The sequence below is a fragment of the Poromitra crassiceps genome, assembly GCF_964638095.1.
Source record: "Poromitra crassiceps genome assembly, contig: HAP1_SCAFFOLD_928, whole genome shotgun sequence".
NCBI classification, from domain to species: Eukaryota; Metazoa; Chordata; class Actinopteri; order Beryciformes; family Melamphaidae; genus Poromitra; species Poromitra crassiceps.
In genome coordinates, this window is record NW_028151481.1 from 1 (window position 1) to 54,000 (window position 54,000).

Sequence of the window (54,000 nt, forward strand, 5' to 3'; positions counted from 1 at the left end):
AAAATAGGCTTAGGGATGAACAGGTTAAGTACATTGAGAGCAACATATACCAGAGTCAAATTCCTACTTGGCCAATAAAGCAGATTCTGATTCTGATAGTTTGAGACGGGTGGCGTTAACATGACACAATCCACAGTTTGAACCCCCCCCCCCCCCACCCACACACACACACACACACACACCCTGAATGAATGGCACGCTACAGAGAAACAATACACACTCAGGTTTGAGTGAAACAACAATTACTAAGGAATTGTTTGTCTTAGTTTGAGATGTGTGACTCCATCAGAACATCAGTGCCAGTGAAGTTATTTTAATTAAAGACCATTGATCTTCTGCCAAGTATGTGATCGGCATCATCTAACAGTATGTTGCCTATCAGGTTCAGATGAAACAGCAATTATGATGAAATAGTTTGTGACGGGTGGCGTTTTCCACATCAGCACAATTGGTTCCTATTTTTATTATCGTCATTATTATTATTATTATTATTATTATTATTATTATTATTATTAGTAGCACTAGTAGTAGTTTAGTATTATTATTTAAGATTTATTTCCCCAGGGAGGGCCATTACCACTATAATCCAAACTATTTCAGCACTTTACCTTGCCAGAAAACCATCATGTGAGTGAAAATCCTGCGGTGACCTCAAGTCAACAGTGTTTATCATGGAGGGGGCAGACCAATGTTCATATGCACAAGACCATGGCTGACCAATTCAATTTGGGGCCCGCGGGCCAAGTACTGTATAGCCCTAGCTCTGTTACGCGCATGCGCACACGCACACGCACACGCACACGCACACGCACACGCACACGCACACACACACACACACACACACACACACACACACACACAGCCAGGCTCAGACTACATGAATAAATAGGATTTGCTCGCAGGCGAACATTTTGAGCGTGGGGTCTCTTGTAGTGTGACATCATCAAAAGACCAGCGCCGGGGAATCTGGGACACCTCACGACACCCCGACAAAAACACTGCCAAGTCTTTGGTGAATTATTTTCTCAAGAGTCAAAGAGAAGAAGACACTGATGAAGGCTGGACGCTGAAATGTCCGTTGTGCTCTCTGTCCAATGGTGTAATGTAACTAAGTATTAATACTTAAGGGAACACTCTGCCCATTTTCAACCAGCTTTGTATCATTAGAACATTAGTAGTATATCAGAAAACTGTAAACGGTTTTGAAGTCTGTCATTTAATTTGACAGTTATTGAGTGTTAAAGTGTGGACCAGTGACATCACTGGTCCACACTAATTCAAATTAATAACTCATTAACTCAAATCAACTCTCAATAACTGTCAAACTATTCATCATTCATCTAGTGACTAATTAATTACACACACATTATATATATATATATATATATATATATATATATCAAGGGAAAAGTAGGCTACTCGTGCACAATCCAAGCAGGGAGGTGCTGGTCACAGCAAGCAGGATCAAAATAACATAAAAACAGTCTCTACAGGAACAAGTCCATATGAAGTTGACCGCAACACTCCAGAAGAACAGGGTGACCAAAGTTATATCAAGGAGGGGACGAGGAGGGGTAAAACCAGGAAACGCTCCCCCTTTTTCAGTCATCACCAGAAGCCAGAGCAACAGGCGGTAATTAACATTTCAGACTGTCCCCTTACTACTGCCCAAACGTCTGTTCTGAGTAAAGGGCTCTCTTTTGTCCCGACCAATAGAGTGAATGCTTTCAAACTGAAGGTGGACTGTTATAAATTCTTTAGGCTTTTACATCTTAAGCATCATTTCAGAAACGTTGACCAGACGCCTGTTAATCCATTAGACAGATTTAAGAAGTCTTCATCCTTTTGTCCCACCAGCACTCTAAGTCCAACTTTGGTCACTTTTAGTAAATTAGTAGAATGGGACATCCAAAAACTTATTAAATCACATGGTGATGTTAAAGTCCAGCAAAATGTATCTTTGTTGGAGAGAAAAGCCCTAAATGAGCTCAAGCTAAATGACAATATTGTAATTAAACCAGCGGATAAAGGTGGATCTATTGTGGTACTTAACACTAGAGATTATGTTGCTGAAGCTATGCGGCAGCTTGGAAATATTGCCTTTTATAGACCACTCCCCAACAATCCTGTTGAACAATTGATGAAAGACATGGATACAATTCTAAATGATGCGCTGAGTAACAATCTAATCGATAAAAAACAATATGAGTTCCTTAAAGTTGATTTTCCTGTCACACCTGTCTTTTATTTGTTACCCAAGATTCATAAATGTTTGGTTTCTCCTCCTGGACGTCCTATCGTCAGTTGCAATAACTCTCTATCTGAACCCTTAAGCCAATTTGTTGATTTTTTCATCAAGGATATTGCTAAAACTTTACCTTCATACGTTGCTGACACCAGGGATGTAATTAAACGACTGAATATGGATATTCCTGAAAATGCTTTTTTGGTGTCTTTCGATGTGGAAAGCTTGTACACAAATATTCCTCATGATGATGGTCTAGCAGCTGCTATGTCTTTTTTCCTTGACAATAGGGATGATATTCCTGCAAATTTGTTATTAAAATTGACCAATTTTATTTTGAAGTCTAATTACTTTATGTTTGACAATAAGTTCTATATACAGACCCAAGGTACGTCTATGGGCTCAGCCTTTGGGCCTAATTATGCAAACTTATTTATGGGTCATTGGGAGTCTCGGTTTATTCATAACCATTCTTCCTCTCCCCTTTTGAAACATGTCTTATTTTGGGTAAGATACATAGATGACATTTTGTTGGTCTTTCTGGGTTCAGAGAGTGAACTACACGAGTTCAGAGATTATATCAATGGTACACACCCCACACTCAGATTCTCCATGGTATTTGACAAGAAGCAAATTGATTTTTTAGATTTACGGATTTCTGTTGAACATGATGGCTTAAGCACCACCATTTTTAGAAAACTTACCGACAGGAACAGTGTGTTGCACGCACGTAGCCACCATCCCAGACGTTTAGTTGAAAATATCCCATATGGACAGTTTTTACGTCTCAAACGCATCTGTACTGACCCTGTTGACTTTGAATCGAAAGCTAATGAAATGCACGCCCGTTTTAAACAGCGGGGCTATAAAGAGTCTACCATCCGGACAGCCAGAAATAAGGTCAGTACAGTACATAGGGAGACCCTCCTAGACCCTGGTAATAAGGAGCCACAAGAGTATCGAGTCACTTTTGTTTCAGAGTTTAGTACAGCTTCCCAGGGCATTAAAGATATCATTTGTAGACATTGGAAGAACGTGCTTGAATGCGACCCTCTACTGGAGAACATCACCAAATTTCCTCCAAGGTTTTGTTTCAGAAGAGGCAACAACATCAGAGACGCTGTTGTCAGGTCCATGTATTCGACTCCTAGGCCCATTGACTCTAGCTGGCTTAGTAAGGGGTTGTGCGGCAATTTCCGCTGTGGCAGGTGCACACACTGTTCCAACACCACAGACACCAAGGTTTTCTTCCACCCTAAAACCGGACAACAGTATAAAATCAAAGGCTTCATTAATTGTAATACCACGAATGTTATTTATTTACTTAAGTGCCCGGAAAAATTTATATCGGTCATACAAAACGTAGTCTTAAATTACGCATAGCCGAGCACAAAGCGGCCATTAGAAATGGTAACATGGATTACATAATAGCTAAACATTACAAGGAACGTAACCATGGTTCAGCAGCCACTCTTAAGTTTGTTGGTATTGAGAGAGTTTCCCTCCCACCTAGGGGAGGGAACATGAAGAAACTCCTTTTACAGAGAGAGTCCTATTGGATTTTCACTTTGGACTCAATGGAGCCTCATGGGCTCAATGACAATCATGAGTTGTATTCTTTTTTGTAATGAGTGTAATGAGGGTAATATCGTTGTCCTGTTTTTTTGTTTTTGTATTTTTCACATCTATTTTAAATTTATTACTTTTGTACAATGGGTACATACAAACTTGTATGTTTTGATTGCCCCAAACAAACCCCCCCCCCCCCCCCCCCCCCCCTTGTTGTTATGGGGATTACACCATCTCCTGGGGATCTTCAGCAACTGCTGCACTTTACACTGCTGCAGCTGCTGTACTTTTTCCTTTCCTGCATTGACTCTCTTTAGGAGGTTTCCTGCCCTTTTAACACATTCAGTGCCAGCCATGTTTTCAATCCTGTGGGTAAGTTGTGCCAGGGGTGTTTTTGACGATTCTGGCTCATTTTACAACGGCCGAGGATTCTTTTCTGTTAAGAATTCATGAACACCAATCATCTAAAAATAACTAATAGAATGTGTGCTTTCTCTGTCTAAAAGAGTTAGTTTGCAGAGTTAGTAGTTATGTAGATATTAGCCGTTGAGTACAGCATGGTTTCAGCGTCTGGAAATTTATTCAGAGATAAATGGCTTTTTGTGAAACAGTCACTTTAACCATTCATTTTTGGCATCAGTAAGACCGTCAGACATTCTAAACAATAGTTTTGAACAGTAATTTCCTCCATAACAACAGGAAACACCCCTCTCATTCAAACTCCTCCCTCCGTGTGTCTTCTCCTCCTTCCTCCTGGCTGTACAGCGGGCGTGTCAGAAGCGCTTTTGCTGCTGCCTGCCTGTGTGCCTGCCTGCCTGCTTGCCTGCGTGCGGACGCTCCTTGTGCGAGTCAAGATGGGCCGGGGAATGCGTGGGCGATGGGCAGATGTTGATTCTGGCCTTTCTGAGGTGTTTCAAAGTGTGTTTCACCTATGATCTATTTTGCAAATCGCTCTCCGCTCTCTGTGTGCTGCTGCCGGTGCGCGGCCGCTCTCAGGCAAGACAAGTCTTGAATGGATTACTGTAAAATCGCCACGCCATTTCCTTGAACGGCTTGCTCCCGGCAGTTTTTTCTTTGATTTCGGTCGTCTGGGGGAGCACTGTCAACACTTAGTGGGTCGGTAAAATAGATTATACACATTATCTTGCTCCAATAGTGATCTCGAAGATGTAAAAGTTGTTGATTGATGTCCCACCGTCAAAAAAAAAAAATGTTTATGTAAGACGAGTAAACTCGGCTCTGGCACTTAAGCGTTGGATTATGTAAGACGAATTATTTCGGCTATGGCACTTAAGGTGTTAATGTGATTGCGGGCATTTCTGGTTCCAAATGTGTTGAGCCTTACACTTGTTGCCCATTAAGGTATGTTTTTATTGTGTAATCTGTGTTTCCTCATTTAATTGCTTAATTGACCTGTTCATTGAGGGGCGGGCCGTTCAGTCACACGGCCTGCTACAAAGGTGTTTGTAATCACTGCACTTTTACTATGAACCTGATGAAGCAGCAAGCCTGCGAAACGCGTTGTTCTGCTAAAATAAATATGATCTTTTGATATAACTTTGGTCACCCTGTTCTTCTGGAGTGTTGCGGTCAACTTCATATGGACTTGTTCCTGTAGAGACTGTTTTTATGTTATATATATATATATATATATATATATATATATATATAGTTTATAATTATAAACAATTACCGTATTCAACAAAAGTTTTGGCCACCAAAAACTGCATAAAAGCAAAGAAATGCAAAACAATGCAGACATGAAAAAAAAAATCTTTCTCAACAAAAATACAAAACCTATATAAAGACTTTAAAAAAGCCAGAGGAGTGAAAATTGGCAATACAGAAGTGTTTTCTCATCTCTTTTCCCCTCCCTTTCTCTCTTTTTTTCTTCTCCCCCTTCTTCCCCCTCTTCTCCTTTCTTCCCCCCCCTGGGCAGACTATTGTGCCCCAGCTTTGGCGGAGGAGGTAGAGCGGGTTGTCTACCAATCAGAAGGTCGGTGGTTCGATCCTCGGCTCCTCCAGTCCGCATGTCGAAGTGTCCTTGGGCAAGACACTGAACCCCAAATTGCTCCCGATGGCTGTACCTTGCCAAGCGCTATATAAATGCAGTCCATTTACCATTTTACCATCCATAAATAAATCCAAAACCAACCAGTTAATTATTTAAAATTTACCTTCAAACTTCCTCAATGTAGAACAGTAATTTCTTACACATGAGATTGATTGCTTTTAGCTGTTCAGTCATCAAGATTATTGAAAATATTCCATATTCCAGACTGAAATGTTATAACAGAAGTGGAGTATTGGCCAGGATGACATGAACATTTGGACACTTATTCAGTGTTTAACAGTAATTTCTTACATTACATTTAGCCTGATTTAATCAAGATGATTGAAAAATATTCCAGAATCCAGACTGAAATGTTACAACAGAAGTTGACTATTAGAATGACTTGAACATGAACAATTGGACACTTCCTCAGTGTTGAACGGCAATTTATACACATGAGATTACTTTTAGCCAGATCTTGCATGTTGCGTTCAGGTACACTGTAAAAAAGAAAAAAGAAAAGAAAAAAGAAAAATGCAATTCCAGCACGGGCCGCACAGGGGGCGCTCGCGGGCCATTATTTACTTAGGGAACTCTGCTGTAGGCTACATGTTGACAATGAAGTACAGTCAACTAGTGGTGTCATTCACTGTCAAATCACACATGATGGCATTTACAGGGACATCTACCACTAGTGGAATGGCATTTTGGGCTGAACAAGCCCAGAATTTCACTGGTGGAAGTGAATCCCAATGGGGTTTGCAGGTCTCTTCCTCACCTCTTCGTCAAGTAGTCTACTACTAGTCCTACTTTTATAACAGTGATGTCAACAGTGTCCAGCAATGGATAAACGTCCTATGTTAAACAGTTACATGTATGACATCACTGATGATGACATCACAATTACTCGAGTGACATCCCTGATGACATCACAATTTCTTGAGTGAGATCACTGATGGTAGAATATAGGCAGAAATATTCAAAAGTAGGTGAAAATAACATGTTTAAAATGCACGTGGTGACATCATCGGATAATTCCTCAGGGTTTGGGAGTCAGTCAGTCAATCAGTCAACTTCAGACAGAGGCAGATTTAGGCCAGCAGCCAGCCGCATGGCAAAACAAAACAAAACAAAACAAAACACACATCAAACAACAACATACATTCACCAATTATCTCAACAGACAGCTGCTTGACAGTACAGTGATCATCACAAACCCCTGTTTGCTAATTAACACTTTAATCTATATTCCAAGCCTCTGGCATTTGTGGGTGATTAGCACACTGCAGGTAATATATTTTGGTTCCCCGGGACAGTTAAAGGCAGCTAATTACATTCAGCACAGATGGCTTAACTTTCTACAAAGTATCAATCTTCATTGCAGTGGCAAGTTTCCACAACAGAGCCAGATGCTTCCTCCAGGCGCTATGGGCAGCGATTGGAAAATGTAAACAGCGCATCACTTGTCGCTCACTTCCCTCTGGCTGTTCAAAACGATCCCCGCTCTCCTGATGGTCTCGTCGCTGATGATGATGTCCCCCTCTACCGGCTGGTATGCAGAGCAGCTAGCCTGGGCCGGCTCAACAGTCACTCTCCTGCCCAGAACAATCGGCTCTGCACTGCTCCGCTGCTCCGCCGCTTGTTGCTCAGGCTGCTCCACTGCTCCGCTACTCCGCTGCTCCTCTGCCTGTTGCTCCGGCTGCTCCCCCGGCTGTGTGTCTCTTCCAGCGTTCACACTCTTAGTGCAGTCTCTAGCTAAATGTTCAGGCGACTGGCAAGCCCAACAAAGCCTCACCTGTCTCTCCTCTCTCGCTGTCCTCCAATCCCCGACAGCTTCTTGACATTCTCTGGCTAAATGTCCGATCGCGCCGCATGCCCAGCAGGCTCCCTGCTGTCCATGTCGTTGTCCCGCATACCCGGTCCGTCTCCCGGGTCCGCCTCGGCACCACCTCGCCACATGGCCCGGTTCTCCACAGCTCCAACACAGTCTATTTTGTGGTTCCTCCAGCCGTTCTCCACACTGCGCTCCCTCTGCGCTCATCAAATCCACCCGCTGCATGACTTCTCGCAGCGTCCGCATCACCTCTACTGCCCAGGCAGGAGTTTCTTCCACCAGCCGTCTGACTTCTTTCAACACACGGGCTTCCATGCCCGCCAGCATCGAGCTGATCTCTGTCGTCAGCCCCTCTTTTCTCCCGTTCGCCGACAGGCTTTCTTCTAGGCGCACCATCACACGTGGCGCTCGTAGCAGCTAGCTCACACAGCTAGCTCGCTACCGCTAGGTCGCTCGAGCCTTTGATCTCCAACTTTTCTCCGCTGTTCCTCCTCACTCTCTCCCCTCTCGACCGAATCAGAGGCGCTACCGCTTTACTGTCTGACACCAATGTAACGTATCGGTGATACGCCAAGGAACGGAGAGTTGTAGTTGGTACAGGTTCTTTATTCACAGGCTTCTTTAGCTCCTAGCAGCTAGCTTCACAGAGCCAGCTCTCCACACAACACCCGGTCTCGCTCACTCCATAGCTTGACTGCCCCCCGGCACCCCGGCCGCTGGTCCTATATACCCCGTTTCCCCTAGGAACACACCCACCCACATTAGTTCCTAGCTACAATCCAGACAGTTCTATTGCACATCACATTACAGGTAATACTTGGATTACCTGAAACGCTACAATATTTTGCAAAAGAACTCAGGAGATATGTGTTATCGATTCCTATTTGAGGATCTTAAAACAACGAATTTGATTGAAAGGATACGATGATGTTATTTGTATTACATTTTTCCCCATTTTGTCCTACAAGACCTTACTAGATTCTGATCCACACACCATACCAGTTGGTGGCGGTAATGCACCAATTCGTTGTTTGCCAACCGCCAATGAAATCTTAGAGAAGAAGAAGCAGAAGAAGAAAGAGGTAGCAGTAGCCTATTATTTCCAGGTTATTTCCTCGGGACTTCAGAAGTTTAATTTCCAAACACAAGACTCGTATGTGCGGATGATATTATCGTGGATATATGAAGTGGAACCGGGGCTCCGTTTAACTCTAAGGGGAAGAAGACGCTCCTCTTATGGGACTCTCAGGTGAATGGTTTAGCTGTGAAGCTAACGTTAGCTTAGCTGTGAAGCTATTGGAGCTATGAATGATAACGTTTGTCAGTAAAGCAAATAGTTCAGGAGGAAGCGTTCCTGTCACTGTATGAAAGTGAAAATGTCTAAAGTCCAGAAGCTGCAGAGAGAAGTCTTTCCTCCAGATCTCCAGCAGCTGTTGGTCTGTAAAGCAGAGGTTCCCGGTGAGCAGCATGAATGGAGCCCGAGTTTGCACCAGGAGGACCCAGAGCCCCCACACATTAAAGAGGAACAGGAGGAACTCTGGACCAGTCGGTGGGGAGAGCATCTTCAGGAGGACCCAGAGCCCCCACACATGAAAGAGGAACAGGAGGAACTCTGCATCAGTCAGGAGGAAGAGCAGCTTCTGTTCTGGAGGACCCAGAGCCCCCACACATGAAAGAGGAACAGGGGGAACTCTGGACCAGTCAGGGGGGAGAGCAGCTTCAAGGGCTGGAGGAGGCTGATATCACCAAGTTCCCATTCACTCCTGTCCCTGTGAAGAGTGAAGATGAGGAAGAGAAACCTCAGTCCTCACAGCTTCATCAAAGCCAAACTGAGGAGAACAGAGAGGCAGAACCTCTAGCCAGCAGCTCAACGGAACAGATGAAAACAGAAGCTGGTGGAGACGACTGTGTAGTATCAGAACCAGCAAATAATTTAGATCCAGCTAGTCATTTACAACCAACTAGTGATGACAAGACTGACGACTCTTCTGAACCTGAGACTGACGAAAGTGATGAAGAATGGATGGAAACTAGTGAACCTCAGTCAGGTTTAGACTCACAGAGAAGCAGTGAAGTTTTGGGGAAGAAACGGTTGAGTCGCTCAGTTGGTGGTAAAGGTTTTGTTCAAAAAGGACACTTGAAGTCAGACATGATAGTCCACACAGGTGAGAAACAATTTCATTGCTCATTCTGTTGTCAAGGTTTTGGTCAAAAACAAAACTTGAAGAGACACATGATAATCCACACAGGGGAGAAGGAATTTAATTGCTCAGTCTGTGGTAAAAGCTTTGGTCAAAAAGGAGACTTGAAGAGACACATGATAGTCCACACAGGTGAGAAACAATTTAATTGTTCAATCTGTGGTAAACGTTTTGGTCAAAAAGGACACTTGAAGAAACACATGATGGTCCATGCAAGAGAGTAAACTAGAAAAAGGGCTCGCGACACAGTTTCTTTTTTGCTTCCGTGGACAACATTTAATAATTCAAGACAAACAGTTTCGATCCAATCTGGATCTTTGTCAGTGTCATGCAAGAGAGTAAACATTTAATCGTTATCTGTGGTGGAGGGGGGATTTGAGTGTTTGTATGAGAGTATGTATCCTACTCTATGTGTGTGTATGTATATATTAGGGCTGTGGCGATTCACTTATCTCCCGATTCGATACTATCACGATTCTTGGGTGCCGATTCGATTTATATTGCGATTCTTAAGTATTGCGATTCTACGATTATTGCGATTCAATATTACGATTTATTGCGATTTTTGTTTATTTTTTTCTTTTATTTTTTCAGTTTGTTTGCTTTTTACACTAGATTAGAACATGGGAAAAGTTTAATCATACACTAGAGACTGTATATTATATATCATGAGTAGGGCTGGGCGATATAGTTAAAAACGGGGGTGGACTGGGGTCATAATTCAGGCCGGGCATTAGATACCAAGCAGGCCAGGCCGATATGGGCCAATGCGCGTGAAATTTGGGCTGTTTGAAGCCCAATTTGGGCCGTTTGAAGCCAGATTTGGGCCGTTTGAAGTCCAATTTTACAATGAGATGCACCCACTTTAACCCTGAAGTGTAATTATTACTTCAGACTAACTAATAAAGTAATAAAACCACTAGTAAACCAGTAGGCGGCGCCTGGCCTGCTGTTCAGTGAGTGGCCTGACTGCAAGCACCAAAAAAAACCGTGTGGCGATTATCGATTCTGGAATAAAAGATCGATTCAAAAAATCGTGACATTAAAAATCGCGATACTTAGGTGAATCGATTTTTTCCCCCACCCCTAGTATATATTAGGGCTGTGAATCTTCACTGGCCTCACGATTCGATTCGATTACGATTCAGAGGGCTACGATTCTATTACGATTATCGATGCATCTCGATGCATCTTAAATCGATGCATCACTTTTTTCCGCAATACATGATTTATTTTTTCTCACTTTCTTTTTTCTCACTGTGTGGCTACTTTTAAAATAAAAGTGCATTTGGAATTGCATTGTATTATGATCCATAATTAAAATGAACAACTGCATGTACTTCCATTATATTTTATTTGATTATAATATATATATATATTTTTTTAATAATCGATTTTTGACATTTGTGAATCGATGCAGAATCGTGCACGTCCGCATCGCGATGCATCTTATAATCGATTATTTTTGACACCCCTAATATATATCTATATCCATCTATATATATATATATATATAGTAAAAAGGAAGAAGTTTCACCGCACACAATGTGGAACTTTTAAGTTGATTTATTCTCTAAAAAAGCAACGCGTTTCGCCACTCAAGCTTCATCAGGCTCATATCAGTCAGTCACATATCAGCACAATGTTTTTATAGGCTACACCTGTACTCAGTGGAATGGGCACTAGCTGACAGAGGGCTACCAGGAGCTAATGGTAACAAATTAGCAATGATTACATCTCATTCATAATATCAAAAGGCTCAATCAATATCAATACAAGTATTAGGCCATGAACAACAATATAAATATAAAAAAATCATTAATTATACAAAAGGGCAACAATACATTTTACAAAAGGTAGGGCAACAATAAATGTACTCCATGATCTCTGCTTCTGATCCCTACATAAGGGGAGGGAGGGTGGTGAAATATGGGGCCGCAGAACATTCTCCCCCTCCCTCCTCCTCAGGCCCCGGCTGCTCACCCTACAGTACAGGCGAAACAGCCTCCTGCCTGGGGCGCCAGTTCGGCTAGGGCGCTCTGTAGCCCTCACAAAACAACAACAAACACAAACAAAAATCGCTGGTGCGTGATTTTTCTGCACATTTTTTTCTGCACAATCAGTGTCTGAAATTGGGTACAGGATTGCGGGAATCCCGCGTCTGCGCGAACCGTTGCATACGACTGGACAAGCCGCTTGTCACAGACAGGGGCAGAGCATCAGTGCAGCTGCAGCAGCTGAGTAGCCTATAAGTCGGAGGTGAGTACTCACCTCCGACTTATATACACGTGTCACTTCACCTGCCTTCTGCTCCCTGTCAAAAGTGAACCAGGAAAATACATTTTAGGCTGTAGGCTGCTTTTGTGAAAAAGGGGCACAAAAGAGTCCTCTCTCTCTTCTCTCTGCACAATCAAAGTAGTTGAGTGGTTCTCAATGTGGGGTCCGGTGACCACCAGTGGTCCTTGAGAGGATTCCAGGATTCTCTATCTCTCAACCTAATATATATGGAATTCTGGCCATCAATCATTTGCATCTGAGAGACCAAGGGCCCTATTCTCCCACAGGCCTTCGGCACTAAAACGGGCCTTAACCGCAAAAAAACGTGCCTTGCGCCTGTTTTGGGACGATATCAATATGGCTTTACGCTGCCAAATGCGCTTTAGGCCGAATGGGCGTGGCGCAGTCCCAGAATGGGCCAAAGTGGGCGTGTCGGCCTTAAATCTCGGCGTACTGATATCTTGGCACCTGCCTTAAATTTAGCGATTTGCGCCTTTGAAAACCAGGCCTATTCACTGCGCCAGTGCACTTGTGCCTCTCCCCTGTCACCCTTCTCTGTCTCTCTCTGAAACCAGGCCTATTCAGTGCGCCAGTGCTCTTCTGCCTCTGAGTCACCCTTCTCTCTCTCTCTCTGACTCCCTCGCTCAAACAGACACAACACATAGCAGCACCCAGCTTCCCATAGGAAATAGCAGTTGTAAGTTTACTGCCTGTGAATGTCCACTCCCAGCATGCAATTGGGTCCTCCATTTCGCTACTAAATAGAGCCGAAATAGATATAAAAGGTAGATCTAAAATAATGTGTAATGGTAAGACAACCTGCAATTGTCGAACATTTCAATATTGGACCAAATAAAACATGAAATGAAACACCACCCTATGTGAAACATATATGTCCTCTTGAGCCTATATATACCCTGTGTGGATTTAACGTGATTTAGGTAAGTGACAGCGGAACGCGCTTCGGAAGCTTCTACTGTCATCTGCTATACTGTGATGTGCGCTCCAATAACTTCGCCCTACTCCACATTTAGTTTTACAATAAAAACACATTTATGCAATGACTTTACATAATGTAGGGTATATTTATGTGCATCATTCTACCTGCAGCAGGGGAGAGAAAACGATATCTTTCTGGACAAACTTTCACCAATCTAATAGGCTATATTTTTCTAGCTGATGCGTTTAGTACATTATTTTCACTTTGATCTTGCTATAGTGTAGCGTATTTACATGCTTGCAGTATTGAAACTGCAGTTAGATTGGTTTGAGAAGCATAATAATATGGAATAATAGCCTATAATGCAGACAGACAGGCTGGATGAAGGGAGGGGGGGGGGGGGGGCAGAGCGTTTGGCTTTCGTCTGGTTTTGCGGGATCACTGGAATTGGAGCTAAAAAGGCAAGCGTGCGATTCGTTTATTGCACTTATCCAATGAGCATGACGGTGCATAATTTTACGCCTAAAAGGCGTGGTTGTAATGCTTTGGGCTGCATCTAGCGCCAGCACGATGATATCAAGTGCGCCTTTCCACGCCCACTGCTTTGATCTGCGCCTGCCGCTCGGCCTAGAAACTGCGCCGATGCAACGATAGGGGCCCAAATCTCATCATATGGGGGTCCATTGCCCCAAAGTGAACTAAATTAGGGCTCCTTAGTCTGAAAAAGGTTGGGAATGATTTACAGCAACACAATGCCATTTCCTTCCTTTTATGATTATAGTGGTGTTTATTGATAGTATTGTGTTACATAGGTGTTGGTAGAAAAATAACAGGCGATTGTAATCAATTAACAGGTGATTAACAGGTCAAGTGACACAAACAGCCAATGAGCTGTGTGTATTGTAGCGCCATATTGGTAGGAAAATGCTTGTGACATCATCGGAATAGGCTTGGAGTTGTGAGGAGCCGGGAAAGGACAGGGGGAGTAGGGGAGTTACTATCTTGAAATCCCATAGTCTTTGGTTCATCGTGACGTCAAGATGTATCAAATCTCCGATTCATTTGAGGGCAAAAAAAAGCAGTGTTCAACCCATAGAGGGCACTTATGAAAATGATACAAATGGTACAATGGTAACAGTTTGGTCTCAAATGTGGAAATTTTGACCAGAATTCTTCACACACCACCCCCAAAGTCATATATATTGGTTAAAAGCTGAAAAAAAAAAGTGTTTTGGGGTTTAGTCCTGCTTTAACATGTGTTTGGGTGTTGTATGGTATATTAAAATGTCCAAACCAGCCCACGGGATGACTTTGCAAGGTGTGAAAATGGCACTAATGAAATGTAATTAATCTATTTTCATTGTTCTTTGATATAGATATCAGTTGCCGACCGTTGGTTGTAATGCACAGTTACAGACAGTAGACTTGATCTGTTTGATAGGCCTATGGTAGCTGGGACACCCCTATGTGAAAATGTGTTTTTCACTGTTTTCCTCATGATAATGAACAGAGTAGTCCTTGCCAATTGTTGTATTTAGTGTGTATTGTGTATGTCTTGTTTACTTTTAGTATTTACTTTTATACGCTAGTTCTTTTAATGTGTCACTCTTCTACTTGTTTAAGCTCCGTCCTTAATGAGTGAATTTCCCACTTGTGGGATTAATAAACGCTATCCTATGTATCCTATCCTTGTTTTATGGAATGTGCAAAAACTGATATATTATTGTTGAAATTGCACTTTAAAAAAAAAAGAAAACTAACCAACGCTAAATAAACTGGCTCTGCTACACGATTCAACAGGACACAAATTGTAGACATAATGGTTTGATTTAGATAACCACAATGAAGGTAAGTCCTATTTCCAAATGTTTTGGTCTTGACTTGAACGCTAAGCAACAAAGATCTATGTGAAAAGCTGGCCACAGCCTACTTGTTGTATAATATACAAGTACAAGTGTACTTGTTCCTCATTGTTCATGTTCCTCATTAGCAGAGACTGGCTCTAGTCTAGCTGTTTCCCAAAAGCTAAAGCGTGGTGTTGCGGTTAGCATGTGCGCTTTGGAAGTGGGAGAGTGTTAGAAGACAAGTTGTAATTCATTTTCTGAAAAACTATTAGATGTTCGAATAAGAAAATACTTGGATTGTCCTGTGAATAGGTAAACATTATGCATAGCCTACTGGTAGGAATAAACGTTCCCAAAACCATTTTAGGTTTAGCCCTCATGGAGACCACCATTTCATTCCTACTCAGAATTTAAACCCTGCTACCGGTATGCTAATGTTGACTAGATAGTGCCACTGACACATACAATTCATTTACAGAAACAGAGGACGAGGAAGGCATATTCAATTCAATTCAAACTTTATTTCAGACCCAGGGAGATCCATAATATAATAAAAAGAAAAACAATAAAAAAGGCAGTACAATAAATAGTAAGTGTTGATAACAGCACATAGGTTACCAAGATACTCAGGGTCTAGTATACAGACATTTTCGCCAGTGGACGATATACTTTTATTGTAACAATAATGGGTATAACGATCTATAAGCAGGTGATGGTGGCAGCTGCAGCTTGTCCACCGGTGTGGTCATTTCCAGAGGTGGTGCTGATGGCATGACCGCAGTTGATGGTACAGCCATTTTCAGAGGTGGTGCTGATGCTGGTACAGTTCTCTTGAAGAAGTTTAGGCATCGCAAAACCCTCTTCAGTAGGGGAGACTTCTTTTTAGACTCAGTCTGTCCTTCTCTGCCTTCGTGCGTCACTTTGTGGCAACGGGCAGCAGCCTGGTGTTCCAGCTTCTCTGTGAGTGCAGTCTGGTGTTCCAGCTTCTCTGTGAGTGCAGTCTGGTGTTCCAGCTTCTCTGTGAGTGCAGTCTGGTGTTCCAGCTTCTCTGTGAGTGCCTGGATTACCATGTGGAGGTCGTTGTTCTTTTTAGACTCAGTCTGTCCTTCTCTGCCTTCGTGTGTCAGTTTGTGGCAACGGGCAGCATGGTGTTCCAGCTTCTCTGTGAGTGCAGTCTGGTGTTCCAGCTTCTCTGTGACTGCCTGGATTACCATGTAGAAGTCGTTGTTGTCCTGTATGAGGATTGCCTTCTCCTTCTCCAACACCGCAACCCTGCTCCTCTCTCTCTGCAGAAGTTCCTGGTTGCCCTGCTTTTCTTTGCGCAGTTTTTGGGACAGGTACTGCAGTCTCTCCAACTCGGACATCTGCTCGAACCGCTCAAACCGGTTGGCCCCCATGTCACTGCAGGAATGAAAGTAGTAGCTAGTAGTAGTAGTAGTAGTAGTAGTAGATCGTTTGAATGTTTTCAGGTCACTGTGTAGTAGACTGATAGACTCCTGAGTATGCAACCTCCAGTATATATAGCCCTGAGCCGCGAAGATGATGACACCACAAATGACGCATTTCGGGTGTCATAACGACGCCGCACCGTGATTGGTTCTGAGGTCCCACCACAGATGACGTAATTTCGGGTGTCACAACAACGCCGCACTCTGATTGGTTCTGAGCGTTCTATGGGTCCCTCTGCTGTGCAAAGGGGTGACGCGGGGACCTAGCAAGCTAACTTGAAATAAAGATCGTGAGTTCCCAAACTCCACACAAACCACACATATAAACACAAAGCTGCCCGTTGTTAGCTCAATACAGTTTAAACTAAGATATTCCATTAAAAAAATAATTTTTCCAGCCACAGATTTAGCTACTACATCAACGAACTTCAGCGTTAGCTTTAGCTAATCGCTCCCTGCTAACATGAGTTCCTGTTGCCAAATCTCGCGAGTGTGTTGCTGAGGTCTTGAACAAGTTTATTTTTCTCCTGATCTGTCTGAAAAATGCAATTTTAGTGTCAGAATATTCTGAAGGTATGTGGCTTCGGAGAATGGGCAGAATATTTACTTTAATGAATATGGGGGCGATTCAAATAATCTGTCATAATCTGAGATCACGTTGTATAGTTTACAACTGTAATTGTATGTATGGATATTATCACGAATATATAAACTGGAGACGAGGCTCCGTTTAGCCGAGAGGAGGAAGAAGAAGCGCTTCTCTCAGATGAATGGTTTAGTTAGCTGTGAAGCTAATGGAGCTAACGTTGGAGCGCTTTCCCCCCGGAAATGTCTAATGTCCAAAACCTGACAGCGTTGGTGAACTAGCGACTGTTGAAGAGATCTTTGGGCTGTTTGAAGAAGAAGCAGAGTACGAGGAAGAACATCTAAAGATATTCCTAATCCACTGAGTTGACTGCTTCTGAATAAGGAAATGGTGTGTAACGAGTTAACAATTCATTATATCAGGCTAGACTCTTCTTGTTCCAAAAAGATCAAGCAACACTGTTGGACACTGATTTAAATCCTGCAGTGCGGTTACACAGAGTAGCCATACCTCCAGACTTCCAGCAGTTGTTGGTCATTAAAGAAGTTGTTTTCCCTAAGCTGCAGGAGTGGAGCCCCATTCTGGACCAGGAGAGCACAGAGCACCCACAGGTGGAACTCTGGATCAGTCAGAATGAAGACTAGCTTCAGGAGGGCCCAGAGCCCCCACACATCAAAGAGGAACAGGAGGAACTAATCTGGACCAGTCAGGAGGGAGAGCAGCATCAGGAAGACCCAGAGCCCCCACACATTAAGACATCCGATCCCAGGCTGTTTATCTGTTTTGTAAATCAATGGTCCATTCACTGTGAATGTTTTCAAATTTCTTCTAAAAGAAACGGGAACATTTGGAGGTGTTGTTATTTATAGCTTATTATGCAATGCTTTTCTTTGTCTGGCCCACTTGAGACCAGATTGGGTCGCATGTGGCCCGTGAAGTAAAAAGAGTCTGACACCCCTGGTCTAATCTAATGTGTGTCTGCAAGTGAGTATGATGCCCTGTAGAAATAACATATACTGCTTCTGGAGGGTAGCAGAGGACCAGGGCTATGATGCCCTGTAGAAATAACATATACTGCTTCTGGAGGGTAGCAGAGGACCAGGGCTATGATGCCCTGTAGAAATAACATATACTGCTTCTGGAGGGTAGCAGAGGACCAGGGCTACCACTACTGGACCCCCTTACCAGGCTACCTAATTGGCCGGTTACAATGTCAACTGCTGATTGGCTAGAGGCTTTGCATTTTCTACAAACACCCTCCCAGGGCTTGAGGCCAGACGGTCTGGTAGAACGAAATGAAATGTGAGTTCATGTGACCGGCTGGTTTACACATTAGGTAGGCCACATTTAACTACAATTCCTTCCTAGCATTATAAGCTCTAAAAAAAAGTACAATGCAAAGAAGTAATTGAACATTTGACTTCAGCTTGGTGATATATGAATACATGACATTAACCCCAAAAGGGGATGCTATTCCATCTTTGTAGCCGAGCTTCAGCAGGCACCACTCGGCTGTCACATCACACTGTATCTTACTCTCTCTCCCCAACAGTGACATCAAGCTGTGAGTATGGCTGCAGTGTTGGGCTGTGGTACAGACAGAATGGAGGGGGGTGGAGGAGAAAGGTGGAGAGGCACTCCTCTCTGCAGTGTTGGGCTGTGGTACAGACAGAATGGAGGGGGGGGGGGGAGAAAGGTGAAGATGCACTCCTCTCATTATCCGTTCTTCTCATGGCAGATCCGATCGCCTCGAGAGTCAGCTGTCAATCACAGCCGTTGTGTCGAGTCAACGCAGGAGCCCAGAATGTACGGGGCCACCCATCAAACCTGCCTATACAGCCCAAAGCTACAGCCAGTCGCAATTAAAGTGTGGCTTCACTGCGAGAGAGGAACATAAGGCCACCAGAAGTTCACTGAAAAACCCAATTACCAGCTTGTCAAATAAACGCTGTCAGCAAGGGTTGTTCTTGGAAACAAACCAGCTGTGACTCACCTTGGCACCGGCTTCAGAGACCCACGAGAGAGGGGACTGACCCACGAGAGAGGGGACTGACCCACGAGAGAGGGGACTGACCCACGAGAGAGGGGACTGCGGCTGTTATCAGAATAATCCAAACTCTCAATTAGGTGAATGTAACTTTTGGTTTATTATGTTGGAACAAACTAGAAAATGGAGAGAAAAAAAGCCCCCAAGGGTATGCACAGGGCCACATCACAGACCATGCAGTTTCATGTACAAAACTCACAAATGGAGTAAGGGGTTTGGGATTAAAGGTTATAAAAATAGAACATTTACAAAATAAAAATATCTACAGAGCCAGTTGAGCGGCATACTCAATAGTGTGGCTAATTTGTCCAATAATTATTTTCAAATAACTATTTTTTTCCAAGAAAAATGTACAATCTAAACAAAAACAACACAATCATAGAAAAATACATTTCACAGTTGAGGCGGAGAGAGCATATAGAGAGGCAAAGTGACCGCCTACTTCCTGCTTCAGCACTGTACCAGAGATTTTCATCCGCCATTTATTTTCCCATACACATTTCGTAAAATGCGTATAAAAATAGTTTTACTGGTTCAAACCAAACGGTACAGATATATTTAAAAACAGGAGAGATCGCATAACATTTCACTGGGACCAAAACGTTAAATTAAAGAAAATATTTTTTCAATGTTGTTTTTTTAAGTTTTGGTCCGAGTGAAATGTTCTATGGTCTCTCCCGATTATAGCGTTAGCTGAACCGTTTGGTTCGACGAAGTACAACTAATTATAAGCATTTTACGAAATGTCTATGGGAAAATAAATGGCGGATTAAAATCTCTGGTACAGTGCTGAAGCAGGAAGTAGGCGGTCACTTTGCCTCTCTATAACTATGCAGTCTTTGGCACAGAAACTGACGCTACACAGTAGTTTCGTTCTTCCATAAGCCGGTCTTGTGTACTGCTCGTACACTCTGTGTTTATACTGCTCGTACACTCTGTGGTGATTAAAGGCAGTGCGGGCTGCTCGTGGTCTTTGAGCGTGCCGTTTGGAGTGATGAGGTTCAGTCCGTATGACTTGGGTTGGCTTTCGAGTTCTGTGTTGCTCGGCTGCTTCACCGCGACAGTGTCTTTACTTGAACTAGACAAAGCGGTAGCTGCTCGCTCAGTCTCTACTGTCACCACTACTGCTGATGCTGCTCCTCCTGCACCCACGGGCCCGTTGGCCAGAGTGACTGCCCCGTTGGCCAGAGTGACGCCCCCTCCTTTATCTGCATAGCGCGAGCGTCGAGGTAAGCTAGCGCTGTCCTGCTGCAGCTGACTCTGATGCCGCTCCCTGTAGGCCATGTAGGCCGCCCGCCGGCTATTGCGTGCCGCCACGTCGTGATGGTGGTGGTGCCGCCTGTGGGGGGCGCTCTGCACGCTTCCCTCCACGCTGGTGGGCACATCGTAGGCGTACTCGCATAACACAGTCAACCGGCTGGCCCGATGGGCCCGCGCCCTGTTCTTGTGATGCCTGCCCGCATGTCCGTTAGTGGATGACGCAGGATTGTTGTTGTTCATGGGGCGGAACTGCACCTCAACTGGGGCCACGTGCATTTTGATTTCATTGTCTAGCGAATGTTCAGTCAGGCTGTTGTCCAAAATGGCCGCGCCGTTGGCTGGCACCGGTAGCGAGACGGATTTACACTGGGCCGCCTCTGCGTGCAGATTGGTCAGCTTGCTGCCCGGGGGGGAGGTGCGCACCACGGTGGGGGCACGCATGCTGGGGGCAGGAAGATTCGGCGCTGCTGTGGCCACACTTTGACGCCTCCCCGTTTGCCCTGCCGACCGATCCGGCTGAGGACGCCGTCGCCGTCGTCGTCGTCGCCCCCGGCTGGGGCAGAAGGACGTCTTCCTGCGCAGAGTAGGCTCGTCTCCCAGAGCAACACGCCTGCGACCAATAGCGCCTCATGTCCTGCCGGTTGACACAGTGATGTGCCACCATGAACGCCCCCAGCGCCAGCGCGGCCACCCCGCACAGGCAGGTGAAGGCGAGGTCAAAGGGGTGGTCCTGCGACACGGCCATGGCCCCGAACACCCAGAGGGCCGCGTAGAGCCCCAGTGCCCCCGCCGCGCCCATGAGCTGGGCGACGAAGGTGTGCTCATTCTCCAGGGCCGACAGGGGCACGGCGCGGGGGGCCGACACCGTCGAGGAGGAGGCCTCGTGGGGCTGCAGCTGGAGGGTGAGAGGGTGGAGCTGGCTGCTGGGACCGTCCGCCCCGGCCGAGCCCAGGTGCTGCTGCTCCTCGGTGGGCTCCTTGAGCTCGTAGCGGCGCTCGGGTGGCGCCGCAACTGGAGCAAGATGCTGAGGAAGTACATGCAGTCCACAAAGATGATGAAGCCCACCGGGCCGTAGAAGGCGCCGATGCTCGGCTCCCAGGCCATCCAGCAGCTAGAGGGGGAGCGAGACAAGAGACATGGCATCACACTTTCTTCTAGCAATCACTTTGTTTCAGTGGCTAGGGTAGAGCAGCCACAAAGAGAGGGTTTGTATACAATATTTCTGTAGTTTAGTCCCAATTCTTTAAGTTTCTGTTCCATTACATTTAATAATACAGGCTGCTAGTTAGAAATTAATTAAACTCCAAAGACTTTGGACAGATACGGGTCCAGATTTCTCAATGAGTCAGCCATGTAGCACAATGTAAACAGCTGCCACTGTAGGAAGGGGGGTGGGGGAGTCCACTGTAGAAAGGAGGGTGGGGGAGTTAGCTGAAAAGTGGCAGCAGCTCCTTGGTGCTTGGATGCACAAAGCATTAATAGACCTCTATAATCAGAACTTCAGGGACTGAACTTTTCCTCCCCTCATGAGCACATATTGAGGCACAGGAACTTTAATTGCTTTCTATACAATGTGTCAGCTGATCTGGGACTACTACTTACTATGGTGCATTGGTCCGGCTGCCATAGTTCTTGACGTTAGCGGCCGCAGTGATGCCACAGACAATGATGGGTATCCCTCCACCGATTAAGTAGAACCTTTTGGAGAGAAAAATTCTGTGTTAGCCCTTATTTTAGCAGGATGTGAAAATGGGCATGAAATTAAACATCTAATTCCATTGGTATCTCAGGCATCTACACTGACACCGTGTGGCAGTCGCCACAACAAACAGGACCCCTGATGGCAAGAGAAAGCTGACTGACCTACTCACCACTTCTCTCTTAGAAATATATAAATATAATATGTTTTTTTTTTTATTCCTAACATGTAAACACTTTTTTAAAGATATAAAGTGCACTAGGCTGTAGGCACAATTGTGTCAGATTACAAGACTATTCTTGTCCAACGAGGACAACACAGACTAAAAGACTAGTCCGATTCCTGTAACGTCAGGAAGCTGTGGACACATTCGGTGGTCAGGTCAAAGACGGGGCGTCACACATGAAGAGAAGGGATCACATGTACGTCACATACAATGAATCCCCCCAAATAAAACTGTACAGTATTTGATCAGCAAGTGTGTAGCCAGTGTAGGAGCTGTTGCTAAAAGTGAATTCTCGTCTATGGCGGCCGCCATTGTTGTTACTCCTCGGCGCACTTTGACAACGGGAAACAGTTTGACAATGGCGTTAGTCCCGCCCGTTGCGCTGTTTATTGATGCTGATTGGCTAATCGTGCTTTCAACCGAGGAAATCGATGTGTGCATGTCACGATGCCAGACCAAATCTCAGCTGTAGTGTCGTACCTGAGCATCGGCCGTGGCGGGGGCGGCGGCTCGTCCAGCTCTTCGTAGCGCTTGGCCTTACGCATCACCTGCTTGTAGATGTTGCGCGCGGTCACGCCCACCCATAGCGCGGTAGCCAGAGTGCCAGTGGAATAGTGCAGCAAGATGCCCACCTGAAAGAGGGTGTGTATATTGTTGTAATTGGTGGATATCTCATGCTGGAATAAAAGTGTCCATATAGTCAGTAATCATATTTGTAAAATAAAAAGATTTGTCTAAATTGGAAATTTAAATGAAGTGGTGACACTGCTCTTGTGAAGTCCTGCTGAAAACGACACGTAAAAAAAACACATGTATTATAATGCAATGCCATGTAAATGCCAGACATGCCATCAAACCATTACATAAGAACAACAGAACCCAGTATAATGCGAGTCTTAAAAAAACATGCTGATCCTGCAATATTGTATTGGTTGGAAAGTCCCTCCAGAAATGTTCAACTTAAAGTTACAACTTTAATCCTAAGGGGACTTCGTAAATAAATAAATAAATCATATACACTGCCAAGGTTTTCCAGCCAGCCACTTTGTGGAAAATGAATAAGTAATACGTCTCAATTCAACACATCGTCAGGGGAAGAACTGCCTGAAGCAATGGAACACATCTACACATCTGAACATCAGAGCGGGGTTAACGTCGCCAAAGTTTTTCAAGATCCTGAAAACATCTAAGAGGCACTCGTTCAATTTTGACTGCTGACCTTGATGTTTGAATCAAAGCATGCACAGCGGGGGATGCTGAAGGTGTGTGGGTGATGCGGAGGGGTGTATATATATACTCACCGACTGGCAGACACTGGCGTAGCGCGTCTGATTGATGCCGCCCACAAAGAGGTGAGGAAGCAGGTGAGGAAGATGTGGAGGCAGAGGTTGACCAACATGTGCCAACACTTGCGACTTACGCGGTCAGACCTGGATTCACAGACACAGAATCGATAAATACGTCTGTTTTACAAGCGCTTCCCTCTTACAGTATATACAGTAGAGGATACAGTCTGTGATGTTGACGCTGAGCCGGACTGTAACTTTAGGTAATATTTCTGTCATTACCATCCGCCAGGAAGGTTATGTTTTCGGTGTCGTTTGTCTGTTTGGTTTGTCTGGATTACAGAAAAACTACTTGTGTGATTTTCATGAGACTTGGTGGAAGGGTGTAGCATGAGCCAAGGAAGCACCCGTTACATTTTGGAGCGGATCCGGATCCAACTCACGAACAAGCAATAATAGCGAATAATAGTGGGCCATGGCGGACGTCTGTGCTCTCCTTCTAGTTACTATTATGTCCATTATGAAACAAAATGAATCAAAGAGTGCAAGACAAGATAGTGTGTGTACTGGGGGCAGCAGGGGCAGAAATGAACAGGGGTCATGGCAAAAACATACAATGCCTGTGGGGAAAAAAGAAAAAAAAAGCCCTGCTAATTAAGAGTTCACCCATTTCATATTGTATTTATTGAGTTGTCAGATGTTCATGTGTAAATGAGACTACTGTCCCCCTTGGGCCACCGTAGGTGATTCATGAGAGCATTTCACTGTGGATTTATTTCAGTGCGTATATTGGTATATTGGTATATTGGTATATTTTGATTTAAAATAAAACAAATGTTAGAGGTACAAATTGAGTGTTTATTGGCCTAATGCTTCAAATGTAATATTTCATTGTAAAAAATTATTTTTTTGTGTAATAAAATAAGAAGAAGAAAAAAAAAAAGAAAAAAAAAAGTCAAGCAACCACTTTTTACCTGTGGTGGTAGATGTAGCTGATGATGATGGTGAGCAGGCAGATGAGAAGTACAATGGTAGTGGCATAGATGACTGGGTGCAGGGGCTGGATGCTGGGGGAGAAATACTCCACACTGCTGAGATCCTGGAAGAGACGAGACGACTCAGAGTCCTCAGAGATTATGTCACATCATTGCATAGAAGTCCAGGAATTACATTGCGTAAGACTATCAATTAAAAGAAAGATAGGAAAACCTAACAACACATGATGTTGTTTGCAAAGCTTGCCAACCCAAACATTGTGAAGCTATCATGCAAATTTAATGAATGCTTGTAACATAGAGACTATGTAAAATACTAAAATTCAAAGCCATCATAACAAATGAATAGAGAGGAAGCACCCGAGCACAAAGTCGTACCATGAGCAGGCCGTAGTTTGCGAGCGAGTCACATGACATGCTGGTGAGGTTGTCGTGGTGAGCGAGGATGCGGCAGCCGTCGCTCTGCCAGCCCCCCTGGCCTCCTGCCAGGCTGAGGTTCCAGCAGGCGGGCACGGCGTCCGAGCCACGGGCGAAGCGCCGCAGGGTGATGTTGACGGGGCTCCGCAGCCCGCGCAGGCTCATGCCCTCTGATCGGCCACGGAGACACAAAGCACAATACCAGTCAAACGGATGCACTTGATTTAATGTACGTTTTTAAATTGTCATTAAATGCTTGAAATGTGTTTCTTAGACAAATGTAAATAGTGAAGTTGATGCCTATGTTTGCCTTTCCTTCAAGGCAAAGTGTGACTAAAGAATCTAAAATATCAGATGTTTGATTTGTTCAACACTTTTTTGGTCACTACATAATTTAATTTATTTGATCTCTTTACTATTATTCTAAAATGTGGAAAACAGTCAAAATAAAGAGAAAATGCATGTCCAAACTTGATGAAACCGAATAGCTATTTTGATATTGTCATTTTGCCTACTACACATAAAATGACTAAAACGTTCTGATTTCTCATCCGTAATGATGCCAATGAGGTATTACACAGGCACATAAACACCATCAATTTAACACCATGACATTACCAAAATTCCTGACCAAAACAAACACATTTTTTAGGACAGTAGTGGGATAATCATCCCTTAATGTCTCCACTTCAAACTCACCTATCTTGGTCATGATGACGGGGGTGGCCACACTCCTCCTCTTCCCACCATCAGCCAGTTGGGAGGAGTTGCCGGTGGAGGGGAAGAACTTGCCATTGCGGAAGGCCAGCAGGTGGAGCTTGTAGACCGTGTTGTCCGTCTGCCCGGGGAGGACGGCCTGGGACAAGAGAGACTGAGGGAGCTGCAGAGACACCTCCACTACAGTGCTCTGCAGGGAGCAAGGCACAGCCAATGTGCTCACATTTCCATTGAATTTTCACACGAGAAATACATATATTGTTATGTCAGGGTTGCCACTCTTTTGTCATGATAGATTTCAAGCACTTTTCAAGGACAAATTATTTCAAAATTACATAGAGCAATTCACATAATACTAGTCTCGTAAGTCCTTTAATGCAAATGTGTTTACAATAAATCATTAACACTTAACAAAGCGCAGTGTGGAGAGTGATAACCTTACTGTAGATAGGAAGAAAGTCTATCAAGCTTGGCCCAAAAGTTTTGAGATGCCGGAGGCCCAAGGCTCAAACTCACCTTTTATGGTGCTTGTATGCTTTTTTCACCCGTTTAAATAAACTGAAACTACTACAATACATGTGATTGTGTGCCCTAAAAGAACTGTGCAATGCATGTCCTAAAGACATTGATGCATATGTGATTTGATGATCCGAAGCTGCAAAACAAACCTCAAATCCCAAATTCCAAGACACAATTTCAGCTGCTAACAAGTTGCAATTACCGCTCTACTCACGTTTGGTATTGCTGGTAGGAACTAACCTTGTACAGGATGCTGGAGAAGGAGCTGGTGGTGTTGCATTTGAAGCTGAGCTGGCGGTCCTGGCCGGGCGTGCGCTCTGGACTGGGCCTCTGAAACAACATGCAGGTCATGCCGTTCCACTCGCTGGCCCTCACAGCGTGGGCCTCCAGCGCTATGTTAGGGGACGTCTGGGAGGACATACAGGACATTCAACAAAATATATCACACACCGGATTATGTCTCAAGAAATGTGAAGATGTTACCCAGTCTAGGTGAAAAGTGAAAAGAAAAATGGTCTTTATGATGAACCGAAGCTAAACTGAAACTATGCTGCCTCCCATATTGCAGAGCATCGTGACATGGTGCTAACTGGACTGACCAGGGAGAAGGCCTGTGCGGTGGCCAGCCGGTGGACAGCGATCTTCTGGAGGCAGGCGATGATGCGGGAGCAGGCCATGGCCTCGCGCTGGGCCATCCACAGCACCCGCTCATCAGCCAGCATCACGTTACTGGCCATGCTCACCATCACCTCACCCAGCTGGGAGACGAGAGAGGGACATGCAACAGCACATTATACATGCAGAAGATTATGAGACATTCTGTTGGACTGTTGACATATAAGCCTGGCACTCATCACCTCTATAACTACAGACATTGCCTTATTAACTGCAATATTTGAAATCACTCAAGTGGATACATGCAAATTGTGAATAGGGTCCCGTGTCCAACCAGGGCATCTCGTTTTTAGCAAGCAGTGCTAAACAGATACGCGTCATTATGTGTCACTTTATTGTAAAGCGTCCTTGGGTTCCTTGAAAGGCGCTATATAAATCAAAGTTATTATGATTATGATTATTATTTGAAGGAGGTGCTTATTGCACATTTACAACATTTAGTTAAAGTTTTAAAGGCTTTTAGCCTATAACAATGGTCCACGCTCAGAGCCACGCTAGGCTCTCAGCACTCCTTACCTTCGAACATAATGTGAAAAAGAGCAGCTCTCAGTGGACTGAAGGAACTGAAGTCTTCATCACCCTCTCTACAGTTCCTCCAACTGTGCTGAAATGAGTGAGACACACACGTCTCTCTCCCGGTGTCACATTCTCACCCTTCCCTAAAAGGACTGGCTAGCCAGGTGTACTGCAGCGATCACAGTGAGGGGGGAGAAATCTGATCTCATCCGTTTTCCAACCTCAGCTTCAGGGATAAACCCCCCCCCCCCCCCACATGGCTCATTCCAGATCCTATCTTATTATACCCACTCATTTCGATTCCTCTGCAGATTAAAACGGGACAAGTTTGCTTTGTTTGGCCGTCAGCTGTGCGGAAATGAAAGTCCTGACAAGATGTCCTTTCTCATTAAACAGGACAACATATAAATTCTCAAAAGCAAGCATCACATTCTCCTGCATGCTGCTGAAGCGTATAAAAACCACATAGACCTATAACTTTACGCTGTAAAACATTTATCTCAACACTATAAAAAAGCCTAATTGGGTGTGGAGTTGGAGATTAACGGCAGCCAATACTGACCTCTTTGAACTTCTCGGCAAACTTTCCAAACTTCTCAATCATTTCAGCCACAAAGATGATGTCCATTTTGTCTGAGAAGGTGGCGGCTTCCGCTGTGCAGACCAGCAGCCGTTGGGCCCTGGTCACCACATTGGTCACGTTCAGAGGGATCTGACGCACGGAGACAGACATTTAGGATGAAGGCATAAGGTCTGTTGGCACGGACAGTTTATTCGGCAAGGAAGAAAAAGCAGAAAAGGTGATTGAGAAAGCTGGGGAAATAAATTAAACACATAATAAGATGAAGATAATAAAGAAGGCAGAAGGATGACAGAAAGGATTAGAACAAGGTTGAAGTCAGAAAGTTACAAGCAAGAAAAATAATGTACAAGGAGGAAAATTGTCTTAATTGAACACAATAGCTATTTTCTGACCTATCATGCATATTTTATTTTATTTTAGAGATGTGAGGAACGGAGAGAGAGTCGTATCTCAGGTTGCTCAAGCAAGTCCCTGCAGCCATTTATTTCCTCATTTCTAACCTTATACAGCATGTTGTGGCTCGCTAACATAGCACGGTGAAGTAGCTGTTGGAGCAGTAGCTGTGTGCTCTCCTCCCCAGAGTGGAGAGGAGACTTACTACACATGCCAGGGACGTAGCGTATTGTCCAGTTGGCCCATCCCACGAGAGTCACGTGACTCGGTACAAAAACTGCACTTGTGGTTTATGTCCGTCGTTCCCACTAGAGTGCGCTAGTGGTCAATTTGTGGTCGCCACGATATCACCTATCGCAGTAGGGATTTATGCATCGTCTATTAGTGTCTTTTAAGCTTGTGTAAAGGAAGAGATGGCTAAATGAAGACCACTCTGTAGATCAATTAGTCAACCGAACCAATCACAGACCTGGTTGATGACATCGAGGAATCTGGTGACGTCTTTCTGGTACTGGCAGCGGGAGTAGTCGTCCTCTGCCCACAGCCCTCCGCGGTCACAGCGGCGCCACGCCCGCTGCTCCTCGCCAGCGCTGCCTGAGTAGATGCCTGTGCCCGATGACAGTCTGTTGCAGGGCATGTAGGCTGTGATCCCTGCCAGGGTGCGTGGCCACCTGGACGGAACGGAGCCAAACAAATGACAGTTGTGGGTTTTTTCTGTGTGTGTCTCCGATGAACTGGCACCAGCAATGTCTCTACTTCCTTCTTTCACTTGAAAGATCTCACAAGCTATTTGTTTATAGAATGGTGAGGATTAAGGTGGAGGGCAGGAAGACAATGCTTTGTGTTAGGACCAAGATGTTACCTTTGTGTCATCTGAACCATAATATAGAGACCGTTGCAACTTGACAACATCAATATTCTAAATGTTCCATAGCAATAAACCTCTAGTGAAACCATCTATATAACATCAACAATAGACCTTATTCGATTGACGTCACTCACGTACGGGCACGCCCACTGCCGCCATGTTGTTGACATAGCGCAGCCGCTTTAAGTGACAGCCTATGTAAGAGCAGAGTTTATAGGAAGCTAGCCGCCGTTAGCGTTACCTGTATCGTTCCAATTGTGTTCGGATGGTGACCTGCGTTACACACGGCTGTAGTAATGGCAGCAATAAAGTCCCCGTGGTTTGTTTCTATCTCTACCGTCCACAGACGTGAAGGGAGCGAGACGGAGGATACGTCAGCAGCACAGGAGATGTGTGGATAGTTAGGAGAGACAGGTGAAACTTTCTGACAGCTCCTCACAGCAAAGTCTGTTCACCTCGTTTTTTCTTTTGTTTATAATTACAGGCATTAACGGCAGCATACAAACAACAACTCTGGGGTTTTTATTGCTGTCATCACTATCGCTATTTTGTAATTGAACAGAAATGACAATAAGGCCGTTACTATAGTTGTCAGCTACAGGACGGTATGTCAACAATATGGCGCTGTCCGGGGTTAGCGAATAAGGTCTATAATAGAATGACATAATGACACTCCCATAGCAAAGCAAAATTCAAGTTGAGATCTCTTTTATATCACATCTACATCTCCTAGACAAAAATGAGCACTGGTTGAGACCAAAGGGCCTTATCTCATCCTTCTCAATTGTTGCTCCTGAGAAATAGAGATGGTTCAGTCTCACAGTGAGCACTGTGTGAGTTCTCTAAATTATCTTACAGATGTCTCATTTCTAGAGTCTCAGCTAAAAGAAACAGGAGAGCAGTGCAAGCTCTCAAATGAGTCTCAATATGATATCAACACTATACCTCAATTATGTCTCGGTTAAATCTCAGTGCCACATCATGGTTCAGTCTCACAGTGAGCACTGTGTGAGTTCTCTAAATTATCTTACAGATGTCTCATTTCTAGAGTCTCAGCTAAAAGAAACAGGAGAGCAGTGCAAGCTCTCAAATGAGTCTCAATATGATATCAACACTATATCTCAATTATGTCTCGGTTAAATCTCAGTGCCACATCATGGTTCAGTCTCACAGTGAGCACTGTGTGAGCCGCAATATGATAACAAATACCTCAATTATCACATACAAGTCACACACTTTAAAATCAATCAATTGATGCAAATGTGATGTACCAGATATGGTTTATTCCAGTGATACTCAACTTGCGGCCCGCGGGCCGCATAATTGCAAAAAAAATCAAAAAAATCACTGCACCTGAATGCAACATGCAAGATACCCGCTGAATAAGTGTTCAAATGTTCATGTCATTCTGGCCAATACTCCACTTCTGTTATATCATCTGCTCGCTACCCAGGCACTTATGTATGTACTTAACCTAACTAACTTAACCTAACTAACTATCCGGTGTGCACAACATTGTCAGACTAAACTCCGGCTGACACCCCAAAAACCTCCAATCCGCCACAGAAAAATGTATATTGTTTGTTTATTAACTGGCCCCTGACCTTCTATCATTTCACGAAAGTGGCCCTCGGGCAAAGCAAGTTGAGTATCTCCGGTTTATTCACATCAGGTATGTACAATGTACGGATAATTTCACACAAACTCAAGACCCATCTCAGTGAGCCTAAAGATCTGGCCCATTTTGGACTCTTCCAGCTTGGAAGTCTTTGCCAGACGCAAGAGAATTTGCGCTTCTGCTTTACGGAAAAAATAAAAAGGAAAATGGACTGATGTGCACAAACTTGGATGAACTGAGGTTAATAATTGCATCAACAACATATGCGGCCTCTGCAAATCTGCCACCAACAGAGGATGAATTTGCACAACATGTGCAAAGAGCAATGTATCAGACAGCGATATGGTGTCACAAACCCCTGTTATGGAGTCCTATCGGCAAGGGATGGATTGTCAGAGATGGAGCCATTAAACCAGTCATATTTAGGAAACCCCCAGCACCTACAGAAGTGAGAGACATTACTCACTTGTATTACAAAGATCTGTGGAGAGAGTGTAAAGTGGCAGTGCCTGTTGGCCTCCCCTGTAGAGAGTTCTGTACCTGCTGTGCAGAATGTAAAAATGTGTCCCCAAACGTCTCTGAGGAACCTGACATTTGACATTCTAGTATCTATATACTTGACCTCTCACTAAAACACATCTTATGTACGCACAGGAACAATGAAAGATCCAAATACTTGGAAAAAAGGTTACATGATACACAGAAGAGGAAAGTTTTTAACATTGTGATAGCTTAATCTGACAAATGGACAATGATACTAAGGATATATTAAACATGATTGTCTCCAGATAGACAGGCTGCCTACAGCCTGAACAATATTTACACCGTTTCGTTTGCATCAGTCTTTTGCAAGCCTTACAATTGCAGTCCATGGAGTATAAGCTTGTGAATGTGCCCCAGACTCCCAAACACTGGCACAATAATCTGGTACAGTCATAATAAGTTCAACAAAGGGCTGATACTGTATTTCATATTTGGATATTTGGACTTTGGCTGTGAAACGTGTCCATATACCAGGTCAAATGAGCAGTCACTTTTTATTCCTCTGTTCTGTTTTATTTTTGCCTTGGTTATTTTGTTTTCTAATCTGTTCTCCTGTTTTTGTTTATGAAATGAAATGAAGCACTGAGATTTGGGGCTACCATAAAACAAATGTATTAGTATTACTATTATACTTGTATTATTTCATCATGTCAAGACAGGAGATACTACTGATTTATAATTTGGATTAATGTTCCAGTTTCAATCAAACTTCCAATATTTACACCTTGTATTTCTATGTTTTAGAGGCTTGTAATTTAGATAAACTGTATTGTATTGGGTTACCCACATTCTGACTATTTGGTGATGTAGTTCAGCCACCTGGTATTTCCCTCTCCAAATATGATGACCATCAGAGTGAGCATTCTTAGCTTATAGGCTACAGTACCCATCTGACCTGAACCACTCACCCTGAAGTCCCTTCTCCACCTCCCCTTCATCTCCAAAACTCTTGAGAGGGTGGTTGCCACCCAACTCCAGTCCCACCTCGACTCAAACAACATCCACAAACCATTTCAATATGGTTTCCACCCTAATCACAGCACTGAAACAGCCCTGGTAAAAATCACTAATGACCTCCTCCGTGCAGCTGACTCTGGACTACTCACCATCCTCATCCTCCTTGACCTCTCTGCTGCTTTCGATACCATCTCCCACCCACTACTTCTGGAGCACCTGGCAAACATTGGAATCACTGGTGTTGCACTTCCCTGCTTTGCTGACAGACAAGAGTTTGTCCAACTAGGGAACCACATGTCCGGGTGTTCTGCCGTTTGACCCAGGGGTCAGTATTGGGTCCACTCCTATTCATCACCTACCTCCTCCCCCTGGGTAAAATCCTCCGTCACCATGGTGTCCAGTTTCACTGCTACGCCGATGATACCCAGGTCTATATCTCCACCAAACCCACCACCGCTCTTCCTCCCATCTCCCTCACCGCCTGCCTCCAGGACATCAGGAGCTGGATGAGCAGGAACTTCCTGAAGTTAAACGCCAGTAAAACCGAGGCCCTGCTCATCGGCTCCAAAAACATCCTCTCCAAAGCTCAAAACACCACTGCCCAAAACATCATCATTGGCAGCTTCCCTGTTCCCTTCTCCACCCAAGCCAAGAGCCTCCATGTCATTCTGGACAGCACCCTTTCCTTTGTACCCCAAATAAGAAACATCACCCGGTCTGCTTTCTTCCACATCCACAACATCTCCAGACTCCGCCCATCCCTGTCCCAACACAGCACCGAAGTCCTCATCCACACATTTGTTACATCCCAGATTTCTCTTCTCTCTGGCCTACCCACCAAATTGCTCAACAGACTCCAAATGCCTGGATCATCACCCGCACTAAATCATCTGACCACATCACCCCTGTCCTCATTCAACTCCACTAGCTCCCCATTCACTACCGGATTGATTACAAAAACCTTCTGCTCACTTACAAAGGCCTACACAACCTAGCCCCCACCTATCTCTCTGACCTCCAGGAGAGACAAGTTATAATTTTACTAGTATCTATCTATCTAGGCTAATTGTGTTAAACTTCTCGTAAATTAAAGAATGGTAATAATTTAATAATTCATAAATTTGCGGGGTACCACCTGGAATCCCTTCAAGGACCCCTGGTCATCCCCGGACCCCACATTGAGAACCACTGGACTAATGCAGTAACACTCTTACTGCAACACTTTTTATTTGTCAAGAAGAGACTACAATGAATTACCAGATCACCAAAACTCGTCAAAGTGAAGAAAACGCACACTGTGACGTCTCAGTGAGTCTGACATGTCATGTAAAAACCTAGCCTTGTACCAAGACGCTGATTACATTACACTGCATTACATTGCATCAGCGTCTTGGTACACGGCTAGTAAAAACCATGATGTCAACACGTGAAAACATGCGAGAAATCACAACATGGAGGCTAGTGTGGGAATCGGCCTAACGTTAGCTTTTTGGTGCGTTGCCTCCATTTTTGCAGAAACAATGGCATTCAAAATTAAACATTACATTTTCAATCACTGGTCCTTAAGTTACACAGCTAAGCATCAACTAACATTAGCCAACTCTGTCTAGACCGCCAGCTCCGTCCTGGGGCATGCACAGACATGTAGCTTGCGACTAAAACTAGCGTTAGCTTCCGTGCTAATAGCACGGTGCGCTAGCGCTTCTCGCTCATACTGAGCATGAGCTGGCGCTTACTAGGCTACAATGATTACATGTGCTAGCTAGGTTGGCAAAGTTTCGGTTCAAGCACAACGCTGAAACAACCACTGACTGAAGTGGTTCCCGCTTCCTACACTCTTCCTCAGCTGGCCTCCTGACCGTCCTCTCACCTCAGTACCATGGGTGCTAGGGCCTTCAGCTGCTCTGCACCCAGACTCTGGAACTCCTTGCAGTCTGACTCCATCACCACATTCAAATCCCACCTCAAAAGCCACCTGTCCAAATTGGCCTACTCACTTTAATCATATACAGTACGTAATCTATGTTATTCGCCTGCCGTGTGTATCTCCTGTCTTTTCTTTTATCTCCGTCCGTCGTATTATAATGCTGCTGGTGTTTGCAATGCTTGTTTTTATGTATGATATTTTAGAATGTTATGTCTCTTCTATGCACTGTACAATGACATTGGGTGTTTTGAAAGGTGTCACCAAATAAAATGTATTATTATTAGTAGTAGTAGTAGTATTCTGCCACTTATCCCCCATTCGGAATGACCTAATTTGACTGTTTCAGAGAAGAGGTAGTAGGCCTATGTCTAAAGGAATCTCATTTGCAATAGAACTGTACCAGATATCTCCATACAACTCCTCGTTAGTGTTCAATAGCACCCTAGACAATTCAGTAATGGTATATTTTTTAAGGATTTCTGTTTTTCTGATAAATGAGAGAAAAGTGATGATGGAGTCCTATGTTTCTATCACCACAAAGTACAATTTCCGTCTAAACTAAAGCTATGTTTACAGGACTATAATTCATGATCTTTTTAGGTAAATCATTTTCGGACAATTTGGCGATGTAGGACAGCCACCTGATTCATACCTCAGCATATCTGATTAGGAAAAGAGTGAGTATTTTCAAGTTATGGACTTTTTGGTCACCTTTCCCCTATTCGGACTGGCCTAATTTGGCTCTTTTTCAGGGTTTGGGGTAGGCCTAGTTCTAAAGAACAGCCAAAAAAACTTTTTTCCCCCCAAATAAAATTTGACAACAATCAATTTCATTAATGGGAGACCCTAAAGATAAGAAAAATCATTGTTGTGTTTTGTTCTACCTCGGGTATGGGTATCTCAACATCTGAGGGCCCTTTCTGCTAGACTACTAGTTCAAACCATAATCACAATTTTCTGCCAAATCTCATCTCTGCCGCAGCCCGCTGCTCAGGGCTCAGACAGAATATACCGCATGGTATTGTGGGACTAGTACAACATGAGGCTGCAAATGGTGATCTCGCGCGATCTCACACAAGTTATGTGACGATCTCGCGACATTACAGCTGCGTCACAAGCTTGTAGTCCCTGACGCAAAAATACGTGGCAGGTGATTGGATGAGCTATAGCTCTCGCTGTCGTCACACGCTGATTTCAGGCCACTATGAAAAACTGCGGGAAACAAGAAACAAACAAACACACACGCAATTTGGAGCGGATTTGGACGTACAATACAAAACGAGTCGGTGTTATCAGCAGGTAAGGTAATGTCACTTTGTCGGTCAACAGTTTGTGATTAACGTTAGCGTTAGGTCCGAGTTCAGTCAGTGGTTGTTTCAGCGTTGTGCTTGAACCGAAACTTTGCCAACCTAGCTAGCACATGTAATCATTGTAGCCTAGTAAGCGCCAGCTCATGCTCAGTATGAGCGAGAAGCGCTAGCGCACCGTGCTATTAGCACGGAAGCTAACGCTAGTTTTAGTCGCAAGCTACATGTCTGTGCATGCCCCAGGACGGAGCTGGCGGTCTAGACAGAGTTGGCTAATGTTAGTTGATGCTTAGCTGTGTAACTTAAGGACCAGTGATTGAAAATGTAATGTTTAATTTTGAATGCCATTGTTTCTGCAAAAATGGAGGCAACGCACCAAAAAGCTAACGTTAGGCCGATTCCCACACTAGCCTCCATGTTGTGATTTCTCGCATGTTTTCACGTGTTGACATCATGGTTTTTACTAGCCGTGTACCAAGACGCTGATGCAATGTAATGCAGTGTAATGTAATCAGCGTCTTGGTACAAGGCTAGGTTTTTACATGACATGTCAGACTCACTGAGACGTCACAGTGTGCGTTTTCTTCACTTTGACGAGTTTTGGTGATCTGGTAATTCATTGTAGTCTCTTCTTGACAAATAAAAAGTGTTGCAGTAAGAGTGTTACTGCATTAGTCCAGTGGTTCTCAATGTGGGGTCCGGGGATGACCAGGGGTCCTTGAAGGGATTCCAGGTGGTACCCCGCAAATTTATGAATTATTAAATTATTACCATTCTTTAATTTACGAGAAGTTTAACACAATTAGCCTAGATAGATAGATACTAGTAAAATTATAACTTGTGATAGTTCCAGTGAAACTGTTAAACTCTTAACGCCCTATACCTACCTAGGCTACAGATAGTGATGGAATTCTGCACAAAATAATATCTAGCAAAATATTCTCAAATTTGGGTGCAAGAGACACAATTTCATCTCAAATCTGGATTGGTGGCTCTAAAGTGGACTAGGGATCCTTGATATAAAAATGGTTGAGAATCACTGCTATTTAATTACCCTGATGTAAGTTAACAGAGTTTTGTCTGAAAGGCATTTTAGAAAATGTATTCTTCTTGTTACATTTACAGAATGGAAAAAAGGAAAACCTCAAACAGACCAAAATGTCCCTCCAAGAAAGTACGCGATCAGCACAAGTCCCCGGCAGAACCTCCCCAAAAAGAGCAAACTGGTGAGTATTGGGATTGGTGTGTGTGTGTGTGTGTGTGTGTGTGTGTGTGTGTGTGTGTGTGTGTGTGTGTGTGTGCGCGTGCGTGTGTGCGCGTGCGTGAGTGAGAGTGTGACAGGGATGGGACTAGTATGGGAGGAAAAGCTCATTCAGTAAAAAAAAATGTATAGGCAGAATAACAATACAAGGCAATACAATATTAATTTACGGTACTTGTAATGTAATATCACAACAAAATGTTTTAAGTCAGTCTTATATACAGGTTTTACAGTAATTTTATTAAAACTAAATAAATGATGCAGTGAATCAAAATCACTACTTACATTCAATGGGAGTTCTCTTATGGATCCTTGAAAAGTCTTGGGAAAGTTTTGCAATTTTAACTATGGAGATCTGTGGGAAAATAAATAAAAAACTGACCAGTTGCTTCCAATTTTCCCTCTCAGGACTTTATGCTTTTGTCAGGTTTGAGGATGGATACACTGCGAAACTCTTCGACCCATCAGAAATTCTGGGCCAAGATGACAATCCTGCCCAGCTGCAAGATCTTAGGTCAGGACAAAGCATTCTAGCCAAGTGGTCCGATGGGAAATTTTATACCGCCACTGTTGAATACGTTGCACCTTCCGACCAGGGAAAAGCAAAGGGCTGTCCAACTCAACCAAAGCAAACAGCACAAGAATCTTATTTAGAGTTGCTCAAAGCTACCTCACCAAATGCAGGATCTTCAGGTTCTGACACACTAATAATTGAGAGGAGCCCACTCTCGGAATATGGTGTAGAATGCAGTGCTGAATCAGAATCAGCCGATGTGGGCAATGCAGCCGCCCCCCCACTCAACGGCGGCAACACCATTGTCCCATCTTCTGACAATGGCAATGCAGCCAGCCCACCACCCAACGCCAGCAGCACCATTGTCCCATCTTCCAATGATGGCAACGGAGCCAGTCCACCACCCAGTGGTGGCAACACTGTTGTCCCATTGTCCGATGGGGGCAACACAGCCGGCCTACGTTCTTACTGGAGCAACACTGCTGGTCTGTCGTCTGACAGGTGCAACACAGCTGGCCCACTTCCTTACTGGGGCATCACCACTGGCACACTACCAGACTACTGGGGCCCACCACCCTACTGCGGCAACGCATCTGGCCAACCGCCACCACCATACTGGGGCAACGCAGCTGGCCAAGCACCACCATACTTGGGCAACGGAGCAGGACAACCTCCACCATACTGGGGCAACGCAGCTGGCCAAGCACCACCATACTGGGGCACTGCAGCGGTCCAACAACCACCATACTGGAGCAACGCAGCCGGTGCACCGCCTGGCGATGGAGACACGGTCAGTTCACCACTCCAGAGGGGCAACGCAGCTGGCTCACCACCTGACAATGGAGACATGGTCAGTTCACCACTCCAGAGGGACAATGCAGCTGGCTCACCACCTGACAATGGAGACATGGTCAGTTCACAACTCCAGAGGGGCAACACAGCTGGCTCAGCACCTGACAATGGAGACATGGTCAGTTCACCACTCCAGAGGGGCAACACAGCTGCCTCAGCACCTGACAATGGAGACATGGTCAGTTCACAACTCCAGAGGGGCAACACAGCTGCCTCAGCACCTGGTGGCAGGGGCACGGCCAGCCCACCGAACAATGTGACCAGCTCATCATCTGACGAGGTTAACGCAGCCTCCTCACCACCCTACAGGTTGGTCTTTCTGAATGTGTACTAAACTGGTTCTGAATGTACATTACAGGGAAGAAATGTTTCATCTTTCTTGGAGATCATGTGTTAGAGAAACATGATCTCTCTTTTGGTGTTGCACAAGGAAGCTGTCTCCTGCTTTTCTCACTATACATGCTTCCATTAGGTGATATTATCAGAGAACATAATGTCGATTTCCATAGCTATGCTCATACACAACTACACATTTTAGTAGAGCCAAATCATGTAAAGGCACAAGTTTTAATTCCCATAAACAAGGTGACGAGGGCAGCATTATTTCATCTTAGAAATTGGATCGATATGCAATAATAAAAAAATAAAAAAAGCCTGTAAGATTCACATTAATCTGTGGATGGTGAGGTTTTTGATATGTTGTATGATACTCGTCTGCAGTGAGATCTAACGTTAATATCAGAGCAGACTCAGGAAGCACATGGGAAAACAAAATTGAAACATATGGGTTGAGTTCACTTAGTGTGCATTTGTTGTCTTGTTTTATATTTTTATGTCTTGTCTGCCTTAATGTAAAGCACTCTGAGCTGCTTGTTGTGTATGAAATGTGTTGTTGTTAATTACTACAGGGGAAATGCGGCCAGCTCAGCATCCGACGAGGACAATGTAGCCGGCCCACCACCCTACAGGAGCAATGCAGCCCCTGGACAGCAGGCAGCAACTGGAGGGAGACCATGTGATGGATGTAGGAAGATGGACGAAGCCATCTCAAGAATAGGTAAGTAATGTAAGATGTCAAACGTAATTCTTTTGCCCACCAAGTCTGTGTTTTCGTCCGAAATTGTCACGCGTTTAAAAATAAATACGACCTCATGTTGTCAGGTTTACACACTGACTCCAAAACTTTCGTCTGTCATTAAAGTTCGATTTAAGGTTCAATTTTCTGCATTTTTTTTGCATCAGTCAAAAGCCTTTTGCAAGCTGTTTGATCCGTCTGTGTTTTGTCGGAGAGAGAAAGCAGAGTGACCGAGGCTGGAGTCCATTCTGAGCGGCTCCCACCACCTCACTGGCCCCTCTCTGCTCCCTCTCCCTGGGGAGCGGTGCTGCAGCACCCAGCCACAGCACACCACAGCCGGCTAAGCGAGGTGAAGTTGAGCATTGATGGAGCCCTGTGTCCAGTATTGTATGGTAATCATTCCCCGACCAGCTGCCTTCTCCAGTCCACATCACTGCTGCTGCAGATCAGCCGCTGCTGCCTGTCAGTCATGTTGTAATATGGATACAGGAGAGGATGAATATTTGTCTCATATTGCGAATAGAACGACAAAACATAATCATAAAATGCATCGGACTCAGTGTGCAAGGTTTCTGATTTGTTTTTCTGGATGACGGATGGAAGAAAATGCATACGAAACAAACAGACTTTGTGTGTAAAATCCTTTACTGTTCATTCATAAATCAATTTTAATCAGAAAAGAGAAAAAAGAGCTTCTTGGATACTTATAGACAGGTTTTAATTTACGAAGTATAGTACATGTCTACTACAAACAATGTACATCTTCAAATAACAGGGGCACAAATCTTTGTGTTATTTCCCCCCCTCTCAGACCCAGGCCAGGTCAGAGAGCTTCAGAATCTTCTCACCCTCATTGGAGACAGACATCGTCGTGACCTGGAGCTGGACAACAGCCCATCGGCACCAGGCCAGCAGGAGTTGTATCCTGACAGCGGCTTGTTCATCTCATCGTTCCGCCTTGCTGCCATGCATCAGGCATCAAAACAAGATTGCCTGCGCCTGTTTCATCTTCTTTTTGATGCATTTTTCTCTGCTGAAGATTGTGTGAATGCGGTCGTCTTTGGACGCCATGGCAAGATCCCTGAGGGGAAGAGACTCCTTGACCAGAAGATGGTCGACGGAATTAAAAGTAAGTTGAAAGCGGTTGAGTGCAGTTGTTGTGTTATGTCTTATTTTTCAAAATAACTCATGCCATTTTTGGATGCTTTTGTATTCCAGCCTACGTCCTGAGATGTGCCACCTTGGAAGGTTGGACAGGAGTCGATGAAACCAAACTGAAGAAAGCTTTCATCAACAAGTGTCGCACAAGAGCAGGCCCTAGGTAGCTGTGACTTGCAAGCAGGTATGTGTGGACTGCTTTCGCTATCTCAAACTCTTTCTTTGTTTCTCACTCACTCTAGGATATAGGGACATATGAAATCTCTACAGTTTCTGATTTTTTTTTTCTTGTTCTGATGACTTTGCTTTCTTCAACATTTTTCTCAAGTGGAAACCAAGTTGAGGTGATGTAAGGGACGGGATCCCACGCAAGACACCCCCCCCCCCCCCCCCAAAACACCCCGATCGAAAACAGAACAATTTATCTCAGCCTATTTTACAATTATGAAATCGTTTAGGCTGCTACAATAATTAAGTGCACTTTGGATTTTGATAATGAGGCCTACTTTTATCCATTTCAGCCAAACTATTGAAAATTCTGTAATATTCCCTGTTTTACTGTTGATTTGATTATATTAACTTTTTGACCAACAATTTGACCATTTTCACACCCCAAAATTCCCCCCAAAAGACAAGTATGCAATGTTTCCCTGCAGGTGTTTCCTCTTGTCAGGGTGCGAAAGCCTCTGCTGTGTTTGCAGCTCCTTAAGTCAGTGGTTCCCAACCCTTTTTGCCCTTGAGCTGTTGTGACATGCCAATAGTACCTCCTCACTCATGCATGTTAATGATTCTCCTAAATTAGTTCTATTAAACTTTTAGTATCTGACACAACCGATTATTAAATGAAAATAGTAAATGAAAATACCGTAGTTGGAATGACTCACGTTTAAGACATTTACATTTGAGTGAGAAAATAATATTCAGACTCGCCCAATAGCAGGTTCAACTCCTTTTCATCAGTCACCTGAGCTTTAATTAATGGAGACAATTGAGCTTTTTTTTTTACTTGACTTCTGACAGTTTTCGATTTCGACAATGTGTCCGTTTTACCAATAGGTGTTTAGTGCTCTGGTGCTGCAGTAAATGGGCTGGCTTCATTGAATTATTGTTAGTTGACTTAATTTTGATCCTCAATCTTTCCATGCAAGCTGTTCACGTACACCTTGTTCTTCTCTTGGTCCTACAGGCCGGACAGCGACTACCAGGCCATGCAGAGCAGCATGTCAGCTGTCTGGGTCTGCTCCAGCTTGCTCGGTCTGGCCCTTCTACCTCTGGAGTCTGGTGGCCCCCGTGGACCTCTCTGGCAGAGTTCAGCAGCTACAACACCTCACCGGAGCTAAGAGACTCTTCATTATTTTGTTTGTTTACACTGAATAAGCACACTTCTAGTGCTTAAAATCGGCTGAAGAGACTTGTTATTTTGTTTATTTGCATTGAATGAGCACAGTTCTAGTGTTTAAAATATGTTGAGGTAATTATTTTCAGACAGAGCTAGAAGCCTATTCTTTATTTGCACTTAAAGAGCAGACAGATGTAGCATTTTAAAGAGGACATGAAACATTTAATCATATGACTTGAGTTAATTTGCGTTTCACCCCAAACAAGACAGGACACTGCTTGCAAGTCTGAAATGTACCTAGATTTGCTAGAAAGATTGACATTTCAGCTTTTCGCCAACTACAGTTTGACAACTACTACTGTAGGGCGCTGCTTGATGATGTCACTAGGTTGACAGTACAGTAGGCTACAGTGGAATACAGGCTAGTTGTGTTGGTATTAATTATTTAGAATTTTAACAGGCTCACAGAATGTTGTGTTTCTGACTTGGATTGTGGTTGTTTTGATTCATCAAAACATTCTAAATCATTACTACTGTACAGTCAACGTAGTGACATCATCTAGCAGTGCCCTACTTGGCGAAAAGCTGAAATGTTAATCTTTCTAGCAAATCTAGGTAAACTTCAGACTTGAAATGCAGTGTCTTGTCTTGTCTGAGGTTAAATACAAATGAACTAGAGTCATATGATGAAATGTTTCATGTCCTTTTTTCAATTATTTATTTGTGTATTGTCATGCTTTAAGATCAGCTCAGTTGGTTCTTTTCAGAGCGAAGAGCCTCTTGTTTACTTGCACTGAAAGAGCAGACCGTTGTAGCACTTTATTTCCTAAACCTAAAACCTCCAGAACCATTGTTCAGGGCCATATGATTTCCGCAAAACAGAATAATTTGGCTGAAATTGATAAAAGTAGGCATAATCATCAAAATCAAAAGTAGACATCATTATTGTAGTAAGATAAATTATTTCATAATTGTAAAATAAGCCACCATAAATCATTTGATTTTCAATTGGGGTGTTTTGAGAGGGTTATCAGTCTTGCGTGGGATCCTTACGTCACCTCATAACTTGGTTTTCACTTTGAGAAACATGTCAAAGAGGCTGCGTGAGAGAGCCATGTCATAAAACAAAAATGTACCCTAACCCCTAAACTAAAATTAAAATGGGGGAAACAGAATTTGGGGAAAAATAGTGGAATATGGAAAAAAATAAACTGATTTCATATGGCCCTAGTTGCTTACTTTTGATGTCTGCACTTTACTTGTTGCACAAATGTAAAAAAAAAAAAAAAAAAAGGCACTTGTTAACAAGTTTGTATTTTTTTTATTTCAAAATAAGCAATAAATCTGACGTTCTCTGACTTTCTGTGTTTCCTCTACAAATCTATCCAGAAACAGCACACATTGTCATCAAGTCTGGCCAGCAGGGATCTCTGTCCTTCTGCTGGTCAAATGATCCTGCTAAAAATGTCATTTCTTGTGTTCTTTGTACAATATATTATATATTTGTCTGTTTGTTAGCAGGATTACAGAAAACCTATGAGGGGAGGGAGAGGGCGGGGCTAAGCAAAAGGGCCCCTAACTAGCGATGAGAAGGTTGTAGAGAGTTGGGATTCGCGGTGTGGGTGGTGAGGGAAGGAGGCAGGGTTAAGGAAAAGGGGCCATAGCTAGGGATAGGAGGGATGTAGAGTCGGGGTTCGAGGGCTGGGTAGGGGGAATGCCTAGGTGTATTTAAAGGTGGGAGTGGGTGTGGTCAGGAAAGGGGGCGGAGCTATGGATCAATTATGCTACCGTCTCATATATAGCTTCATTTGGACATTTAAGAGAAATAAATGAGACAAGGAGGAGACATTGGACATACAATGATGAGATCTCCTATAGGGATCATACTTCTCAGGTTTGTCTCATGAAAGTCTCAGACTCATCTCACATTCTTTCTCAAATATTGCTCAATTGAACACCATTTGTCTCAAATCAGTCTACTAGTAGTACATCTCATTTTACTCTCGATTATTGCTCCTAAGGGACCCTTAGGAGCAATAAATAAGACACAAATGAGCACAGAATGATTCATAAATGAGAAGGCTCTAGTTAGTCTCAAGAGATCAGAATAAGCAACAGATGAGCAACAGATTTTTTGCTATGGGCTGCTTAATCAAGCACTTGTTTAACCACAAGGGGGTGCCACAGTGCTAGCAACACAGCTGCACCTCCACAGCACTAATAAACAATCCCTCAGACACATTTCATCCCAAGTATTGGTTCATACTAAACAAATTAATTCAATTTGTGAGTTTATATATGTTTAAAATGAGGTTTAAAATGTGACAGAGGACAAATTAACGGCTTTATCAATACTGATTACCATTAAATAAGCTTATTTGTTTGCTTATTGTAGATACAGGGTAGTTCAGATGCCAGAACGCACTGTTTAGCCCTGTGTGGTTTCGCACTAATTCAACTTAACATGTGTGGTGAAAAGTGCCGACTTGAAAACCCCAATGACATACCCGCTCTCACCAACTAGCGACATCAGATCTGGTGCATGGCTAAATGACAGGCCGCTGACAGTGGGGTGGCTACAAGCCTGTTTAAGTACGTATCCGCACTAACCGGAACTCTCCCTTGTTGTTGGAGACGCGTTCGGGAGCGCAGTACTTGGCGGAGCTCTCCAGCACCACAATGTGGACGGTCTTGGTGGTATTGCCCCTGCTTGTCCTGACGCGACACTCCCAGTTCCCCGTAGAACCAGGCTGGATGTTGGAGATGGTCAAGGCACTGGTGGAGAACAGAAAAGAGAAAATGTCTTCAAAATGTTCACAGACACACAGATAAATCTGTACTCGCCTAATGTGACATTAAAACAAGCCAGACAGAAGAATAGGTCTTAGGCCTTGGCCACACTGATCCGTCAGACAATGGACAGAACAGATAGCCCGATAGATTTATGTCCGTTGCATGTACAAGTAACCTACTTGTACAGCAGGTGGCGGTAAGCACCTTGAAGGTGTCAGCGACCCGCCTATAAACCGAGAGAAGAAGAAAGCTGGCGTCAGCTAGCTGTTAGCTCTGTGCGCTACGTTACTTATGTGGCAATAAAATGCCACCGAATGACCAGATTAGATGGTGAAATCAGACGGTGACACTGACTATCACGTTGTACAACAGCGGGATGGTGTACACAGCATTAATTATAGCCTCCTTCACTGCCTCGGCCGCCATCTTCTTTGAAAAGTTGAAACAAATCTCGGAATGCCTCCTCTCGAGACCTCGACTCTGATTGGCTAAACGGACAGTGACTATCCGACCATCCGATACGTCCATCCAGAAAAAGTTCATCCCTCTTCAACTTTCTGTCCATCAAAACGTATGCAAATTTTCTGGATACGTACGCTTCTGAGTGCTCCACGGACAGTCGGACAGCTGTCATTGAAAATGAATGGAAGTGAACAGAGAAATGAACGCACACGGACAGACACCACGGATCAGTGTGGCCAAGGCCTTAGGCATTGGAGGTCCGCGCTTCTAGGTCAAGATAATCAATTTAAGTGGGCTGTCGCCACTAAACACGCCTGATGCTTCTTTCATAGAGGTCCTTCATTTATACTGAATTCACTATAATTAAAGGGATACGCCACTTTTTCGGGAGTTTAGCTCATTTGCCATATCCCCCCCACATAACCAAGGTACACCATGCCTTTACCGTCACTGTCCAAGCAGTATACGGTGAGCTACAGTCTTGAAGTTAGTAAGGATCGTCTTAGAATTGAGGCCAATGGTACACCCGTTCAAAATAACAAAACACAGATCTAATAGCGCCAAAATACATGTTGTGCTTCGGGTACTCAGTCACCACACAATGAAATATCAATCAATAGTTACGTAAACGTCATTTTCGGAGTAAATCCCCACACCGAGTCACTTGCTTGTTTGCCCGTAAAGAGCGCTTCCGCTGTAAACAGTGCATGCGTTGTATGTTGCGCATGCCTGGCGGCCATGTTTAAGAAGTAATTCTGGCTATGTATTTACCTTAAAAAAAAGCTAATTTCTCCACATTTGGATTAATATTTCATCTCGTGGTGAGTATCCGAAGCACAACATGTATTTTGGAGCTAGTGAAGAATAAAAAATATATTTATTTATCCCCCCGAACAATCACCAGCCTATTACTATAGCAATACATGACACATAATCATCGTGACAAAATGCAAGAAGATCGTCGCCTGACCAGCGATGGACATAAAGAAGTTGTTCCCAGGGCGCCGTACGCTGCCCACTGCTCCTGGCCTGCCCCGTGGAGAAAGGACCGGCCAGGATGGGAGAAATGGCGAGGCTAAATTTCACGGCGCCATTGAAGCGTGTGTGTGCATGCGTTGTTGATGGTTGCTTATGACAAATACAGATGGGGTTTGTCTGTCCCGTTTTGTTTCATCACATATTAGATTCGCCCGCATACAATTAACAGCTCGATCATAAACAGCTGCAAAGACATCAGAGTGGACAATCTCACACACACACACACACACACACACACACACACACAACACAGCCTGCATAAACATGAATGGACTTGGCCATACCTTGCGATGAGGGAGCAGTTCTGCACCATGCTCTTCTCGATGTAGATGCCTTGGGCGGCGTCCGGCTCCACCATGCGGCCGTCTTGGTACCACAGCACCTGCATGTCCTCGGCCACGAAGGAGGCCTCACACTGGAAGGGCAGGCTGTCCCCCTGGAAGACCAACTGCCGCTGGGACAGAGTCAGCTGGAAGGAGGGCAGTTCGAGCGGCGCGTCTGCGGCAGAGAACCAGAAGACGAGGTGTGTAAAACTAATTCTGATGTCCCGAAAATGACACATGGCAGAAATGGCCGTCAAGCACTCCCTTTTATCAAACTGTTAGCTTCTTAACGAAACGATTCAATTTAACGTGACGACCATCAAAAAAACGACAAAAAAAAACTTTTCGCATTATTTCTAGTCACAAAATATCTCAGAAAGACTCAGCAAAATAATATAATATATAATAATAATATAATATAATAATTATTTCCTGGTTCTTAGTTTTTTGGGGGGGGGCGGGGTGATTTGTTACATTTATTCGGGAGACAAGACAATGTCTTTTTGTTCCACCCATGGCATATTTTGGAGAGATAGGGAAAATATAGCGGTGCCTTGAATTCTGGGGTAGGATAATAGTTTTGTGCTATTTGTCATTCATGTCATGCAGTTGCCATGTATTTCATAACCCCCAAACTGATAAGATATGAGCAAGTACAAACAAAGGCAGCAGTGCCCTGCACGCCCCCTCTCTTATCTCCTGTGTCATTGCACAAGCTCCCCAAACACCAGCCTCTCTGATACCAAGAGGACAGAAACTAAAGAGGCAGTTCACCATTTTGACAATACTACCCCGCTGACTGATAACTCAGTGCTGGGGCTTTTTTCAACCGGCCAACATCTTAACTGGTTCCTTTAGAGCTATAAAGTACCGCAGGAATGAGTCCGGAAGTAGCACTTCCGGTTCGTAGGGGGAAAAGGAAAAAGTGAATGGGACTTTGTTGTGGGGGTTTCGGTTACACGCATGAAATAAGGTCTGTGTTTAGCTAAAGTTTATGAAACAGCGAGGTTTGTGTTCAGATCTTCACAAACGAGGACCACTTTTATGACTTTTGAAGCGTGAATGCGTTCTTTTTTAAACGCGACTTTCAGAAAATGCTTCAAAAGTCATAAAAGTGGCCATGGTCATTTCATGCATTTAACCTAAATCCCCGTACTAAAATCCCATTCACCTTTCCCCTTGCGAACCAGCATGGTGGCAATTTCTGGGTAAGCCTACAAAAATCCCTGCAGTACTCCATTGCCCTCTGGATTCATCTGGATTGCAGAGATGCTCGCGTTCGGGTCGGGAAGGGCGTTAAAATCACTTTTAGGTGATTTGAGCGTGTAAGGCGATACAGTGTGTTTGTGCCATGTCTGAGAATACATCTTTGAGGCTGGGAATGCATTTCCAAATATTGTCAACGGGAAACATGAGCTCACAAGTTCTACATTTAGAGCACAAGTGAAACCGGACATCTTGGGTGTGTCACCAAACTTTTCATTACGCAAATAGGTGAGTGTGTTGGTGGTGGAAAAGCACGGTGGATGGTGGATGAAGCAAACCCATCATCAATATAATAAGAAAATAATTAGATGGACTGTTTGATAGTTTCACTCAGGGTTGCATTAAATAAAACATCCCTAGCTCAGACTATCATGTCCCTTGATAATGGAGCGTAATATGAGTGACACACAAACAGCCAATCATTTAACAGACAAATCCTAAAGTTCCCACCCACACACATATTAACACATTGAGTGCCACAGCGCTTCAGTAAAATTGTCTGGAGCCTGTGCCAGATTCACTTCCATTCAGTTGAAAACAGCTATAGCTATAGCTATTTTTTCTATTAGGGCTATATGGACAGGGCTGGACTCTAATGAAACATTGGACACTCCTGCTTCTTTCAAAGAAGAAATTTTGTTTCTAGACAGTTCCATTATGAAATGACAGCCTCTGAAAGAAGAGCACTTTCAAGGGTTTTCTGCTGTCTTTTTTTACTTTTCAAGATAAAGTCACTTTTATGAATACTTTTTGCACTCATGATTATTATTATTATTATTTTTCTCCTGCTTCTTTTTATTATTAGACATTACATTACATTACATTACGGCATTTGGCAGACGCTTTTATTCGACTTACAATATCAGAACTTACAATATCACATTTTAGTCTAACACTAACGCTAGTCTAACACTAACGCAAGTCTAATTTCAAGCACATTCACTGACTCTAGCTAATATTTTCTGATGTAGTGACGTGGTGTAGTTCTGTGCAGCCTGCGTGCCCCACCCCCCTCTCCCCCCCTGAGCTGCAAACTCCTCCCCACACGCACCCAGTCTATTTTCGGAGCCTCCGTTTTTGCGCCGGGCGGCTGACGGCGGCTCCCAGGCGGATCCGAGCGCGACAAGGAAATGCCAAACGGGACTGCAGGAAAAGGTTTGGCCGTTCGGCGTCAGGTGCTGCCTTTCTGGCGGGTAATCGTGTGGAGAAACTATATGCAGACAGATAGACAGAGGCAGAGGAGCTCAGTTGTGGGCGCGGATCGCAGCCAACTGTCAGCTGCAGACAGAGCAATCTATATGGCTCTGGCTGCAGCATGCATCGGTTTCTCTTTGATCACGGCTTTCTCCTGCACAAAGTAAAGGATCTGAGCGCCAAGGTTTTAAGGTGGCGCAGCTGCCGTGTAGATTTTTAAGGTGGCGCCGTGTGATCCCTTGAAGGGATTCATGCTCACTGGCTGGGTACGACCTTAAACAGCAGAATTATGGAATAATATGAATTATGATATTGGGACGTCCACAGACGTCCTTGGCACTTCTCGTTACTTTTTTTTAGGACGTCCACAGACGTCCTTGGCACTCAATGTGTTAAGTGGCAGACTGAACGTTTGTTTAGTCTCTTAAGGGCTCTTAGACAGCAGCTTAGCCCAGACTAGCCTCAGGCTAGTGAAGGTCGTGAGCCTGCCAAAACCTGGTAGCGCGGCAGTCTGCGTTTTGTTGGGCTGCCCGTCTTTACAGACCAGACTTCTCTTCACTCACCACGCCATTTAACATTCACCAGCCCTCCGCTCAACGCCCTGGCCAGTGGCCGACCATTCCTGGTTTCTCCCAGGAGTCTGCTGCCTCGTCTGAAGCAGAGTACAAGAGGTAACAGAGCCAGACTCTATTGGGTTTTCCCAGAGCTAATTACACAGCCGCAACACTCCATTTGTGTCTTTTTAATGGTTGTGTTAACATTCAAATTATTACCTGTGTGACTTGATAAATAAGCTGATTGAATATAATGTGGTTGAATCCAACCTTTGTACTCATGGTCTTTATTAAAAATAGACAAAAAATTATCAATAATTATTGATATCGACTGATATGCAATCATCATCATCATGAAGTGATGTAACTCAACTGGACGTTATGTCATCAGTGATGTCACTTGAGCAATTGTGCATTGTGACATCACTGATTATGTCATAGGCATTGTGACATCATCAGTGATGTCTTAAGAGCAATAGTGAGATCATCAGTGATGTCATGAGAGCAGGTGAGCCTGCACAGCGGTCGAGCTGCATGGCGGGCGAGGGAGCAAGTGAACCCGCACAGCGGTTAAGCTGCAGGGCGGGTGAGGCCGCGCAGTGGCCGAACTGCACATGCGAGCTGCAGGGCGGGTGAGGCCGCGCAGTGGCCGAGCTGCGCATGCGAGCTGCAGGGCGGGTGAGGCCGCGCAGTGGCCGAACTGCACATGCGAGCTGCAGGGCGGGTGAGGCCGCGCAGTGGCCGAGCTGCGCATGCGAGCTGCAGGGTGGGCGAGCCCGTGCAGCGGGCGAGCCTAGGAATCGAGCGCGCGAGATGCCGAGTATTTTACATCAACATATATTTTTTGACTATATAGCCCAGCCCTATACAGTATAAATGTATACAGGGCAGGTGAAGTGTGTGTGACCCTACCACAGGTGAGGAGTTCAGGCTTGATGGAGGTAATGAGTTGGCCCTGGAGAGATCGGGGGTAGAAGCACCGGGTGTCCTTCACCCCGATGTTCCTGTCTTTGATCCAGCGCAGCAGCCACAGGAGGTTGCAGTCACACAGCAGGAAGGGCGTCTGAAACTCTCTGGGGATGTACAGCAACACACAGAAGATCAGTTTCAGGCACTGCCATTGGTAAAGTATCCAGTCAGGTGACGTGAATGGTACGTATGCAAATTAGCTATTTGCCTGATGGACAAACACCGTCTTGTTTTTGCATTTTACAGCTTCAGCGCCGCATTATGTAACTTTTATCTTAATCTAACAGCTTTTTAATCATTTTGATGATACAGTGACTTCTAATGGGGAGAATGGCAGCTCGGCCTGTTTCTGCACTATGGATTTTTGGTGGCTGCGTCCCAGTGCGGCTTGACAGTGTCAAGTTGCCTGGAACATTTAAGTCCATTTCCTGCACAGCTCCTTCGAATTAAAAGTTTTCCACTGACAAACTAATGGCATGCTTTTATTGTGAAGTACATATAGGGAGTTAAACATGTTTCGCTTTCTAGCTTGATCAACGGCGCGATTAACTACTTATTTCACTGAAACAAGTCGAGACAACATCATTTGGGGATATTTGGAGCTACCCCCCCCCCCCCCCCCCCCCCCCAGCAAACCAATTATAAACACTGCAGGAAGATTAGCAAAGTAGAGAGTACAAGCAGAAACATTAAAATAAGGCTGGTATCTGAACATACAAAGTGGGAAGTGTAGCATTTAGGTGGCGTCGCAGTTTCCCCAAATAGAAATGGGGACAGAATGGGGTTTTAAAGCATTCTGATTGACTTAAAGGACGGCTTTCCCGTGGGGAATATGAATATATATTAAATCTCACGCCCCTAAGGTTTTCGAATCCGTTGAAATTTTTGAAATTGGAGGGTCACTGCCAGAGATATCAACCGAAATCCACTCTGTGTGTGTGGGGGGGGGGGGGGGGGGTGGAGGGGAGGGGCGGGTGTGGGGACCCGAAATCCTACATTTCCCACAATGCACTGGGCTCGCATGGCCTTCGTTTCCACGCCCACCCCTCAGGCATTTGGCTGATATCAAACTCCAGTAGGTGGCGGTAATGCACATATATGCTTGCCAACCGCCATGAAAGTCAAAGAAGAAGAAGAAGAAGGCTTCGACATAAAAACATTTAGTAGAACAAGAAAAAATCAAAAATAAAATTGCCTCCAAATTGCACCAAATTTAAACCGAAGTATATATGTCGGGAGATGTCTTCATAAAAACAAATTCATGCATTTTAAGGCATTTTCCAAGGAGTTACGCGCATCTGATGTTGTAACTATGTGTGTAAAAACGGGTACATTGCTCAGCGTTGATTTCGTTACTTCAACGCACCTACTACTAGATGTAAAATTTGACGAGCTTTCCAATGCCGCCAGTCCCGTGTCTGTACGTGTTTCCGTTCCCGAGATATGGTCTCTTTGCAAGGAGCTATGGGAAGCTAATATTAGCTACCGTAGGCTAGGCGGTGGAAAAAGATGGCTGCCTTTTGTTTTTCTTCAAGACCTCTGAAGGGGCGTGGAGGACCTCTAGAGGCGGGACCATTGCGGCACAGGCCCACAACACTGTAGTTCATAGGTGCTCGACTTCCGCAAGGCTGGACTTGTCGCCCCGACGCGTTTTGCGTCAGAGCGTCATGGAAATAATGTGAGAGATGGTTGATAGGTCAGGCAGTGAACAACCAATTTCAAAAATTTCAACGGATTCGAAAACCTTAGGGGCGTGAGATTTAATATATATTCATATTCCCCACGGGAAAGCCGTCCTTTAATTGTCACGGTGAATATCCTGTGATTATGCTTGAATAACAACACGCGGACTCCTTCCTTGTCATCATACTTACAACGTTTTCAGAGACACCAAGCTGTCAAAGGTCCCCTGAGCCAATGACGAGAACATGTTCCCTGACAGGTTTCTGAGGAGAAAAACACAACAACGGTGATCTGACACATTTGATAAGAAACTGATCAAAAACCGATGATGCGGTAATGTGTCGTGTTTACATGAATGCCTACTAGACAAAGTCTGTATAATCATTGATTTTCCAGCACAAAACATATTCAATATTGACGACTTACAGTCTGACCAGGCTGGTGAGGCCCTTGAAGATGTCCACATGAGACAGCCAATGCGGTTGTTGGATAAATCTCTGTAATGCACAAAGAAAGAGAGGCATCTGGTTGGTTTCGTCCACATTTCAAAAACAATGCAAAAACGACAGCTACAATCGGCTGAACAACCATCAATAGGCAAGTAGTTGTGTGAGTTTTATGTCAGAGACTCGCTATATCCACTCAGGGGAACTTGCATTTTTAAGACATCCATGGCAAGGACCAACACTAAAGGCAAATGCACATCTGTAAATGGAGTACACTTATGGAACAACCTCGACAAATAATTAAAAACATGCACTTCTGTCACCAAATTTAAAAAGATGTTTAAAACTCAGGTACTCAATAAATATAAAACATTATGAAAAACAATCCAACCACCAACAAAATCGAAGATAAGATTGTACAATGATCAACCAAAACCAAATCAAACAAACAAGGACCAATGTATTTGCTACTAACCTGAAACAACTGCATTGACTTGTCTAACATGGTGTATATATGGTATATTGAAGTATATGTATATATATATATATGCTAAAATATATGTATATATGTATGTATTATATATGAGCACGATCACTTGTAAATTTCTTTCTAAAAATTCTTTCTGCAGTTTAGTTAAATACCAAGATTGAAACTGCGTTAACATGTTTTGTTTTTGTAATTTTCTTTTATTTACATAGGGTAGGCAAAATAAGCTGCGGCTTCAGCCTACACCTTCTCGGCCCTTCTTGCCACAACTCATTGTATGCGTGTATTGTCATGTTTTGTTGAATGGACCGAAATAAACTAACTAACTAACTAACTAACTAACAACAAGATAAGCCGTGGAAAATCAAATGGAATCATGTGACAAATTGATAAATACCAGGAAATGTATGTTTTAAGACAGTGAGATACAGCCAGACAGGGTTTTCAAAACCAAAGCCAGGACTTGACAGAGACAGGTTGAGGCAAGAAGGCCAAAAAAATAAAAAGTTCAGTTTTGTCAGGTTTACAACTTTTCAAGGTGATTTGGGATGATGTCTGTGTTGTCCTTGGGGGCTAACCAACACATCAAAGGGAGAGTAACAGTCTGGGAGGTGATTCATTGCCCACGATTAAAGTCAAACGCGTCAAAACTGTGTGTTTCTCCTCTGGATGGGACCTGACATCACGTCTCTGGCAAACATCAGATGGAAGTGTCTGCTGCTGGGCTTCTCCAGGCCTTTTACCAAGCATCGCAGACGATTCCAGCGCCTAACATGGAAAAGACTGATCCTACCTCCGTGAATTACACCTAATGTGCAAACATTTAGAAATGGCTTCGAGGGGGAAAGGCAGTCATTCAACTGGAAGCCCCGGGTCAACTTTCCACTAATACACACTAGCTCACACTTCAACAGTCGGTTTCTTTAAACATTGCGCCAGGGCCGACAAAAAAAAAAAAATCAGGGCATGTCTGGATGTTATAATGTCACATCAAAAGTCAGTCTAAACAAAGCTGACAAATGTGATTAATATCACA

The 54,000-nt window shown here is 44.1% G+C and overlaps 1 pseudogene across 1 annotated transcript; it reads right to left on the bottom strand.

The window, feature by feature from the left end:
- Nucleotides 1-19,872: 19,872 nt before the first annotated feature.
- On the bottom strand, nt 19,873-52,528 carry LOC310771643 (adhesion G protein-coupled receptor A3-like; annotated as a pseudogene). Its single transcript has 16 exons — nt 52,458-52,528; nt 52,223-52,294; nt 50,292-50,452; nt 46,327-46,540; nt 44,360-44,524; nt 28,800-29,001; nt 27,917-28,066; nt 26,763-26,921; nt 26,404-26,571; nt 25,627-25,834; nt 24,889-25,097; nt 24,490-24,614; nt 23,531-23,659; nt 22,710-22,861; nt 21,907-22,002; nt 19,873-21,415 (listed from the first exon to the last, which is right to left on the bottom strand). The product of its transcript is annotated as an adhesion G protein-coupled receptor A3-like (transcript).
- Nucleotides 52,529-54,000: the final 1,472 nt, after the last annotated feature.